This window comes from Brassica napus, chromosome A1 (genome assembly GCF_020379485.1).
Source record: "Brassica napus cultivar Da-Ae chromosome A1, Da-Ae, whole genome shotgun sequence".
Lineage (NCBI taxonomy): Eukaryota > Viridiplantae > Streptophyta > Magnoliopsida > Brassicales > Brassicaceae > Brassica > Brassica napus.
The window spans coordinates 18,777,417-18,849,505 of record NC_063434.1 but is presented as its reverse complement, the minus strand read 5'-3'; the positions used below and the strand labels follow the sequence as shown (position 1 = coordinate 18,849,505).

The 72,089-nt window shown below is 33.0% G+C and overlaps 3 protein-coding genes across 4 annotated transcripts; 2 read left to right on the top strand and 1 right to left on the bottom strand.

Annotated features, from left to right (window-relative positions):
- The first annotated feature begins 26,339 nt into the window (after positions 1-26,339).
- Positions 26,340-28,410, top strand: LOC106360677 (beta carbonic anhydrase 6, mitochondrial). Of its 2 annotated transcripts, none has more exons than XM_013800314.3 (10): positions 26,340-26,594; positions 26,677-26,738; positions 26,825-26,889; positions 27,016-27,147; positions 27,246-27,294; positions 27,376-27,489; positions 27,585-27,638; positions 27,709-27,797; positions 27,865-27,982; positions 28,074-28,410. In XM_013800314.3, the coding sequence occupies exons 1-10, from the start codon at positions 26,579-26,581 to the stop codon at positions 28,260-28,262; spliced, it is 888 nt and encodes a 295-aa protein (XP_013655768.1). In that variant the 5' UTR covers positions 26,340-26,578; the 3' UTR covers positions 28,263-28,410. The 2 variants fall into 2 exon arrangements, with proteins under 2 accessions (XP_013655768.1, XP_022545557.1); XM_022689836.2 differs by having other exon boundaries at positions 26,343-26,594; positions 27,880-27,982.
- LOC106360676 lies at positions 28,394-30,427 on the bottom strand. Its single transcript, XM_013800313.3, has one exon. It carries the CDS (start codon positions 29,855-29,857, stop codon positions 28,598-28,600), a length of 1,260 nt encoding a protein of 419 aa, XP_013655767.1. The 5' UTR covers positions 29,858-30,427; the 3' UTR covers positions 28,394-28,597.
- An 18,573-nt stretch (positions 30,428-49,000) lies between these two features.
- On the top strand, positions 49,001-51,949 carry LOC106360679 (ATP phosphoribosyltransferase 1, chloroplastic). Its single transcript, XM_048765720.1, is given in 12 exon segments — positions 49,001-49,395; positions 49,885-49,944; positions 50,035-50,148; positions 50,237-50,302; positions 50,385-50,492; positions 50,611-50,694; positions 50,887-50,988; positions 51,061-51,174; positions 51,240-51,290; positions 51,292-51,321; positions 51,399-51,518; positions 51,626-51,949. Coding segments are annotated over 12 exon segments (1,224 nt in total). The 5' UTR covers positions 49,001-49,116; the 3' UTR covers positions 51,722-51,949.
- The last annotated feature ends 20,140 nt before the right edge of the window (positions 51,950-72,089 follow it).

Below are 72,089 nucleotides of genomic sequence, written 5' to 3'. Positions count from 1 at the left end.
AAACCTGTATGAAAAAGATTTAGTTTATACACTTAAAAGTAATCAAAAAATAAATATATAGAAGTACAAGAAATTTAAATTAAAAGTTCGTGTTGATTGTCCCCTCCACTGTTAATGAAATTCAAATTAAGTACAATAAAAATCATATATCCAAAATATAATTTCAAGCCAATAACGCAATGTCACAATTATCGACCATAATCTAAGAATTCGCCAAATAAAAAAGAAGGAAACATGCCTACATATAACCATGAAAAGAGCTAATTCAAATAATTTCCACCAAACCAATTAAAAAATTCAATCAAACCTTCCAGTTGCTAGCCGCAAAATTTTAAAATGAATCAAACATCACAACCGCAAAAAGACAATGATATATATGCCAAAATTACAGGACATGTAGTTTCATGCAAATAAATTATCCAACAACTTAGATCACACAAATAGTTTCGCCTCAACACCAATCGAAGCAAACATCCCGCGCGAAGCGCGGGCCGACCCTAATAAAGAATATATCTATTGCTGACAAAATGTGGGATCGTCCCGGATAACTTGTTATTACGCATGTCAAGGAGCATGGCATTTTCTAGCAATGTACTTGGAACCAGCCCACTAAACTCATTGTCGTACAAGTACAACAGACCCATATCCCTCCCACTAAAGTTGGAAGGCAAGCTCCCCGAAAACTTGTTTCTAGAGAGGTCCAGAAGTTTGAAGGGTATGTTAAACAGTGAACTTGGTATTGTACCATTTATAAGATTATCTGAAGCAGAAAAATACATGAAATGGAAGCCTCCAAACCAGCTTGGGATGACACCTTGTAAAAGATTATTTGACAAGTCGAAATATACTAGACCCGTTGAATTAAGCAGCCCATCTCCAATTCCGGTGAATTGATTGTTATCTGCAATCAAAACCATCATAGACGTCAACTTTGTTGGTTGTGAGAAAATTTGACCAGTAAAACTATTGTATGAAAGTTTCCAAGTAAATAGCTTGTAACAACTAGTAAGAAGTTTTATTGGTAGAGTCCCAGAGAAATTATTATGAGATAGGTCCAAGAATTTGATCTTTTTCATCTCACCAAACGAAAATGGCAGATTCCCTTGAAACCCATTATTGGAAAGATTCATGTGTCTTTTTCATCTCACCAAACGATACTCTCTGAGTCTCTGGAAGCCCTTGATAAAACTTATTGGATGATACATCCAAAATCTGCATACTTTGATTAAGTAGCAGTCTTGGAAACTGAAGCATGGTGAAAGAGTTGTTCTGTAAAAGCAAAACCTGAAGTCTTGGATAGTTCTCCAGAAACCAAGATGGAGATATTCTGGTCAACTTTTTGTTGGAAAGATTGATCAGACGCAAATCTTTTTGGTGTTGAAGAAATCTAGGAACTGTTTCCAAGTTACAATACTGTAACTCTATGACACTCAACTGAAATCTAGGTTGCAATGATATTTTATTCTCTATCTGCAGAAAACTAGTTCTTGATGAAAGTTTGAACACCTTGAGTTTCGAGAGGTTAGCTATTAACTCCACCGAGAAGACACCCTCAAACTCATTATCTGAGAGTGATAAGTACTGAAGAGAACTAAGATTGCTGATAAGAGATGGACTCGTTCCACTGAATTTGTTTGAAGATATATCAAGAACTTCGAGTTTACTTAAGCTACGAAAACACTGAGGAAGTCGACCAATAACCTCGTTTCGACTCAAATCAAGCTCCCGTAAATTTTTCAACTGACAAAGTCCTACAATAACATGAAAGACACCTCATTCAGTAAATAATAGACTCCCAAACAGCTCATAAAATTTTTTTTAATATTGTAAATAAAAACTTAAAAGTTTGATTTCTTTTTAAATACCTTGCTCTTCCAATGTTCCAGAAAATTTGTTATCGCTTAAATCCAAAGCTTGAGCTTATGCAAATCCACAAAACCTATGATAAGACAAAAATGAGCACAGATTGAAAATTGTTTGTTTCCAAAATATCTTTGTCGATCCGTGAAGAGAATGAGAGGTAATTTCCCAAAAAACATCAAATTATGTTATTATTACTAGAATAACTTTTTTTTAATTACTAAAATATTTTTTATGCCTACAATGCCCTATTTTCTTTGTTAACAAAAGAAAATTACATAAAAAAAAAATTTATTGCACGTCATCAAATTTATTTTTAACGAAACAATAAAATAAGTCTGCTATAAAAAAGCTGCAATACTTGATGGCAGTTTTAAGTAACTGTTGCAGATTTATTTTTTACCGAAAATTTAGTATCGTAGAATTATACCATCACATACTTTCAAAAACAAGTCTACCTCACATGATGGTAGATTTGATTACACTCGCAGATTTATTTTACGTTGGCAGACTTTTAGTGGGAGATTTGTTTCCTATGACAGCAGGTTTTGTAATATGTCGAAAGTTTTGTACTGGCATGCAGATTTATCTCGTAGACTTTTTTTATAATTTAGCAGATTTTCTTTTCATGTTATGGCAGACTTATACGTCTACGTTTACAAACAACAAACTTTCAGAATAAGTATGCTTCTAGTTACGGCATGCTTTATTCTAGTTTCCGCAGGCTTTCAAGGGATGGCAGAATTTTTCATCCAGAATCGGTTAACAACTTAATTGGTTAACTAATTAGAAGAAAAAAAATCCGGTTTGCTCTAATTAACCAAAATTTTGACCATACCTTCAACCAGTTATTAAAACTTAGATTTGGCCATAAAACTTCTTGTTCTCCAAGTCACGATCATTTTTTGGACAAGTGACTATTTTCACGTTAATCTCAAGACCAAACCTCATGGATATTATTAACCACCGATTGGTTTGTAAGTAAATATGGTGAACCGCCTTGGCTGACCAGGTATAATTCAGCTCTTTCAGCCTCAAAATAACTCCAACAGATGATGTTTTAATGGATTCCCATGCATCTAAACCAACTACTTCTTCCACCATCTGGAAATTAGCCAAATGACCACTACAAGAAAACATCGGTATTCTGACGGACATTCCGACGGAAAATGAAATCCTCGGAATATCCCGAGGAATTTCCAAGGATATTCCGAGGAAACACAAAATTTGGTTTCCTCGGAATATACCGACGGAATTCCGAGGAAATATCATTCCGTCGGAATATTCTTATGGAATACCGAGGAAAATTGTATTCCTCGGAAAAAACCGATGAATTCCGAAGAAATATTATAGACGTTAGAGAGCCGTTGGAGAGCCGTTGGGGGATTTTAAAAATTCATAGGAAATTCCGACGAACTAGCCGTTGGCATCGGAATTCCGTCGGAATTTCCTCGGTCTGTCGGCATGATTTCAACTATAAATACAAGCACCCCTCTTCCTCTTCATTCACTCCATATCTTCATCTTCCCTCTCACTCTCTTTACACACGAATTTGATTCATAAAAAACATGTCTTCTTCAAATTATTTTCGTTCTTGGATCGATCGACCTCATTTGGATCCGAACACGAGATTGCTTACGGAAGAATACCAACGAGGTATAACCGAATTCATGGGGTTAGTTCACCGACAACCGGAAGCAAAAACAGGTATGTTAAGATGTCCTTCCTCTAATTGTAAAAATAAAAAGGTTATTAAAGAGTGGGATGTTTGGACTCATCTATATTTGAGTGGGTTTACACGAAGTTACAAAATTTGGTATCATCATGGGGAAACTGATTATGAACATGGTAGTACTAGCGAACCTCAGCCAGCGGTTAGATTAGAAGAACCAATTAGAACGGATGTAGATTATGGTGTAGGTACTGAGCAGATGGTAAATTATCATTTTAGAGGGGAAGATTTACCCAATGCAGAAGCTAGGAGATTTTATGATATGTTGGATGCTGGAAAGCAACCATTGTACGAAGGTTGCAGAGATGATCATTCAGCTTTATCATCTGCTACAAGATTGATGGGCATTAAAACGGATTATAATTTGGCTGAAGACTGTGTGGATGCGATTGCTGATTATGTAAAAGGTATTCTACCCGAAGATAATGTAGCTCCTGGTTCATACTACGAGGTTCAGAAACTCGTAGCTGGTCTTGGTTTATCGTATCAGGTAATAGATGTATGCAGAGACAACTGCATGATTTATTGGAGGGCGGATGAACAGCGGGTTTCATGCAAATTTTGTGGGAAGCCTCGTTATAAAGATACGAGTGGAAAAGTTCCAGTGCCATATAAAAGGATGTGGTATTTGCCTTTGACGGAAAGGTTGCAGAGGTTGTATCTGTCTGAACGCACAGCGCAACCAATGAGATGGCATGCGGAGCACTCAACAGATGGTGAGATCAGACATCCTTCAGATGCAAAAGCGTGGAAGCATTTCCAATCAAAGTATCCCGACTTTGCGTATGAGAGAAGAAATGTCTACCTTGGATTATGTACTGATGGTTTCAGCCCGTTTGGCAAGAGTGGAAGACAGTATTCTCTATGGCCAGTCATTCTTACACCATACAACCTACCCTCAAACTTGTGCTTGCGACGAGAGTTTTTGTTTCTCTCGATTCTCGTTCCCGGACCAGAGCATCCAAAGAGATCACTTGATGTGTTTCTTCAGCCACTAATATATGAGTTGTAACAACTATGGGCTCAAGATGCTGAAACATACGATGTTTCGTATAAAGAAAACTTTCAAATGCGGGCAGTACTAATGTGGACAATAAGTGATTTTCCAGCATATGGTATGTTGTCTGGATGGACAACGTATGGAAAGCTATCATGTCCATATTGTCAAGATAACACTGATGCTTTCCAACTAAAACACGGAAGAAAAACGTGTTGGTTTGACTGTCACAGGAGATTCTTACCACCAGATCATCCATATCGTAGAAGTAGGAATTTGTTTACGAAGAACAAGAAGGTGTTTGACAGTCCACCTCCGGAAATTTGTGGGAAAGATTTGAAGACACAACTTTGAGATTTTGGTGCAGAAAGGACGCCAGACGTCGGTGGACATGAGCGTTTTCCGGTAGATGGTGTTGGAGACCTACATAACTGGCACAAAAAAAGTATTTTCTGGGATCTGCCATACTGGGAGGATCATCTACTAAGATATAATTTAGATGTCATGCATATTGAGAAGAACTTTTTTGACAATCTCATGAACACGATCCTTAATGTTCAAGGTAAAACAAAGGATAATTTGAAGTCAAGACTGGATTTAGTCGATATATGTGCTCGTTCAGAACTTCATGTTGATGAGAATGGTAGGGCTCCTTTTCCCATATACCGACTTGATGCAGCGGGAAATGATGCGTTCTTTGATTGGATTTCAAATGATGTGGAATTTCCAGACGGTTACGCATCTAATTTGCGTAACTGTATCGACAGAAAGGTAGAAAAGTTTACTGGCTTGAAAAGCCACGATTGCCATGTAATGATGCAGCGCCTCCTTCCGTTTGCCTTCAAGGAACTATTACCACGAAATGTTCATGAAGCAATTGCAGGGATAAGCGGTTTCTTCTGCGATTTATGCACGAGATCAGTGACTCTTGAAGGTATTGAAAATTTGAAGACTAACATAGCCGTGATTCAGTGCAACCTTGAGAAGATATTTCTTCCTTCATTTTTTGATGTTATGGAGCATCTTGTTATTCACCTGGTAAGAGAATTGGAACTTGGTGGTCCTGTGTAATATAGATGGATGTATCTGTATGAGCGGTATATGTTTCATTTGAAGAAGATGGTGAAAAATTTAAGTAGGGTGGAAGGTTCTATAGTCGCACGGATGATCAATGAAGAAACTTCAAACTTTGCCGAGTACTACTTTCCAGCAGAAGTTCAGACCAAAAACAGAAGACCTGCTTGGCATGATGATAGAGGCGAACGGGCAACATATCATGTTACGGTTCCAGACATTTTCACAGACGTTAGACGACTTAGCGGAAAACCAAAGGACCGTCGACTTACTGAGCAGGAGCGCAGTCATTTGCAAACATATTTGCTCACCAACTGCGAAGATGTTCTTCAATATGAGAGGTAAATAAATTAGCTTACAAATTTTTATTTTAACAAGTTGAAATTTAAATTTAATTAATTACATTATTGTCATCATATGTACAGGATTTTCATGGCAGAAAAGCGATTCGAATATAGATACGCCACAGAGGACGAACTAGAAGAAATGAAGCAGAGAGAATTTGCTGGATGGATGTTTACTTATGTGAGTGCTTTAAAAAAATTAAAATATCATTTATCACATATTTATACTAATTCACATTTATTGATAGGTGTCTGCTGGTTTGGCCAGAGGTGAAACCTTTGACGATTGGATACGCGAGATGGTCGTTGGACCAAACTTTGTTGTGAAGTCATATTCGAGATTTTGTACTCGAGGATATGCATTCACAACTCAGAAGAGGAGACGTTCGAGTACGACTTATGATGCTGGTGTTTGTTCTGCATCAGGAGATGATGTATACTACGGACACATACATGAGATTTTGGAAATCAAGTATTTGGGCATGGTTGGATTGCGCTGTACTGTTTTCTATTGTGATTGGCACGACAACACTCCAGATCGAGGTGTGAGAACATATGCATTTGGTGTTACATCAGTAAATTCGAGGCGAAAGCTGCAATATTATGATCCTTTCATTCTTGCTTCTCAGGCCGATCAGGTAATTAAATGTTAATTATTCAGAAGGATTCATCATCATGTGTATTAATTTATAATTTTACTAATAATTTCTTAAATGTTACAGGTTTGTTATATTAAGTACCCCCGGGTACGGAACAGAGATGATCCATGGGTTACTGTTACAAGACTCAACCCGAGATGCCGAGTTCAGGGAAGTTCTGAGCTGGAAGACCCACTACAACCAAGCACATTCGGCAACTTAAGTGCAGCAGAAGATTTAGGTGGAGTTGGCCTTGTAGTCGATTTAACCGACTTCGGAGAGGAAGCCGCCGTTCACATAGAGGATGAACCAGTGATTGGAGAGTTTCACCAAGATCCAGATTCAGATTCATCTGGTGATGATGACTCGGAAACAGACTAGCGTCGACTTTTTTTTTATATTGTATATACAAAGAATCCTCAATTGTATGCATTATAATTGTATAAGAAATGAAAAACGGCGAAAAAAATCGATGTTTTGAAACTCCAAAACCTGGTTCCTCAGAATTTCCTCGGTAATTACCGAGGGTATTCCGAGGAAACCTGGTTCCTCGGAATTTTTTCATTTAACCGGGTAAACCAAGCCGCCAAATATTTCGCGAAAATTGAATTAATGATTTCCGAGGAAATTCCGACGGATATATTAAATAATTCCGAGGAAATTCCGACGGACATTTTCCGTCGGACGCCTCATTTTATTAGGTCGAACCAGATCTTCTTCCCCATTTCTCTCCTCCTCTCCGCCGAAGTCTCTCTTCTCTCTCGCGATTTCCGTCGTTTCCTCCCGTTTCTCTCGACGATTTCCGGCGAATCCGCCCTAATCCTCCTCAATTTCAGTCCTTGCATCATGTATGAATCCTATCCCACTCTCTTAGGTTAGATTTGTATGGTTTTTAAGTAGATTTGATGATTTTGGAATGAGATTTATAGATTTTGTTAGGGTGAATGGTAGAATTGTGTAAAATCGAGTTTGATTATGTATTTCACTTGATTTGAATTTTTTTTTATAGTTTTTATTAATTTTGTGGTTATAAAAATCTAATTTGTAATTATATATATATAATATGAAAACATATTTTGTATATAAAATCTATTTTTGCATTTTAAAATCATTTATATATTTATTAAACATTTTTAAAATCTATAAAACTTTTTTTGTCATTAAAAATCATATATATAATATTTAAAATCATTTTTTGTGATTATAAAACGTTTTATGTATTTTTATATATAAAATATAAATTTCTATATTAATTAAACATTTTTAATATTATTAAAACTATTTTTTAACTATTAAACTATTTTTTATTTATTAAAACTATTTTTTGTAATTATTAAACTATTTTTGGGATTTATTAAAACTATTTTTTAATTATTAAACTATTTTTTATTTATTATAACTTTTTTTGTAATTATTAAACTATTTATATTATTGTGATTAAAAACTATTTTTAAATTATTTTTAAACTATTTTTTAACTATTTTTTATTTAAACTGTTTTTTTTTATTAAAATTATTAGAAATAATTTTTAAATATGTTTTTTTTAATTTACAGGTCTAATGATGATCAGACCCGGCCTCGACAGCGTCGTAGCCGGGGTGGTATGGGGAGCGAGTCTCGGGGTTCGTCCAGCCATATTCAGGATTTCGTTTCGCCCCACAGCTCCTACCATACATCTCCCTCTCCATTACCCGCTCCTGCTGCTCCCGCTCCCGCTGCTGCACCCGCTCCTGCTCCTCCGGGTCCTCCGGGAGTGATGAGTGTTGCGGAGTTGGTTCGACAGCCCGGTCGTGACCATCTTCCCTATCTCACTCCGTATCCACATGGACAGGGTCAAACATGGTAATTAAACTTTTATTTTTTTCATTAAAATTTGATTCATTATTAATAATTTGTTTTTTTATTAGGTTCAACCGATCCGGGAACGGGATAAGCGCATGGATCAACCGTATGATGTACTCGGCCCTCGACAAGGGACATCCGACTTTCACTGACTTCCCTACCGAGAAGCAGCATCTGTGGTTTCGTCAGTTTGCGGTAAGTATTCTAATTTTTTACTTATATTTTTTATTTATCAAAACTATTTTTTGTAATTATTAAACTATTTTCTATATTTATTAAACATTTAAATATTATTAAAACTATTTTTTGTAATTATTAAACTATTTTTGGGATTTATTAAAACTATTTTTTTAATTATTAAACTATTTTTTATTTATTAAAATTTTTTTTGTAATTATTAAACTATTTATATTTTTGTGATTAAAAACTATTTTTAAACTATTTCAGCAAGAATTCAACTGGAATTCCGATGATACGCTCTCTATCTATCACCACCTCGTCCATAAAGTTATGGACAACTATGGGAAGCAAATGTACGAGTGGAAGAAGAAGTGGGAAATAAACAAGGTAGTTTATAATTTATTAAACAATTTTTAAATTTATTAAACTATTTTTTATTTATTTATCTATTTTCTTTTTTTTTTAATTAAAAGGTCCCAAATTCGATGAACGACACGGTCTGGAAGGAGTTGTGTGCGCATTGGGATAAGGAAGAGATGAAAGAAACTTCTTCCACCAACTCCAACAACCGCAGGAGCGACCGTAAAGGGAAGGGCATCTACAAGCATAACTTGGGTGCTCAATCTATTGCCACTCTGGGGGATCGCATGGTAAGTTCAACCGCTTTTTCTTCAATTATTTAAGTTTCAGAATTTTATTTTTTGTGCATTTCTTCAAATTTCTAATGTTTGTTTAATTTATGTTTTTTTCAAGGCGGAAGAAAATGAGGGCGAGCCGGTTGATGATCTCGCCCTAATGAAAATGGCGTATACCAACAAGAAGACCGGCCAGATTAATGATGGTCTTGTGAGGGACGTGGTCAGCCTGGTCCAAACTCAGGTGTATGACAAAGTGTCTCAGCTTCAAACCGATGATGACGATTCGGCGGCTTCGACCAACTTGTCTCGGATTCGAATCAACGAAATCGTTGAATCGGTAAGTTCTTTTTTTTTAAGTTCAATTCATTTATTTTATGATTTTTATTTTATCATCTTTTTATATTATTTAAATTTGGCTATTTAATATTTCAGTCGGTTCCAAAGAAGAAGAGACGTTTGGTCGGTTTGGATCGTCGCTCCCGGTCGGCTGCTCCTTCTTCTGCACCACCGCCCTATGTTGATCCAGAAGTACTTACGGCTCAGCTGAAGGACAAGGATGATCGCATATCTGCGTTAGAGACCCAGATGGCAGCTCAACAGGCGGGCTATGAGACACAGAAGAGGCTGAACGAGCTAATGATGGAGATGATGAAGAGGATGTACCCGAACGAGGTGTTCCCGAACATTCAAGACATGTAGTTTTTTTTTTTTTTTTTCAAAAACTCAGAATGTTTTATTTTTATTTGTACAACTTTGAATATTATCTAATATGTTTTCAATTTTAATTTTATATTTTCGAATTTTATATTTTCGAACGTGGCCCTCGGAAAAAAAATAAATTTTTTTCGAAATTCCGAGGAAAAGAACCCTCGGAAATTTCCGACGAACTTTTCCTCGGAATAAGTCGTCGGAATATACCGAGGGACAGTTCCTCAGAAATTTCCGAGGGCCGCACTTTCCTCGGAATTTTCCGAGGGCCACGTTCCTCTGAATTTCCCGATGAAAATTCCGAGGAAGGTTTCGTCGGAACTTCCGAGGATTGGACCATCGGAAAATCCATCGGAATATTCTGAGGAAGACCTCCCTCGGTATATTCCGAGGAACTTTAACGACGAACTTATTGTCCTCGAAGTTTCCTCGGAAATTCATTTCCTCGGAATTCCGTCGGAAATTTCCGAGGGATTTTCGAGGAAAAATGAATTTCCGAAGAGTTATTTCCGAGGACATTTCTCGTCGGTATATCCTCGGAATAGCGTTATTCCGACGATTTTTTCCCTCAGTATGCCGCTGTTTTCTTGTAGTGGACAGTTATGATTCATGCTTCCACTTTGCAATGGACATTTCTCCTCTTCATAAAGTCTTGCTGGATATTTTTTTCCACTTTTTGATGTAGTCATTCGTCTGAAAAATTGTAAAATGTAGTAAGTATTAGAAAATTTAATTTTTCCAAAAACATACAAACGACCAAGACTGAAGAACACAAACAACCCAGACGATACCCAAACTGATATCAACAAATGTACAAACGAAAAACACTTCTATCTACTCTGTATCAAAACCAAATCGAATTCATTTGATACTCAATATTAAAAAAATCGTTTGACAGAGACTAACCTTTGATGGCAAAAATAGGTGAATTAAACTGATTGATGTGGAGAGGAGCTTGTAAGAGTGTCGAAATCAACGAAAATAGGGTTCGTCGTGAATCGAAGGTTTTAGTGGTTGATTAGGGTGTGGAGATGAAGAAATTGATGAGAAATCATGATGAAAACTAAAGAGAGTCGAGAGTTTGAGGATTTCACAATTTGGGGATTTAGGGTTCTTGGGGTCATGGAAGAAAAAATTATTGTGGAGGTATTTTTTTTTCTAAGAGGTTTCACCTTTTTTGGTCAAGTAAGAGTAGAGTAATTTTGCCTTAATTTATTTTTACTGGGAACTAATTTTTTTTAATCGATGGGGCATTTCAGTCTTAATGATACATTTTCTATCTTTTCTTTTGTGTGTTACTAGTCATTAGTCATAAAATGAGAGTTAGTAGAGGGTGTTTTTCAAAACCAACCCATATTTTCAAGTCAAATCCAAAACCAACCCTTTTTTTTTTGTCCATACTATTCATCAATAAAATTTCCATATTATCCTTATATTTTTGAATTATTCACAAAATTGCCATTTTATTTATTTTTTTATTAATTTTGAAATTAACAAAAAACCAAATACACCCTAACAATTTCTTCTTATTTACAAAAATGCCATCATCATCAATTTTTTCAACCACCATGAACCACCATTTTTGAGCTCTAAAACTCTAGAATTCAATTTTCAACCACTTTTTTTCTCATTCTAACCCAAAAAACTACATTTCTTCTCATCTCTTCTACATTTCCATCTAAAAAACTCTCATAACTATCATTTTCATAATCATAAACTTCATATTTTCGAGTTTCTTCATTAGTGAATCGTTAAAGATGCTTTTTTTTGCTCATATTTGGAGTTTGGACGGTTGAAAAGGTTGGAAACGAGCTTTACACATGAAAAAGGTAACTATTTACATGGTTTTCGTTCTTTTTCAGATCTGTGTCGCGACGGTAGACTGTTTTGTATGTCTACGCCTCCGTAGAGACTTACGATGCAGTCTATTTGTCAACGCACGGGTTAGTTTTGCAATTGACCAGACAATTTTTTTTTCTAACGCAGACTTCCCCAGTAGTCTCCGTCTTTACCTTTGACAACAAAAATAAAATTTTCGGTAGACTTACTAAGACGTCTACCTAAAAGAGGTTAGTTTTTCATTTGACCGAACTTTTGACTTTTCAAAATAGACTTCAACGGAAGTCTACAAAATGTAGACTGCCACCGAAGTCTATAAAAGGTCAGTTTTGCATTTGACCAAAACTTTGACTTCGTGGAATATGTTAGTTTTGTGTTTGACCAAAAAGTTTAAAAAGCAATAAAAAATTTATTAAATTGTAGACTTCATATGCAGTCTTCTTATCTTAAAAAAAAAATGTAGACTGCGTATAAAGTCTACTTTTTTATTTTGGTCAAATGCAAAACCAACCTGTCGGATTTGAGAGTAGACTTCACAAGAAGTCTACACACCCGTAGACGTTCATTTCAATCTACTGATTTGAAGTCAAACTTGGTCAATTGCAAAACTAACCTCTTTCAAAAAAAATTCAAACATGTAGACTGCATATGAAGTCTAGTTCTGAAAGTCAAATCTTGGATGAATTCTGGTCAATTGCAAAAAGTAACCTTTTTAAATTGTAGACTGAAATGAAAGTCTACATGTACAAAATCACAACTTTTATTCAACTATAGAAAGCAACCCGTAAAATGGTCAATTGCAAAAACCAACCCAAAGAGTAGACCTATTTGACAGTCTACGTCTGTAAACTGAAAAGAACGTCTACATCTTCAGAGACTGAATATTAAGTCTGCATAGAAAAATCTATAAAAATGTGAATTTGTGTATTATTCATTAAATTTTTCTAGTTTTTTTGTTTGACAGTGTGTGTTAGTTAATCCTAATGGGTTTGAGTGATTTTGAAAAGAATTTTTTTAATAATTATGAAGGTATAATTCATTTAATTTGACAATGTTGTTAGCTAATAATTGTAGACGTATTTGTAAGTCTTCGTTTATAGTTTTGCTAATAAGGTTGAACTTGTTTTAAAGCTGAAGTCGGTGACTGTGGAATATAAATTTACATTCTCAGCATATAAGACAACGAAAACTCTGTATGTGGCTAAGTATCGTGTTCAAGGATGTGGTTGGAAACTTAGAGCGAGTGTGAAGCATGGGTCAAAGATATTTTGGGTGACAAAATATTCGAAAAGGATGAAGAATCGGAAAGGTTGAAGAATGTTCCTTGTGCATGATGGCTGTACACATGGTAAACTTCTTGAAATGACACAAGAAGATTATGATCTGGACAACAAAATTGAGAAGATTGTGCTAACCTATTCCTTACCAAACATCATTTAAAACAAATGACTCTGAATAGGAAAATACTCCTCTTATGCCAGTCACGAATAATCGACAAGTACGGAACTTGATCGAGTTATCTAAGACACACTTTGTACGCCTTTGTGTATCAAGCCTGCGCCAAATACACTAAATTTTTTTGGATTGACTATATTTTAGATAATAAGTGTAGACGTTTTTGTAAATCTACAAATGTAGACTGCAGTTGAAGTCTACGTCGTAAATTCTATTAAAAGTGTATTTGTGTATTATTCATCATATTTTTTCATGATTTAATTATTTTACAGTGTATGTTAGTAAAATTTTAATGGTCTTGGATGAATTTCACAATTTAATGTGTTATAATTATACACTTGATACTTATTGCAAATTGTTTTGATTAGTGTTATTCTTGAAAAATTTTGGGAAAATTTTGTATAGATTTTCTTCTTCTCACATGTATGTTAGTTTTTATTTTAGCTTATGGTGGTTTTACTTGTTTGGTTGGTTAGATCTTGTGAAAAATTGATATCTAACAAAAAATTAATAATATCATACAAGTGAAAACAACTAAAAATGAATACAATGTTTATAGATTATGCATTAAAAAATTATTTAAAAATTAATATTTTATTATGAAAGTTATTACAAAGCAATATATTAAAAAGTATTATTGAGTATGTTTGAATTTTCATAATCTTGATGCTTCAAATAAAGTCTTGGAAAAAGTACCTGCAAAATAAGATAGAGTTATGGGAAAAACATAAGATAAAAACTGAAATCATATTTTAGTAGACCTTTTATTAAGTCTACGTAAAGTTATTGTTTAGTAGACTTTAGTTGAAGTCTACACTAATGGAAAATTTTCATATCTAAAAGTGTGCATTTAGAAAATTTGAAAATACTTTGTTCTGGAAAATATTTCAAAAATAGTTTTTTGTCATCCTTGTAACAAAGCAAAAAGATAATGTATGAATCTATAAATTTAGTTCATTATAAACACAAAATATCTTATAATGAATATATGGAAAGCTTACATTTTTGGGAAGATGATTTGAAAACATTGGAAGAGAATACCTGCAAAATAAAATAAAATTATGAAAAATAAGATAAAAATTAAAATCATATTTGAGTAACTTCTAATGAAATATGCTTAAAAGTTAAGGCTAGTAGACTTCGTTTGAAGTCTACCAGCCGTAAGTTTTAAGTAGATTTCAAATGAAGTCTACTCTATAAAAAAAAATAGATCTGAAAAATAAATACACTAAAAATATGAAATAAGTTTAAATCTAAAAAACTTTTAAAAATATTATTTAGTAGACAAAATAGTTATAAATTAAAGACATATTAATATGAATTTTAATATGTAACTTTATTTGAATATAAATACTAGAACACATATTTTAAATCTATAGATGTAAACCTTACATTTCTAGGAGGAGAAGAGAACAACTATGGAAGAAAATACCTGCAAAATAAGATAAAAATATTAAAAAACATAGAAAAAAAATTAAAGTCATATTTTTGTAGACTTCCAATGAAGTATGCTTAAACTTTGTGGTTTAGTAAACTTCATATGAAGTCTGCAAGCTTTAGTAAACTTCTTTAGAAGTCTACACTGTCTGATAATTTTCAGATCTGAAAAAATCTATATATTTTGAAATGTGAAAATAATTTTAAATCTGAAAATACTTTTCATAATAGAATTTATAAGGTAAACTAGTAGCAAATTAATGTAGAGAGCTTGATCTATAAATTTATTTGAATATAAACATATAAATACATATTTAAAATCTATTAATCTAAAACTTACATTTTTAGAGGAGATGATGAAATCCATGAGTGATAATACCTACCAAAAAAAGATAATATTGTGAGAAATAAACATAAAAATACACATTTAAAATCTATAGATCTAAAACTTACATTTTTTAAAGGAGAAGATGAAAACCATGAATCATAATATCTAAAATGACAAGATAATATTGTGAGAAAGACTTGAGAAAATTTTAGAGAGAAAGAAGATAATGAGAGAGATTTGGAAACAATTGAGAGAATTTTAGAGAGAAGAGAGAAAGTTTTAGAGAGAAGGGAGAGAGTTTTAAAAACTTGTGCAGCCACTTTAGAGAGAGATTGTATAAATTTTGTTTATATAGGGAGACACAAATGTAACTAGGTTAAAATTTACGATACTGTAGACTTCGTTTGAAGTCTACTAAAATTAAAATTTTGGAGTAGATCTTACTATAACATAGTAGTCCTTTTTGGAAGTCTACTATAATAATTTAATTATTGTTATTTATTCTTTATTATTTTAGTAATTTTAATATATGATTTATTAAATTTATTTCTTTATTTTTTAATAGTTATAGTATATGATTTCACTTTTTTATTCGTAAGGAACTTAACTTAGTTTAAATATAATAATTTTTTGTAAAACAAATTGAAAAATATAGACTGAAAAAGACGTCTTCAGATAAATAGACTTTATTGTAGGTCTACGAAACCCTAAACCACAAATCTCAAACCCTAAATGTTTTGCTTGATAATCAAAAGTCTCATTTATACAAAATATAAACTACTAAAAATTAGTATGCAGATTTAAGTTAATAAAACAAAAAAAAAACAAAATCTAAAATCTAACCCTATGAAATCAACTACTAAAAGACATAACATGTTAGAACCTTTTGTTTCTAAACTATGAACATAGTCTAACACATGATAACTAAATTAGTATATATTCTTCAAAATTGTTCGATTATATGAAATTTTAATTTATTTACTTCATATTATCCATTATATTGATGATTAGTTAAAAATATCACAATAATTATTTTTATACATTTTCAAAATTAAATTATTAGATCAAATTAGAGTGTAGACTACAAAACAAGTCTATAAATGTGTAGACTTCGTAGGAAGTCTATATATATGTAGACTTCTTTTATTACATGTAGACTTGCAAAGGATAGAAACGTAAAATACATTTCTGTTTTTTGTTTGGTCATAAGGGTTAAATAGTACTTTCATTACTCCTTTAGGTTGGTTTTGCATTTGACTGAAAGTGGGGTATACTTTTACATTTGACTTGAATATTTGGGTTAGTTTTAGCAAATGTCCCGTTAGTAGAGGTAATTTCCCAAAAAAAATTTTATGCTAACTTTACCTGGCAAAGGGCCACTAAGCATGTTCCCGCTTAGATCTAGCAGTTTTAGATTTCTCAAATCTTTTAGTTCTGCAATACAGGTGGCCACAAAAAAAAGATTAATAAATGAAACTATGTTTGAGGACTGATAATATCCATCTTTATGTTTTGCCCAATGTTTTTAAGCCCGACCCGGACACTGAACCGGACATCTTACCGGATCGCTGGGTCACTGGGTCGACCGCGGGTCACTTCGGGTTAATAAATTAATTAATTTTATTATATAATAATCTATTAGCTATGAAAATAAATATACAAAAACTAAAGTTTAATATTTTTTAAATGTTTTTTAAAACATAAAATAATAGTTTGGATATGTATATATTTTCTGTTTAAAAAGAATTTAGAAAATATTTAATTTAATTTTGATATTTTTATTTTTATTTTACATACAAAATATCAAAAAATAGTTTAGATTATTTAAATTTTTCTGTAACAAAGTAAGAGTTATGACATCTAAAAAAATCAAGATATAAGATTCATAAATATTTAAATTTCTAATGTAAATAATAAAGTAAACTTCAAATTCAAAATAAACCAAAAGTAAAAGATCATTGTAATAAATTATCAATATCATAAATAAACTAACACCAAATCACATCAACTAATGGTTTTCTCTACCATCGTTGACTTCATTTTCTTCAAGTAACATAGTGAAATCTTTATCAAAATCTAAAAATCACAGATATAAAACTGAAAAGGGAAAACCTAACTTTTTTTTGTCAGCATCTAACTTCTTAATTGGAAACTTAGAATATAAAACATAATCTAAAAACTAAAAAAAATGACGTAAAAGGTATTTATTGGTTCAACCGGTGGTTCAACCGGTATCGGATTCCGAGTTTTAGTGAGTTTTTGCGGGTTTTTGTGGGTTTTTAAATAAAACCCAAACCGGATTTTTTTTGGATTACCGGGTTTACCGGTTCAACCACGGATCCGGATCGGATTTCAAAACACTGGTTTTTCCATTAGTAAAAACAAGAACTGGGCGTACCTTTATCGGAAAAAGACCTTTCATATTACAAAAAAAAAAAAAGACCTTTCATATTATTAATTTATTACCATGAAGAATCAAAGTTTTAAGCGGTGAAGCAGCATTCAGAAAGACACTGTTATTGACGAAGTTGTGACTTAGATCAAGGATCTCAAGCTTTTTCAATTTCCCAAGGCTTTTATAACCTACAAAACAAAACCCAATAAAATTTTGAAATGTGTAGATGGAAAGTTAGCCACAGAGATGAAAAAAAACTGAATCCAGAGATATACCATGGATATTATCGAACCAGCCTGTGGAGTTGAAATAATCTAAATTTAGAGTCTTTAGTTCTGGAAAAGGATAGAGCAATGAAAGATTTAGCAGGGGACGAACGGTGTATGTAGAATTCAAGAAGAGGCCAACCACACTTCCAGTTGTAAAATTACACTTGACTCTGTCCCATTGGCAGCAGTCGCTGTCCGTGTCATTAGGCCAATCATACGGAAACTCGGAGTTGACATAGGCATTCAGCTCTAACAATCCCTTCCTTTCCTTCTCGATGCAACTTCTATATCCATGCATCTGCAGGGAAACTACAATAACCCATGTTGTGAAGAAAAATCGAGGTACAGAGAACACCAACATGTTTGTGAGAATCTAATAAACAAGGGAATAGAGTTTGTAGTTCTACAACACATGAGAACTCCTTTAGATTATACCCATCTTCAAGTCATTTGACTTGACATGGTAAGGATATTGCTGAATGATGACATAATGAGTGGGAAATCAACACGAATAAATCTTGAGTATCTTTGTTATTTAATTAGATCGTTATCTCCAAGGAGGTTTTGGCGGAAGACTTTGACTTCTCCCCCTTTTATATATAGGTTTAAGGATACACATGATTATCTTTGGAAGAGTTGTACAAACAAAAAGTTATAGTTATGTTACTTATGTACAAAAAGGTATTTTTGGAGACTGATGATGTGGAAATCTGCTTTGTATATGAGTTTTACAAATCAAAATTCGCAGGTACTCCATTTTCTAAAATTCAAACATATATGTATATATATACGGGACCCTGGCATCTGCGATGATACTACCATGACGTCGACCTATGGTGCAAAGAAAACCTGCGATACGGACAACATCGGCGCCTGCCCTGACGTGACATCCAATAATTCAAAAACATTGAGAAATGTTGGATGGAACCGAAACTTTCAGCTCTACACCAAAATCTTTTATTTCTAACTGATCCAACACAGACTTGGGAAATTATTGCCCCTTTAAATACTTATGATGATGAAAGGCTCCAAGCACATTCTTGCTCTCCTTCCACGTAAGGCCGGCGCCAGACAACATCAATATTTTGCAAACTTTTCTGACAAAATGAAGGAAAAGACACTACTAAAAGGGAAAATGGGTAAAATCAACAAACATTATATTCGATTAAAGACAAAGAATCAATGTAAGATGTAGAATTTCAGCAAATCATGCTAATTATAACTGCACCTTTGTGAAAAGATTGTCTATGTACTATTATTAGGCATGAGCATTTCAGGTATCGGTTCAGTTTGATTCGAGTATTTCGGGTATAAGATAGTTCAGATAGAGGACTAAAGGATCCATTTACTACCTGACCTATTTTTTGTTCGGTTTAGTTCGGCTCAGATAATAAAACTAGGAACCGCAAAATATCCAAAAATTCAGGGTAAAATATCAAATAATTACGATGATTTAGGTTAAATTTTTGAATATCTCGGATTAATTTGGATATTTCTAATAAAACTATCCAAATACTTTCAAATAGTTTCAGATACTTTCAGATAGTTTAGATATTTTATAATAATTTAGTTATTTTCAAATAATTTTGGATACTTTTAATAAATTTTTAAATTATAAATATATATTTAGTTATGCTATATGCATATATAATTAATATTTTATGTATTCGGGTATCTGTTCGGTTCTCGGTTTATTTTGGTTATTTCAGATATAGAAATATAGAAACCGTTCGGGTATTGAAGGGTTTCGTTTTGGTTCCCGTTTCAGGTAATTTGGTTCGATTCTGGTACGGTTCTTTGGTTCCGGATTTTTACCTAGGCCTAACTATTATAATAAAGATTAAGCCATTTATATTTCATTTTAGAGGTGATTTTAGTTTATCTTCATCTCCAATGTATATATCTATATTTTCTTCTAAAATATAGATTTCTATAATAGAGCTGGTTTTGCTCCAATGTATGACTCTATAATGAGTTCATCTATTTTAGAGAAACATACAGAGGAATACTACTTTTTGTCTTTATATTTAGTGATGGTAATAACATTTTTCTATATTTTCATTTATAAATAGGAAAACTCTATTATAGAGGTGATTATAGATGTGTACATTGGAGCAAATCTACCTCAGTAATAAAGATTCTCTATTTTAGAAAAATATTGAGATGTAAATAGAGGTGGATTAGAGATGATCTAAATGACGAAGTAGGTATTCTGAATGATACAAGGTTGGAACGACGAGATATGTGGACAACACGCCAAGGTGATGATGGAGTGATGACACTGGATGATAACCCATAACAACCGCCAGATGATGCTGGAGAGACGGCACAGATTGATAATTCTGAATGGCGATGTTAGCGAGACGAGGCAGAATGATAACGTGGGAGTAACACCATACGACGGCACCAGTTATGCTGCCACAATAACAATTTTGGAAACTGACGTCAGACTGACACCATCAGAATAATAACGCTGGATGGTGAATCCAGAGTGATGCTTCCTGGGATAACACTGCTGGATAGCAACGTCGTCAAAGTGATGACGCCAGCATAATAGTGCATCTCGACGGAGGCACATGACGCTCCATCTCGCCGGAGGCACATGAGGGCGCATCTCGCCGGAGGCACATGACAGCGCATCTTGCCGGAGGCACATGACCGCTAGGCTCATGACCTTCTACATCTCCTGATGAGACTTTTATAAAATTACATTCTACTTGTCTCTTTAAAAAGTGTTTCTATTTCAATGAAGTGACTATATTTGTAGAGAAAGTGATGGATTATTCATTTTGAGTCGGACTTTTTTCTTTTCATAATGGACCAATGTAGGTGGAGCTATGTGGGGGTCGAAAGTCCATCTTCAACAATAGTTATCCTTGAGTTTGGTTAAAGAATGATGTTAGTGAATCGAATTATAGAAAGAAAAAACGTTGGTTCGGCGTGATTCAAGATTAGCCAGATTTCGCAAGATTTGATTATATGTGATAATACTATTTTCGTGACATGTTGTGACCTGACAGGGAAAATATGATTTACTCTACTGATAAAATTCAATGTTCAACAAACACGGAATTGTTATTTACCTGTAGACATTTTTTTATAGATGAATCTTCAAACACAATGAGCGCAAAATTTTGATACATCTATTAGTTTCAAGAAAAAAAATGTTTACACATCAAAATGGTTGTTCATAGAAAAACAACAACGAAGACAATGAGCATTTAATATTTATACTAATAATGAAAAAGGGGTCAAAAGAAGAATCGAACCAGAGTTTCATGAGTTCATTGCCTGAAACTTACCATTTGAGATATTGGTTTTATATAGTAAACAACCACAATTAAATGATTTTACATTTATAGGGTGTCATGTGACACCCTTCCTTTTTTAGTGGATTCACCCCTATAATGAGCTATGGATGGTAATTAAGTAGAAGATGATTCCCTCATACAAACTTCTTTAGTTGTGATAGATGAAACACTGAGTGTATCTTTGACCATTAATTCGGAAGTTGCAGACGATACACCATTTTCCGTGTTTTTCTAGTGTCTTGTATGGACCATAGTACTTAGAGCAAAGCTTCTATGAAGTGAGAATCACCACTGATTGCTGCCTGTGAGGCTGCAAATTCAAGAAAACCCAGTCACCAATTTTAAAACTTCTTTCACTTCTATGAGAAACAGTCATCTGCTACATACAATGTTGAGCCCTGAGTAGATGAAATTTCTAAAATACCAGCGGACTTTGTCTATACCTCTGTTCTAAAACTCGGCCGAGTTAGCGAGTCAACTCCCGGAAAATCGCTGAACGGTTGAGTACCGTGGCAAGTTAGAGCAATTCGGCCAAAAAATCGGAGTTTCTAAAAAGTCTTACAATTCCACTCGTTTTAACTTTTAACCTACAAAACAACTAATCTACATAAGATTCATGAAGTTTACTTGAAAACAACAAGAAAAACAAAGAAATCGATCTAAAACTCGTAACAATTGGAACAGCGGTCGAGTTTTTGTTGCAGAAAACCTAGAAGAAAATGCTAAGTAAATGACAAATTTACCCCTCATTTAAGTTATAGCTAAAAAATGGCAAAAAGCCATCATCCTTGCTCAAGTCAGGTTGCTAAGTAATTAAAACATCCCTTAACCGCTACACCAAGTGAACTTCTTTGGATTTTTCACCAATACACCATATATAATCGAAAATAAATCGCCGATTAATCCCCACAAAATCTTCGATTTTTTCATTCGGCGCTAAGCCCAGCCCGAGCGTACGAGGAAAGCATATCAAGTTTCCGAACAGGGGTCCATACACACCTTCATATGGAGTTATAATGGTAGAAGAATGATAGTTGGTGGTATATCTAAATTTTGTTAATTGTAGCCATTTACTCCACATATAAATATAAGGCTTATCACTCGTCATGCATCTAAGGTAAGTTTCCAAACATCTATCAACCACCTCAGTTATCCCATCATTCTGAGGATGGTAAGCTGTAAACATATTCAGAGAACAACCTTGCAACTTGCATAGTTCTTGCCATAAATCACTGAGGAAGATTACATCTATGTCACTGGCAACGGAAGGAGGAAATCAGTGCCATTTGAAAACATTGTCCAAAAATGTTTGAGCGACAAAATTGACAGTAAAAGGGTGAGACAAAAGCATAAAACGACCAGCTTTGCTCAGTCTGTTGACCACAAATATCACCGTCTTACCAAACGAGTTTGGTAAACCATCAGTGAAATTCATTGAAATATCAATCCAAACTGCTCTTAGGATAGGGAGAGGCTGTAATAAATTCGGACTCGCAATGTCATATTTGCATCTCTGACAAAATACACAACTTCTCAAATACATATGTATACCTTTTGCTAACTCTTTCCAGTAAAACAGACCTTTCACCATGTAAGACCCCATCCGGCTTCTAAGCCAAAGGAAGTTCTTACTGCTTGACCATTAAGTGGTCTAAGCCAATCAGTCCATTTAAGGTCTTATTCTTTAAAACATTCAGTCCAGTCATTCTATTATTCATTGTTTAGAGTCAATATGAATAATTTAGATAGATAGGATAAACTGATTTCTTTATTTATAAAACAAAAGATTCAATACAATTGTTGAGGTTGCATAATAAGCTACTATAATGTTTGATCCTAAACCAGTCTATCACCCTACCCATCTTCCTTGGCTTTGAGTCTTCATGGTTAAGACAATTCTTTCCCACAATCACCTTTGGTTCCTGAAACCAACATAATCATAAGCAAACTAACGATAGCTTAGTGAGTTCGGTTTCTATCATGCATCTTACATTCAGATTGTTTCTAAGTCTAACATGAGTTTCCCATTTATAAATATTGACTTATTTAGTCACTTATTCAAGTCAAATATGTTCAGTTTTCATATCTAGATCAATAGGCCTGGGCATTTTACCCGGACCCGAAGACCCGACCCGAAACCGATCCGAAAAAACCCGGTTCGGGTAGGAACCGACCTGATCAAATTACCCTATCGGGTCTTGTTGTAGAGGACCCGCGGGTCTTGGACCCGACCCGACCCGAACCCGAAACCCGATGGGTACCCGAATTAATAATGTAAATTAAATAAAATGCATTAAGGGGTATTCGAAGACGGGTTATTTGTCTAGAGAATATGGGGGTCAACCACTAGGAGACAACGAATTGTTGTTGTATTTCGCATAGTTTAGTATATATACACATTTTAATATAATAAAAACACAAATTTTGAATAAAATTTTGAATATTTTCGGATATATATAAATATTTTCAGATATTTTTTTTGTATTTTTAGGTCTTTTTTAGATCGAACCCGAACCGAACCCGACCCGAAACCGAACCGAATCCGAACCGATAAATTCTAATTACCCGAATGGGTCTAACTATCTAAGACCCGACCCGACCCGGACCCGGCACGACCCGAACCGACCCGGAATCGAAAATTTGAAATTACCCTATCGGGTCCTAAACTCTTAGACTCGAAAGACCCGGACCCGAAAGGACCCGACCCGAATCCGACCCGACGACCCGAATGCCCAGGCCTATAGATCAACTAGCATGACCACTGAACAACCGAGTCACCCATAAATTGATTAAGCCAATCGACCATGATCTGTGATCTAACGTGTCCAGCCCTTATGACATGGATCCCTTGATCGGACCGGATTACTTCCATGGTCCATTACTCGCCCCTAAGGCTAACTCCATTGGTCAAGATGCAGAGAAAAAGAACTAAACAGTCAAGTTAGAGAGAAGAATATAACCGATTTCAACCGCTCAACCCTAGAACCGATTTGATCGATCCACTATATGGCCGATGACATAGACGGTTCACCCACTCACCTTGGATGTGTACTTAGGAGTGCCCACATCTTTCCCTTTATCCTTTGGATCCATGTTCAGATTGCTCTTCAAACAACTGTTTTCGAATTTTTTTCTTAGCGTGACTCTAATCAGTTCTTCCCCTTTCCACGACCAAGTTTCTCTCTTATGTTTTGCATTTCTTTCTGATTTTTGGGTATTTTCCTACGAATTATGTGTCCAAAATCGCATCGAAAGCTTTGTATTTATAGAGAAAACTCGTCCAACTACCTCCTAGGTGAAACACATGTCCATACGCGCCTCTTCGGACAAAAACTGCCTCAACCGCTTAGCATTCTTGCCACATGTGCTAAGGCTTTGTCACCTTAGTATGGACCGATTATAATCAAACCATGCTCGACCACTGGTCCATAATTTCCCCCGAATACTCTTCCTAGCTGAGTTGAGCTTCCGCCAGCTGGTAGTTGAGCTCGGACTATCAGCTGATCTAGCTGACCTAATTTAACTGAGCTCGGACATAAGTTCTTTCTAGGTCGGCTAACTAGTCTCACTATTTCTTTAGCTCGATCTAACTCTATTTCTTCAATTTCCTTTGTTTCCTTGTTTAAGCTCAAACATGACTCAAAATAAACCCAATATTCAGACAATGAAGCATTTACCTTTGTATTTTTCAATTGGTTTTTATGTTCCCCTGTCCCATGGTATATCTCAGTGATCCTATCTAGGATCGGGGATATGACAAGTTTCCTCTAAACTATAAATCAACTGTTTTTCTTTAAACCCCAAAAATTTAATAAATTATATTAATTTACATATTTTAAAAACTTCATATTTAAATAATTTATATCAATTTTTAATCAAATGTGTTTTTAATTAAAATTATAAATTGTGAGATAAAATATAGATTGGATTGTAAATAGAATATATCGAGTAGACTTTTTATATGTGTCAGAATTTGCAAAGTAAAAATTATAAAAATAATTTTCTGATTTTTAGTTTGTCACCTAATTTTTGTGAACTAGTGAAGAAAATGTATACTGATGTATGTTAAAATTAATTTTTAGATACATTTTTTTTTGAAAATCCTCCATATTGTGAAGCCTAATATAATGTCATTAAATTTATAGAAAAAGTAAAGTAATTTTAAGGAATTAGTTGCATATTTTAAAGTGATTCCTAAAATACAATAAACTTTTGAAAATAATTTTGACATGCATAATGTAATTTTAAATCCTAATTCTATGATTAAAATATAAATAAATAAATAAATATATATATATATATATATATTAAATATTTTTTGTGAAATATTTTAAAGTCTAAAAGGTATTTTTAAAATGTTTGAAAATATGTTAATTTCACGAATAATTTACATACCTATAGGAAATGGTTCTTAAAACTTTGTTCTAAAATTATTTAAAAAATAAGAGTTTAAAATTGGAAAAAAAATCAACTTTTTTATTTTAGTTGAAAAATTATTTTATACTAGGGACTAAACTGATTATTCATTAAAATAATTTATATTTGAGAAAATGACTAGGATAGCATTAAAAATTTTTTTGTCACAAATATAGCCTCTAAAAATAAAAATGACCAAAATACCACTTAATGTTTTATCAAAAGAGATAAATATACATTTATACTCCAATGGTAAATTAATTTAGACATTAGGGTTTATAGTTAAGGGGTGGGGTTTAGGATTTAGGGTTTAGGGTTTAAAGTTTAGGTTTTAGGGTTTAGAGTTGGGGAGTAGGGTTTTGGGGATAAGATTTCAAATTTTGAAAAAAAAAAATTAAATTTTTCAAAAGATAAAATGCTATTTTGGTCATTTTAGTTTTTGAGGGCTATTTTGTGACATAAACTTAGAAATGTGTTATTTTGGAGATTTTTCATTTATATTTGTTAATGAATGAAATTTTCTAGTTTCTATTTATGTAGATTATTTTATTGAAAAAATTTTGTTCAGAATCTATTGAAAAAAAAAGATTATACAATAATGAGTTTTATTTAAAATTTGAAAAATTCAACTTAGAATTTGGTGAGTTTGTCCATCTTCCACAAATTCATATGTAAACCTTCTTATCACTGGCGTACTTGTCAATCCAGAATGAATATTATTCATTTTTCATAAAAATGAATAAGAATGGATTATTGGCAAGTGGAAATGACATGTGACAAGGCAATGAGACGTATCCCGTGCGTAACTTTCCTTCTTCCCTGGATAAGCATTTGCCACCTCTTTCGCCTTGTTCCTCTTTACTTCGCTCTTCTTGAATATTATATAAGATTTAGTGATGCAAATTCATATTTAAATTCATATTTTTAAACTACTTTTTACTACTGGTTAGTTTCTTTCTTTTCTTCTTCGATAATAATACTAATCCGAAAGAGGAATCATTTTTGCACTATTGATAAATAATAAATAATACACAAACAAAATATATAAAATATACTATTAATAGTAAGATCGAAGACCATTGAAAAGAAAAAATAGAAAAGACAGTTCCACAAAAATGGCGTTAACACTATGTGAGTCTTCTGATCAAAAGCTGTTCAAAGTTTATCAGCTGAACTAATTTCCTAAACGCCATCCTTGTGTTTCCATGTTCAGGTGGAAGAGCTCGTCGCTTCGTCTCTGCAACATCAGTATATAGCAATGGTTGTCTTCAAAGAGTGAGTCCCACACCTTGATCTTGATATTCTCAATTACATAACTTCCAACCTAAGTTTACATTTTTATTTAAAACTACTTGTTGAAGCTGCAACAAACCGGATCGAATCGGTTTCAGCTTGGTGAAGCAAAAGCAATAAGATTATTACCAAGGTGATAAGTTAAGAGTTTTGTCTTTGTTCTTCAAAGTTGCGTTTCTATAAAGCTAGAATCTTTGAAATTAAGGGAATCTAATAATAAAGACAAAGATTACTCTGTTTTTTTTTTTTTTTATGGTAGGAGGACAAACATGGTTCAGGAATTGGGAAGTAGAGAAGATTTTTTGCAAGAAAACAGAGATACTGAGACAAGTTATGATTTTCTGGGTGAGATGAGACAGAGGTTTCTTAGATTCAAGAGACAAAAGTATTTGTAAGTATAGAAACTCACTTTCATGATCATCTATCTTTTTTTTTTCTCTGTTTTTCTTTGATTCTTTTTAAATTGATGAATGGAATCCATAAAATCAGACCACAGATAGAGAAGTTTCAAGCTTTGGCCGTAGCTCAATCACCAAAGGTGAGTGTGAGACTCAACAGAATTATTCAGGTTTATTCAATTAATTGGTAAAGAAATTACTGACAAAGAAAAAGAAAACAGGTTATGGTGATAGGATGTGCAGATTCAAGGGTGTGTCCTTCTTATGTACTAGGTTTTCAACCTGGTGAAGCTTTTACTATCCGAAATGTTGCCAATCTCATCACGCCCATTCAGGTGTATAAGAGTTACTCATTTTTCTACTTACAGTTTTTCTTACATCAAGATAACCTCTGAAACCCTTTTGTTGTTTTCCTCTTTTTGATTGAAAGAATGGGCCAACAGAAACCAACTCAGCTCTTGAATTTGCAGTCACTACTCTTCAAGTAAGCTTAAACACATACATAGTGAACATTGCAGCGAAAGAATGTATACACTCATGTTGTTTCTGCATAGGTTGAGAACATTATAGTAATGGGTCATAGCAATTGTGGAGGAATCGCAGCGCTTATGAACCATCAAAACCATCTAGAACAACCGTCTAGGTATAGATATATCTACACTAATGTTTTTTTCTCAGCAAATCTTCAAATTGCTTTATTCTAGCAACAACTTTTGTGTGTATAGTTTGGTAGAGAGATGGGTCATGAATGGAAAAGCCGCCAAGTTAAGAACACAAGAAGCTTCATCACACTTAAGTTTTGATGAACAGTGCAGAAACTGTGAGAAGGTATCAAATTTCCAAACATCTTCTCTCTGTTACTTCAGGGTCTCTTGTACCTGAATCTGATTTATGTGTGTGCATGTTGTGTTTGGAGCAGGAATCTATAAAAGATTCCGTGATGAATTTGATAACCTATCCATGGATAAGAGATAGAGTAAAGAGTGGTGAAGTCAAGATTCATGGATGTTATTACAATTTGTCAGATTGTAGTCTTGAGAAGTGGAGGCTCAGTTCAGACAAGAATAGCAATGAATTCTATGTTTCAGACAAAGAGATATGGAACTGAGAAAATGTACAGCAACTATCAGTTCTAACGTCCAAATGTGCCTTTGTATATGTAAACCTAATGCAATTTACTGTAAATAAGTATTTGTATAGTCTGGAAGGAAAACAAAATAAATTTCAGTGAGGAATAACTAAAGATATTTAATTAAGCTCATTAGATCCCCAAACTTACAACACCACAAAATACTTCAAACAGAACAACATTACATTGATGATCATAAGATGACACAAAATAAAATAAAAACTGACGACAGAGAAAGAAAATATAAAATAGAATAAAAAGAGACTGGTATTGATGGATAATCTCTCTCAGGTCTGTCTCCATGTTCTTAAACTTCAACCCCACCATTGATGCACCGCAACACCTTCATCTCTAAGTTTGCCATATAGAGCCAAACACTCCCAATAAGCCTTACCACTCTTACTCTGCATCTTCCTTCCCCTTAGCCCTAAACCCTTTGGCTTGCACTCCAAGAAAAGCTCATCCACCATTTTTATGGACTTGCTCCTCATCATCTCCTCCACCACTTCAGCCTCTGCCTTCATCACCACGTATTCCTCCTCCTTCACATTCTCTTTGAGCCACTCGGTCATCCCCATATTTTCAGATTCTAGGCTCATCTCATCGTTCACTGTCTTAATCTTGTACATCTCAAACTTGAGGTTCCTTGTTGGGTAATTCTTAACGAACCATTCTGTTCCACTGCTTCCTTTTCCATTACCCACATCGATAAATACTCGCCTTGAGTAACTCCCCAGGTCCATGGTGTCCCCCATAAGGTCTGGGAGGTACCTTGTCCGTTTCAAGTAGGTTCTTGATTTCCTCGAAGCTGCTCTTGGTGGTTCAAGGAGAACATCCTCTAGCTTACTCAAAGCATTTTTCTTGGCCTCTTCTTCTGTGATAGCGAGAAGCTTTCTCCCGGGGGCCACTGTGCCCTCCTGTTTTCCCTCTGTTTTCCTCATCGCCATAACCGTGTACTCGGAGCTCTTCATGTAGACTATTTCGTAGTTTAAGTGTTCCAAGAAGTTTGGAGGAAGATCCTGGAGGTTGAGCTGGACGGTGAGGATGCCGCCGACTTTGAGAGCCCGGTCTAGAAACTCAGCAGAGTCAATGTGACGAGAATGTGCAAATGCAAAATCAAAGGTCTCGCTTGGGACCATACTCTGCGTCTCCTCATCGCTTGCAGATACGAAAAGCACCTCGGTTTCGATAACTGTTTGAGAGTATGAAGTAACCGTGACCTCATCATCTCCTCCACTAAGGAGGAGGGCTTTATCCCCAAGCTTAAACAGACCTTCCTTCTCTAAATCATTCAGAAGCAAAGGCAATAATAGCTCATGTTGGTCAGATTCAACCAACTTAGATGCAGCGGTCGAATCAGTTTCACACTTCAGCAGACTCAACCAAGTAAACGAAAGAAACAACAAAGCCAAAAGCATTGATCTCATAAAAAGAGTCAAGACTTCAGAACGAGAAGCCTTGAAGAAAGAATCTGCAGAGCCCAGAGAAGAGCTTGAATGTTCTCTTTTTTTCAAGAGGTAGTGACAATGCTTTTGGCACATGGAGTGAAAGTCATGGACAGTAACAAACACCATTTTTTTTTTATGTTTGGTGAGACGAAGAGAGCGCCCCAAAAGTGCAGTTGAAAGTTAAAGAAGATGAAAAAGAGAAGAGAAAGCTAATAGAGAATTAAAAGGAATTATAAGAAGAGAAAACAGGTAAAAGAAGAAAAGAGAGAAGAGAGAAGGAAGAGAGAAAGGCGAGTCTAGCGAGTGCAGAACCTAGCGGCTGTATGATTTCCACCAGTTAGAGAAACACGGCTGCTCTTCAAATTAGACCAAAGGGACATCAGCTGCCTCATTCTCTGTATCTCCATTGCGGTTATCGCCTATGTACCTCTTTCTTGCTCTCAATCTGCTATTTCATCATTTAGACACACACACAAATATATATATTTTCTTGGTTTGAATATATTATGTCTGGTTATCAATGAATCCTCAGATGTTTCTTCCCATTCTTTCCAAAGAAAAGATATCACTCACGGAAGCAACATATGGGATGAAAAAGAGATTGAGAGCAGGAAAAAGGTTTTTGTCAGAATTGATTTCTTGAGGCTTAAGTTTTTTTTTTCTTTTCCGCAAGAGGTGAGAGAGATTTGGATTGAAAATATAAAGGGATTTTCTGTTTTTTTTTTAAGCCTTTGTTTACGCTATACCCCTACCTATTTTAAGATATTTAGCTAAATTCATGGGGGCAATAACCTGTTTTGCAAGTAATCTCATCACCCTCTTTTATTAGGGTATGGCCACTTCAGTGCTAACGTATTCCAGTTCTTACTTGTTTTAACTCTGTTGTTATAGGTATGATGAAACACAAACACTAGTTGGACATTTAGACGGCGCTTAATCATTTCCAAAGAAAATAAGAGCAATCTTTGACCAACAAACAAAAGGTACGCCTTCTTTTCACAATGTAAAATGTTTTAGAAGATGTTTCAAACTATGATGTTTTACTAGTTTAAAAATTATTGAAAATTGGTTAATGAATAATGTTTTATGGCATCATTTAAATGATTACCTACTCACCTTAAATTCATTTTATTAATAATATTTTTAATATAATTTATCAAATGATATATATAACAAACATAATATTATTTACAATGATCATTTTTGAAAAACAACCAAAATTTTAGGTGTCATCTGAAAATAATATTTTGTTGAGAACTTTCAAACGTACATCAAACAATTTGTTATTGTTGGGAATAAACAATTTAAGAAGACATTACTCATGTTTCAGAGCAGAACGCCGACCTTCTGATTCTTGCATGGAAGAAATTTCGGCTCAAACTCGGCTTCATTTCTACATCTAGGTAAAATGGAAGAATTTTAGTGAAAGAAATTATTCTATATTTCAAAGTACGGAAGTTTCTAACTTGTTGATTGCCGCTTACGAACAACCCATATAAGGGGGATTCAAACCCTAGAACAAGGGATCGACCATTATACACACAAATACTAGAGGTAGGCTGCTAGAACTATGATTCTTACACCAACCGTTTGAGTTCCTACTCTAAAGATCAATAATACAATACTTTTTTGTTTACTCTCTTATACGTTGTCGTAGTATCATAAACCCATCTACACAAATTTACTCTAACAGTTTGGTGCTAGAAGGAAAAGAGGAGAGAGAGGATGGAGTAATCTAGACTATGTGACGATGATGCAAAGTGAACATAACTAGCAGCTTCCGACCACTCCATTCAAAATTGAGTTGCAAGCACATATCGAACCCTTGCAAAGCCAAGTGACAGAGTTACACAGAGCTCCGGAAAATAACACCTCTACAGGTAACCTTGAACTACTCTTGGAGTTTCAGGTCTCATCACCCTCTTTTATTAGGGTATGGCCACATCAGTGCTAACATGTTCCAGTTCTTAGTTATTTTGACTTTTGACTCTGTTATAGGTATGATGAAACATAAACTAGTTGGACATTTACAACGAACTTAATCATTTCCAAAGAAAATAAGAACAATCTTTGACCAACAAACAAAAGGTACTCCTACCTTTCACAATGTAAAACGTTTTAGAAGATGCTTCAAAATATGGTGTTTTACTATTTTAAAAATACTTTATTGTAAATTGGTTAATCAATAATGTTTTGTGGCATCATTTAAATGATTAGCTAACTCACTTTAAATTCATATTAATAATATTTTCTTTTAAAAACGTAATTTATCAAATGATATATATATATATATATAACATAATATTATTTACAATGATCATGTTTGAAAACAACCAAAATTTTAGGTGTTATGAAAATATATTTTTGTTGAGAACTTTCCGATTGAGAAACATACATCAAACAATTTGTTATCGTGGAGGATTGTTGGGAATAAAAAATTTAGGAAGACATTACTCCTGATTTCAAGGAGAACGCCAACTTTCTGGTTTTTGTTTAGGAGAAATTCCGGCTCAAACCTTGCTTCATATTTTATCTACGGGTAAAATAGAAGATTTCTACTAAAAACGATTCTTCCATATTTCAGAATATGGAAGACTACGAACAACCTATATAAAGGGGATTCAAACCCTAAAACAAGAGATTGACCATTATAGACACAAATACCAGAGTTAGACGGCTAGAACAATGGTTTTTACACCAACGGTTGTAATTCGTATTCTAAAGATCAATAATACAATACTTTCTTGTTTACTCTTTTGTACGTTTTTGTAGTACCATAAACGCACATACACAAATTTGTCCTAACAGTTTAGCTGTAGAAAGAGGGGGGAGGGGATAATCTAGACTATGTGACGATGATGCAAAGTGAGCATAATGAGCATCTTTCGGCCACTCTGGTCAAAATTGAGTTGGAAACACAGAACGAACCCTTGCAAAGCCAAGTCATAGTGTTACACAGATCTCGGGAAAATAACACCTCTACAGGTAACCCTAGACTACTCTTGGAGGTTCAAGTCTTGAAGAATACAATGAAAACTTTCACAGATCGAAGCTATAAAATTGGTTCTTCGAGAAGATAATTCAGCTCTCCGTACGACGAGCAACAAGAGACGCTGGTTCCGAATCCGCGTTCGACTCATGCAACCTCTGGAAACTCTAACTGAGGGAGGCATCGCCATCATTCGGACTCCACCACCGAATGGAGAACCAACTACTGGGACTGATACTACGAGAGGAACTCAAGAGAACCATTCAGATAATGTGTCTGACTCGTATATAGACGGTGAGATGCAGGAAGCAGTCGCCGTAAAGAAATCCGCGATGACAGCCTATCTATAGCAGGTCTTATCCAAGAAGTTCAAAGTCATTCAGTCAATGATTGAGAGTCAGTCAATGATTGATTGAGAGGCTCCCGGGTGTCGCTCCCCAAATCGAAAGAAGTGCTCATGATTCCTACGCTTACACCCCCCTTCGTGGATGATATTGCCTTGATAGAGATGCCAAATAAGTTCTCTTGCCCAACATGAGAATATACGACGACATCAGCGACCCATACAACCATGTAGTTATGTACAAGCAGCGGATGCTTACTATAACGATCTAGAAGGAACTCAGGGAAGTCGCAATGTGCAAAGATTTTGGCTCAACTCTGACCGGGCCTGCCTTGCAGTTGTACATCAACCTGCCAAACAGATCGATATGTTCCTTGGCGGCCATAACCGACTGGAGCAGTTCGCGAGTACCAGGAACCTAGAGAAAAAAGTTGATGACCTTTACGAATTTCTTCAGCATCGGGTTGATCCCCTGCGTAGCTATATAGCACACTTCAACCAGGAGAAGATATCCATCCCAGGATGCAATACCTCAACCGCTATCTCTGCCTTCAAGAGAGGCATGCTACGTGACGGAGACTTGTACAAGAAGTTAATCAAATACCAATGCAAGAATGTGCAGGGTGTATTGTCCCGGGTATGGGCACATATAAAACGGGAAGGGACTCAGCTATCAATCCAAGATTCCTAAAAACAGGAACAGAAGGGGGCAAAAAGCAACAAATACGACAAACCCAATCAGAAGCCTAGAAAGGAGGTAACACAATCAGCCTATAGAGAAAGCCAAAATAATGGTAGTGTTGACATGGCCAGACATCTCCAATCTCTCCATCTCGAAGCTAGAATTGGTCAATGTTATGAGGCAGATGGGACCGTAGGTCAAGTAGCCTCAGAAGATGAGAGCACCAGATACATTCTAGAACCACGGTCATAAGACCGAGTTAAGGTTCCATTAATCTCTGCATACGATGTTCTATTTGATTCTCAAGAGCTCCGATCTTCCGATCTGATTCTAATCCCAAACTGTGAGTCTGCTTCTCCAAAAAACGAATCTCTCTTTTGTATCACGGTCAGTCTTAGACGATTTATCGCAACCGATCCTCAAACCCTTAATTTCATCATGTAATTTCTTCACCTATGGATCCTTCTGAGCTTCTGGAACCATTGAAACCTCCATTGAAATTTCATCATGTAATTTCATCATGTAATTTCAAGTCTTTATCGAGTCTTCCTAGTCTTTTTCGAGTCATTACAGGTCTGGAGTTGTACATGAGGGAAGATAGGCCACTTGGAGCAAAAAGGACAGAAAAGAGTGCAATTTGGAGTTTTTCACGCAGAGCAGTCCGATTGGATGTTCTCGATTGAGCGGAGCAACCCGAGTGCATGTTCCTGCGGCAGAGATTTTTATGGAAACATCTAATATTTCGGGATTTACCCTAATCATCCCAATTTTGTCTCCTGCAGCCACCAGAGACCTGCAATATATCTTTTTTGGTTTTCTATTATTATTCTATGCTATTTTGGGAGAAGAAACCAGAATAGAGAGCTTTGTACCTTGGGGGTTTGCTAGTTTGTAAAGTGAGAAGGCCATCTCTCTCGATTTAGAGAAGAATCCCCTGAACCCTATCTTTACTTATTTTGCATTCATATCCATGTTTATTTCAGTCTCTATCTCTGTGTTTTCTTGTTCCATGGCTGAGTAGCCAGCTTGCTTAGTCTACGGTGTTAGGATACTGAGATTCATGAGCTGAATACAAATAAGGATTATTGTTTGATTGTCTCCATTCATTGTTACACTTAAAGCTTGCATCAAGTTAACCACTTAGTGGTTGATTCTAGGTTTAATATATTCATCAAAAGTGTTTTAGGTTGCTAGAAATAACATGAATGGGCAACTCGTCCCTAGCCAGCGAAAGTAGATGTTAGGGCGAGTTGTGAACTAATCGAATCTGAACTTAATGTTTGTCTTCATATTCTAATCCAAACGACTGTTTAGGCATTAGGATTGCTTGATAAATGGGGAGACACCATGATAGTGGGTCGAACTTTATATGTTTTTGAGTTCTAGACTTGTTTGGAATTTCTCCTTGAATAGTTGTTTTGCTCATGCTCGCTTGATATCCGATCCATCGCCCTAGGCATGCTTTCTTAATCATCTGTAAACCTTAATCCAATCTGTTACTTGCTTCTTACGATACCTTAAACTCAAAACCCCCATATTGTTTTAGCTTAATATTGAACTCATAAAGATAAAGTGTAAACTGGTCCTCTGGAATTGAATCTCAAATACTACATCTACACTGTTAGCTTGCAGTAGTAAAGACATAGTTTTAGTGTTTCACTACTAAAATTGAATTATATTCAACATAGATGAGTGAATTTAGATTGAATCATGATAGTCTTTGGTTTAGGGTTTGGTAACATATGTTATAATATTGTTTGTTTTTCAGGGTTATATTTTGGAATGTTAACTTTTTAAAAACTAAATAAATGTGACCTACATGTGTTTAGTTTTGTGTATATTAAACACTTTATAAGTTGATTTTAAGTTCAATAAATTTTTTTTTGCTATTTAGTTAGTTATTTGATTGGATTAAGGTTCAAAAGACTTCCCAGAGAAGTCTTCTAACATATAACGCACTAAAGACTTTCCAGACGACATCATACATGTTCCCGCCCAAACTTTTAGTAGAATTATAGGTGTCCTGCTTAAAGTGAAGTCTTCCAGAAGTCTTTCTGGGGAAATCTTCTCATGGATTAGATCTTATAAGTACTTTATTAATTTTATAAAATTATTTTGATAGGAAAAAAATTGAAATTGTGTAATAATAAACATTTCTAAATGATGTAAATTTAGATTTACAAAAATAGAATTATTTTCAACATAGATGAGTGAATGTGGATTGAGTCATGATAATCTTTAGTTGAGGGTTTGGTAACATATGTTATAATATATTTTTGTATTTTTAGGGTTAGATTTTGAAGTCCTAAGTGTTTTAAAAAAAAATTGACTTACATGTGTTTAGTGACTATTTAATAACTTGATTTTAAACACTTTCTAAATTTGTTTTAAGTTTAAAAAAAGTGTTTTTTACTTTGTTATTTGATTATAAGGTTTGGAAGACTTCCAAAATATTTTCCAAAAAGTCTTTAAACATATAAAACATTAGAAGAATTCTTGGCAAGACTTTATACATGTGAAGTCTTCCAAAGTTTTCCAGGAAGTCTTCCGAAGAATTCTAGTAATTTAGGGTTTAGAAGGCTTCTTAGAAAACTTCCTAAAATACTTCACAACAAGTTTTCTAATTTGAGCTTCTCATTAATATTATATTTTTTTACTATTAATTGTTAATTGAAAAACTAACTTAAGCAGATTTTTTGTGACAGTGAGAAAACTTCTATCTAACAGCAAAGAAAACTTCTCAGGAAGTATTTTATAAAAAAATAAATTTCTGATAAACTTCGGTCAATTGCAAAACTAACATGTTTATCCGAAAAGACTTCTCGAGAAGTTTTTTCATTTTTTTTGTTAACAAAGAAAAGTTAGGAAGTTTTCTATTAAAAATACACACAAAGTCAATTGCAAAACTAACTTATGCATTGACCAGAAAAAAAAAATTATTTCAGACATTAAACCCATGAGATTACTTGCTTAGCTTCTCCAAGCACGAAGAACTTCATCACAAAAGTGACTCACTCGTTAATGACCAAGAATCATGAGCTTCAATGTCTATATGAACTTTACAAAGTTTGAAATCAAAATCTTGATTTTTTTGGATGAATTTAGAGAGAAAGTGAAAGAGATATGGTTTGTGTGCATAAGAAATGAGATAGAAAGAGTAAAAATCAACTTTTTAGTACGTTAAGAGCTTCAAATTGATTGTTAATGGTGGTTGGTGTATTAATGGAAATGACAATATTGTAAGTACTTGATGAAGATGAGGATGATATAATAAAACACTCATTTACGAAAAAGAACAAAATAATAATGACATTTACGTGAATAACTCGAACTTTTAGATTTACAAAAATTGAATTATTTTCAAATGAATGAATACAGATTGAGTCATGATAGTCTTTGGTCGAGGGTTTGGTAACATATTTTTTGTATTTTTAGGATTAGATTTTGAAATCTTAACTTTAAAAAAATAAAAATATTTTACTTTTATGTGTTTAGTGACTATAAAAAGCATTTGGGTGTGTATGAACAAGAATATAAATTTTGAGAGTTTTATAGAACTTTTATATTATATCTTATGTGTTTTACTAATTCGGTCTTGAACCTCATTAACAATGTTTTAGATTTTTATAATATATGACGATAATTTGTTCAATTTATACTTCAATTTTTATTAGTGGGGTTTTTCTAAATATTCTAGGATGGGATGAGCCTCATCTTCATTTGCCAAACATCAGCAATTCAATTTCTAAATTAAATCAAACTAAGAATCGACAGTTTATATTAAGCCTGACATTTCGGGTATCGGTACGGTTTGGATCGGGTATTTCAGATATTTGATAGTTCAGGTATGAGCTAGAGGATCCATTTACTAAATTGCATATTTTCGGTTCGGGTTTGGTTTGGATAGTAAAACTAGAAACTGAAAAATACACGGAAAATTTTGGTTTTCATTTGGTTATGCTTCCGGTTCGGCTATTTCAGATAGTTCAGATATTTCGTGTAAAATATCAGATATTTTTGAACAGAATATTAAATAATTATGATGATTCAGATAAAAATCTCAAATATTTCGGATTACTTTAGATATTTTGGATAAACTAACCAGATACTTTCGGGTATTTTCAGGTAGTTCAGATACTTCATAATAAATTAGTTTTTTTTAAACATTTTTGGATACTCTTAATATATTTTTAAATTATAAATATATAACTAGTTGTGTCATATGTATGTATAATTAATATTTTTATATATTCGGGTATCCGTCCGGTTCTCGGTTCACTTGCGTTTGGTTCAATTATTGCAGATATAGAAATATAAGAACCGTTCAGATATTTAAGGATTTCAGTTCGGTTCTGATTTTGGATATTTCGGTTCGGTTCTGGTTCGGTTCTTTAGTTCCATGTTTTTTGCCGAGACCTAGTTTATACTCAAAGTCAACATTTACTATCACACTATCATTGTTTGGTTATGTGTAAGTTATATAGTACCCAATAATAGCTAATTCAGCTGTATATCTGCTACAAAAGTTTTACTATATGGCTGAGTACTGGTTAATTTGTTGCTAACTTTAACTGTATTGTAACTATCTCTTAAATTATTCATTATGAAATACTTCGCGGTACTATGTGTTTTAATTTGTCTTATTTTTAATACAAATCTATCACTTTATATCAATATGACATAGTTTTTATATAGTGATGGTCTCTTTCTCTTCCCACTTACCTTATATTATACAAGCAAGCTTCATAAATACGCATTGATAATATAAAAAAAATATTGGTCAAGTCTACCATATAGATGATAATTACATAAAGTACATAAACAGGTAGGGTTATTTATCATATGAAGCGATTAGTGATTAGTTAACATACCGAAAAGAAAAAGGAATAAAAGTCGCAAGGTTGTGGAAAGATAGGGGCCGCCACAGACTGGATTTGGAACAAGAGAATTGGATTTAAGTAAGTTTCTTAAGAGACATGTTGGAGAAATAATATAAATTTGAGATAGCATTTGTGTTTTGTCATTTTGTGAACCTATAAAATATAAAAATATACAGAATATAATAAAATAATTTTAATCTTTATTTGTTGATCAACTTGGGCCATGTTGTTGCACTTTACGTTAGGTAACAGATCAATTCCAACTCACCAATCATTATTATAAAATTAAAGTAAATGAATAAATAAATGGCCCATATGCTCAAAACATGATCTTCGACAAAAGATCCTCTTTTCCTTTGCGTAGTGTTTATGACGTGTAAACTGTAACTAGTTTTAGGCCTTGAGTGACAACTGCGGACCAGGCAAAACACACCAGCGGGATTAAATCATGTCACCACTCAGTTAATTGTTTTAGCTATTAGTTATTTCTTTAAAAATTATAATAAATAGCAAGTGGTGGCCTGATACACTGTAGCGGGAAAAGTTTTGTTCTTGAACGCACATAGAAATGAGAACTTACCAATAAGGTGTGGTTTGATACACTGTAGCAAACTAATATATCAAAAACTATTATTTATTGCTAGAGATTAATGAATAATGCAAAGAAAACAAGTGCAACCACTCAATTGATATTTTTGTTATTTCACCTTTTAGAGAACATGGAAATTTGATTCTTATGTAGTTTTATTTAATTATCCAAATTAAATCTACTAATATTTATCTAGTTAGTATAAATTTGAATGATTTAAAATAATAAGTATACAAAATAATAAATATATTTATATTTAACTAAATGTAAATATAATTTTGTATTTATAGTTTGTTGGTAATAAATAAATATATATGTGCATTTATAAAAAATACATATTTTATCAAATAAAAAAATTACATATGCAGATTTTACATAAAGTAATTAAATGTATAGGTATCCTTTATTTTATGCTAGAAGATGCAAAATAACAAGATCCCAAAAAGTTGCTAAATAACAACCGCCACAACTTTATAATAAATATTTTTAAAGCATCATATATACAATTTTGAAAGTCTTTAAATAAAATTTTCAGTTATAAAATTGTAATAATAAATAAAAATAATTATTTTATTTGTGTTAAAAAATATATTTTTTAAAAAATTATAAATATATAATTTATTTAATTTTGGTTAAAGATAATATACACAACTTTGGCAGTCTTTATATATTAAACAAAAAACGTAAATAAAATTTGTAGGGATTAAGATATATAACTTTATGATAAACAAAATATTTATTTAAATAATTTTTTTATCATTAAAATTTTAATTTTAATTTTTATAAAATATAAATAATATTATATGTATCACGCAATAGTTACTATATATGTTATTATCACATACTGTTTTGATCGTGTTTTAGATGAACTGCAGTTGTCCTGTAGTATGCATTTCTCTCGCATAAATTGCACTTAAACCATACCGAAATACCAACATAATTTTTCAGATACATATTTTGCTGAAATAATAGCAGAGACATGATGATTCAACACACAAGAGAAGACTGATTTTCATACCGATGAGGTAACAGATGAATGACAATGACACAATAATAGATAATATTGTGTCATATGTTATGGGAAAATCAATAAAATAGACTTATTTTCTGATTGTAATTTATTTGTACTTTAAAAATATATAAAATATATTTATAATATCAAGTTGAATATTAGTTTATATTTTTAGCACTATTGAGTTTATAAACACCATTCAAGCATTTGTCCCGCACTTTTTATTATTTTGGTCACCATTCACATAATTTTTAAACCGCTTCTTTTAGACGAACCGCACTTGTCCCGCAATATGCGTTTTTCTGACACTAACCGCACTTAAACCGCACCGCACTAACCAATCCGCTCGTCCCGCACTGCCCAACCCGCTGTTACCATTCGGAGCCTTAATGTCTTTGTCCGTCTATGCTCTTTTGTCTTATAACATCTATTAGATACTTTTTACAAGTGGCAAGAAAATTATTACTCTCAATTAGACGCTGAGATAAATATTTTTATCCCTTAAATACGACTAATTAGTATTGCTAGTCAAATAGAAATGGAGTTTAATGAAATTGAGATTTGATATCATAAAATATCTAAGTTAAATAATGACATTTTAATCAAATTTAATGAAGTATCAATTTATCAATATGGTTGAATCGAGAAAGTTTTTTTACAAATATGGAAATTCTTTTAATTTATGAAGATATTAATTTTATAAATAATTGCATTATGATCAAACTGGTTGGTAAGTGACCGGAACTTTTAAATCACAAAGCGCGAAAACAAACATATGGGGAAAATATAGAAAATGATAAAAAGTATTTGGGACGACCTTTTTAAATATTAAAGAAAGAAAAACAAAAGGGTCTTAAAGCCTTTTTGATTTACCTTTTAAGGACTAAATTCCGCAAAAATTCTCTCAGCCACCCTCTCCTTCCTTCCAACGATAAGACATAGAGGCGGAGGAACGATTTCAATTTTTGTTTTCCTGATTGTTGATTGGATTCTGATCCATATAGTCTCCTAAGGCTCGATTCCTTCCTTCTTTCTCCAACTGGTTAGTTTTTCTTTTCTAAAAAAGAAAATATTGCTCCGATGAATCTGTATCTGTTATTACTTTCGGGTTTTTTTTTTTGTGGGCATTTAATTGATTGGTTTGTTAACTGATGCGGGAAGAAGAAAAAGGTTATTGGATTAATGTTGATGGTGAAGAATCACTTTTCTTAAAACAAAGTGTGTAATATGATAACTTAGCTGTGTCGAGGCAGTTGAGCAGGTTTGGAAGTTTGAGTTGGAAAAGTTCTTCACCTACTGGCTAGGAGAAAAACGATTTTCTATAGTGCTTTATAAAGTTATAACAAAACTACTTTTTAAAATTTATGATACAACAATTTTAATTAACAAACTATATTCTGACCCGCCCTTAAAAGTGCGGGTATATTTGTTTTTGTTTAGAAATTTATTTTTCATATTTGTCTTTTTCATTGTAATCATATTTGTATTTTTTTAGATCATATTTGTGTATAAATTTTAATCAAAATTTATTTATAAAATAATAGCAATTTAAAAGTTGATTCGACATATGCTCAGATTTTTGTAATCATATATGCTTGTATGCATGTTTCTTTGTAACCATATTTGTCTATTCTAGATTTTGATCTTCACTTTTAAAGTGTAGATTTATTTGCTAAACAAATCAAATTTATTTGATATAAATTTGTGTTTTTGATTATTATTTACATTTAAATATTACAAAGAAAGCATTATAATTGTGTAGATTATAATATGTTTAACATTTTAATAGAAATAATTTTGATGATGAAATATGTAACCAAGTTTTAATAAAATCAGGATATATTTGCATTTTTAGCATTTTGAATTATTAATGTAATTTATAATATTTGTACTTGAAAAGCTATGTGGCATCTACCCGTAAGTCTAGGTCCCAGATCCGATTAAATACGACCTATATACTCAAAAATATTGATTTATTGTATTGATCTAAATTTTACTAAATTTAGTTTATAATATAATTTTAATATCTTTTCGCGATATTTTTATATTTGATCATAATCCACGATAAAAATGGTAAATTGAGTGATATGCACATAATTTATCTCAGATTTTGGATTAAATTATAAAACTTATTTTAAAAAAAACTCCATAAAATTCGGTTAAAACCAAAAAAAAATTATCGACCCGTGATCCGGTAATGGTTGACCCGAAAAAACCTAGATAAATCTAATGGTCACCTATATGAAAGTATTATAAAGTTGGTAATTTGAGTAATGTAGTGTGATTTAGGCGGAATTTGAATGCTACCAGCAAATTTGTAGATTTGAAATGTTGTTATACATAGGTAGACATGTTCTCTATTTATTAAATAAATAGTAACAATGTCAATGAGGTATAGACTATGGTCTGTATTTTTAGCTAACAGATAAATATTTATTTTAGTATTGGATTTAACTTAGACTCTAATAGACTTTTACTACATTTTGAAAGTAACCACTACATGTACAAATATTTATTTTTATATCAATTTAAAGAACTTGTAAAAACGGAATTACATATAAATAGAGGTTCCCTACATATTTGCATATTAATATAAATGATGTTTAACTTTTAATTAATTAAGATCTACTGATGCAGTTATAAGATTAACTAGATTTTGACCCGCACGCCCGTGCGGGTGTATATTTTTTAAAAATATGATACTATTTGATTTTTATGTCACTATTTAGGATTGGGCAAAAAATTCGAATTCGAAGAATCGAACCGATTCCAATCCAAATAAGTAGTACTAAATCCGAACCGGAATTGATTAAATATTTGAATTATTCAAAATTTTGGTATTTGAAGAACTCAAACCTAATCCGATCCGAACCGAAGTATTTTGGGTATCTAAAATAAATTTATATACTTATATATTAGTTATTTTTAGATTTAATATATATAAAAACATCCATAATATGTATGATACTTTTAAGTTCGCATAAATTCTTGAAACTATAAAAATAATCAAACGTAAATATCTTAAATAGTTAAAAAATACTCAAAACTCTAAAAATACTTAAATAATTATTAATTATCTATCCAAATATTTAAACCAAACCTATTTAAAGTGGTTATCCAAATCCGAACTAAATCCTCAAAGATCTGAACTGAACACGAAATCCCAAAAAGACCCGAAAACGAACATGAACGCCCACCCCTAATCACTATTATATATATCCTATATGTGTCATCATAGGTTACAAAATATGTGTTATCATATAATTAATCGTATTTTATATGTACCATCAAATAAGTTTTCTTATAATTAATAATATTTTATACGTACAATCATATAAATAATCACATATATTATATTTTAAAATTTAATGTGAAATATAAAAACCATAATTTAAGTTGGTGTTTGAAATTGGGTTTTGTATTGTATTTTTCTAATATATATTGAAAACATTTTTATAATAGTTATTGGAAAATATGTTAATAAAAATTAAATTTTGAATATATGTATATTTTTTGAATGAATTTTTGGTATAAATCAATTTTAAATTATTATTTTGATTTGAATATATATATCAAGTAATATAGTCTCATTACTTTTTAATATAATGTAATGGACTTCCAATTTTTTAGTAGCATAAGCCCATTATTTTTTTTCCTAACTTACTGCTATTTATGTTTCCAAACAATACTATTATTTTAACTACTATCTATATTGCCAAACAATCTCAATGTGTACTTCAACTTTAATAATATAGATATACCTTGATTTTTAGGAGTAGCCGTGTACATGTAGTGGTTACTTTTGAAAATTAAAACAACTTACACGCTATCATGCGGTGATTAATTAAAAGGGCAATACAGTTATCATATAAAAAAGTAAAGGTAGATGAAATAATTGTTGGATTGAACATATATCAATGGGTCACACTGCTGTTTTAATATAATAGATTGCATGCTAAAGAAATGAAGCTGGTGTACAACAAAATTTATAAAATATCAATCCACTAATAAAAAAAATTTAAAAAAATCTTAAAATAACATTTATAAGAAAGTAAAAGTAAAAAGTGTATAATAACATTTAATCCACTAATCTGATAATTTAGTTACTGTGGACCTGGTTGGCACGAGTGGAGGATTGGCGTTGTTTATAATAATGAATATCAGGTTGATATTTTGTATACTAGCAATCAACTTTTTTATGGTAACTATTGACAGAATGTATAGCCGTTAAGAAGAAATTGAGGTCAACAGGAATGCAAGGAGATACAATTTGTGACCGATGCGGAGCTCCCGAGGAGTCAATTAATCATGTATCCAAGTCTGGGCACTTTCACGGATCCCAACGAATCCGGAAATATTTCCTACTCAATCATTATTTACCAATATGGATCATCTATTTTGGAGAGTCTCCCCCGAAATGGAGGATCATCATTTTGCATGGATTCTCTGGTATATATGGAAGTGTAGAAACAACAAAGTTTTTAGCAATTTGAATATGGACCCGAGAGATACTCTCAAATTGGCAGAAACGGAATCGTTACTTTGGGCGGAAGCGCAAAATTCTCAGAATCAGGGAATAGACCACACTCGGTTACCTGTACCAGCGGCAATCCCAACCATACCAGGTAGATGGTGTTTTACGGATGGATCCTGGAAAAATCATGATATATATTCAGGACAAGGATGGTATAGTACTCTGGAAAGTTATGATGGACTAATGGGAGCAAGGAATACAAGAGCGAGTCAGTCGCCACTACACTCAGAGATAGAGGCTCTCATATGGGCAATGGAATGCATGAGGAACCTTAGACAGTTCCAGGTTACTTTTGCAACAGATTGTGCTCAATTGGTGAATATGGTTTCGGAACCAGAGGAGTGGCCAGCCTTTGCAAGCTATCTGGACGACATTACATTTTTGAAGAGAAGTTTCAACAGCTTAGAGATCATTCATATACCACGAACACAGAACTCAAAGGCGGACAGTCTCGCACACAGTGGAAGGAAACAACTGTCGTTTGTCGTTCATATGGATGCAGAGCTACAAGTGTGTTTTGAAGAATCTATATGAGTGTTTATGTTGCTGACAAAAAAGAAAAAAAAAAGTAAAAGTACCCTCTTTACTTTTAAAAGGGAAGAAGTCCCTTTTAAAAGAGAAGAAAGGGAAAGAGTCCTAAAAAATCTACTTATACAGGATTGTTGGATCTATTTACTAGAAGTTTAAAATTTATTATTTAATATCTACCTTAATCAGTTTCTCTATAATTATATGATTCAAATCTCAAATACGGGACCCGCACGATTCTTCGGAACCGTTTTTAGTAGAAAATTTATCAAACTTATTACGTAAATACTTACCCAGGAAAAGAAATTATTAGACTTATTACGTAAATACTTACCCAACTATTATTAAAACTAAATATGATATTGCTTTGTTGAGTTTACATGTAGTAGAACATTGACCCTTTAAAATGATATATATTTCGTTATGTTAAACCGCACCAGATGTGTTGACCTTATAATATAATTATGGGATCCCTATAATTATATATGGGTTATAATTTTTTGTTTTCTTGGCATATATGTGTTTCACTTATTGGTGAACGTCAACCAATATTTTCTTCATGTTTTTGAAAATCCCCCACCATAATGTATGCATGGATTCTTTTTACAGATTATCTAATAGTCAGTCTTTTTCATTTTAAAGCTTTTGTTCGACATTTTATATAAGAAAAAATGCTGACCTTAAATTACAGTGTACTTTTTATCTCATTTTTACATATAAAATGTATATTATTGTTTAAAATTTTTGAAATCAAAAGATTCAGTTGGAAAACACTAACCTTATAAATATTTCATAAATATTCCAAAATATAAATAAATATATTCATAAACAATCTATTAATGTCTTAAAATCTACAACTTAACAAATTGATAACAAATATTTCGACCCGCGCTTTTGGATAAGAATATATTCCTCAACAAAATATTGTCAAATATAATGTATTGTAAATTACTTTTAATTCAAATTTTGATATCGATAACTGAAATATATATATATATATATATATATATATATATATATATATATATAATCAGAATTAAAAAATTAATATAATTAAATAATTTGACACAGTAATTTTTAAAATATAAAATTGAACTTCAGTAAATACAAACCAGATAAGAAAAATTAACAGATTTTACAATACATCAATTTTACAAAACATAACATTAAAAAGTAAATATGTAAATGATTGATAACTAATTGGAATATATAAAATAAACTTTTCAGTTTGGATACTAATCATAAGATAGATGCTTAGATACAAAAGATTAGATAGGTAAAATATAACATTTATTTATATAGTAAAATAAGTGATATTTGATATTTTCACGAATACAAATTTTATGGTTTATTACATCTTTTTGTCCTCTACAGTTATTACATCAAATATATAAAAGAATTATTAAGAAAAAATACATCTTAATTAATAGGTTTCCCTTAAATCTGAATTTTATGAAAACATATCAGTTGGTAGAACTTCTGATAGAATGTTATATGAAGAATACAAATTAGCCCATATTATATACGACAACTAAATTTGTTGGTTCAACGACGGATCCAGATCGGATATAAGAATATTTTTATATTCAAAAATTAAATATATCTAATAATGGTAAGAATATAATTTTTATTTAAAAATCTAGGTATCCATTTGATTCTCCGTTCGATTTCAATATTCCGGTTTCAAAGATATATGTTATGCTCGGTTATCTATGAAATTCCGTTTATTTTTTGGTTTTTTAGTTTAGTACAATTCGATTCGCAGTTCAATCATAAATGTGTTCAAACCTATATATTATTTTATATAAAAATTCATTTTTAAAGGAAAAGATATTTGATTTCAAAACAAAAACCCGCGCTTCCAAGCGCGGGTCAAAATCTAGTATACATTTTATTTCACGGTTAATTATGTACTTGTCTATATGACTATCAATGTTCTTGAAACTTTGTATAGAATTAAGGCCCAAAACGTACAAATCAAGGCATATATGAAGCGTAGGTGTTAACAAGTTATATATTTATTTATTTTATATTTATACTATATTTTAAACAAAATTATGTGTGCTAGTTAAAAATTACTTTGATGAAATATAAAGATAAGATATATTTAAAAAGGAATTAAACAACTTATGAAATAAAACTAAAAACAAAATTAAGAAATTAAACAAACCTATGAAAATAACACCAAAAACAAAATTGAAAATTGAAAAATTGATGATGAAGACAATATAACTAAATTAGTCATAATTTATATGTTACTTAATTTAACCAGTTTTACCAATTTAAATAAATTTAAATCAAGTCAAATAAATCTAAACAAAATTGAATCGGATAAATCGGATTTTAAAGATCATTTCAATTATGAGGGATTATTCGCTTAGGCGATGTGTCTCGTAGATCAATTTTTTGAACATTGATATATATACACGATTCGTTGCACAAAAACAAAGATATCTATACGATTATTTGGTTTAATTGAATGATTTCAATAGAACAAGTAGACATACTTAGTTAATATCTGATATAGGCCCGAATCAAAATTTCAGTGAACTCAATTTAAACTATTAAAATAGAGCCTTATCCCCCTAATAATTATTTCTGAAATGAGTTGCATATGTGTCATCACCATATTCAGTCTTACTAAAATATGATAACATGACTTTTGGAAAATGATGTAGATGCCATTAACCTAATTATTATGACGTGTACAATTTTCTTTATAAAAATTTATATTTTTTGGTAAGATTTTTTAAATATTGTAATGACTATTAACTCATATATAACCTTTAATTTAATTATTTTACATATATTTATTTTAGCAAAATTATTTAAACATACTAATAATTAATGATATCATCATTAAATTAATATACATATATATGTCACATTATAAAAATAAACTAAATATAGTTACAAATATATATTTTACATCAACTTATATATCAGATTTTGTATATATATTATCAAAAATAGTTGTAAGTATTCATCAACAAATACAAAGCTAAATCAACACTAATCAAATAATTTCACAATGTAAACTGAATTTTTCTTTTGAAATAGAAAAAAATATTATACATAAAACTATTATTTATGTGCATGTGCATGGCCATAAAAATTTCTAGTTATATATAGATATATTCACTAAAAATATTAACAATCAATTTAAATTAGACTTTAAATGTAAAATAAATATGCAAAAAAGGTTGGACCCGTGGTTATGGACTTTGGACACATGCCTAGAAATGGCACGCGTCTGATGTGCGATATTTCCAGATAGAATTATATCTTCTTCGTTTGTGTACGAGTGGGTGTAATTTCACTATTGAGTCGCGATAATTTGGACAAATGTGTTTTGCATGTATGATGTAGGTTCCGAATGGTAACAGCGGATTGAAAGGTGCGGGACAAGCGGTTTGACTGCGGTGCGGTTCTGACAATTATAAAAACGTATAGATATATGGTATATGTAAATATTTTTGTTACTGTTAACTACGGTACGGTGCAGGACGGATATTCGAAACCGTATTCGAAGCCGTAATAGTAGAACTCCGACATGGCGGTTTTGCCAACTTGCAACTCATAAGAGAATATATGTTTACTAACTTTTTTAAGAAATTACTTTTCAATTAATCATTCCCTCTATATATTCACGTGTTTGTTTCGCAAATATTATTTAAATAATGATTGATAGCAAGGACAAAAGAAGAAAATTGAAAACGCATTGAAGCATATAAATATATAAGATGCGCATCTGCAGTGCGCTGCTGCTACCTTTCTTCTTCCGGTCAATAAAACAAAACCCTTTCACTCTCACCAAGAGCCACAACAATGTCAATGTCTATCCTTCTCCCCACCAATTTACAACAATGCCCTTCTCCTTCCTTCTCGCCCTCAACCCCACTACTCTCCCCGTCTCCTTCCACCGCTTTCTCCCTCGTCGGAACTAGCCGGAGATGCCTCCGACTGGTCACCTGTTGCGTCTCTTCCGTTCAAAGCTCCGTCGCGAACGGTTCCGCTCCCGCCGCCGTTATCGTGGAGAGAGACCAGATTCGTCTTGGTCTTCCTAGTAAAGGACGCATGGCCGCCGACTCCGTCGATCTTCTCAAGGTGACAAGTTTATTGCACTGTTAATGCGATGACGTTGAAAAATGATTTACAAGTGTTTAGCTTCAAAGCCTCACTAATTGTACTTTATTTATTTATTTATTGATTCGTCATGAGTCTCAGAGACTAGCCTTCTGTTTCTGTCTTTTTTTTTTTTTTTTGGTAAAATGTTAATATAAAATGAAAGACCAGCCCTCTAGCTCGAACCCGGGTGTATAGTCTCTTATGTTTCTTTAGCTTTTGAAACTTCTATGTTATGTTTAAAAAACTGTTTATTAAAGTGACGATCAAATCTTTTTTTTTTTTTGAGCAAACCGATGATCAAATCTTGATCATCTCTTTCTATACAAGATATATATATATATATATATATATTTTTTTTTTTCGGGCTTTTCGAACCCCTTTTTTTTTTTTGAACTTCGTAGAAGTGTTAGTGATTTGTAATCTCTTAACTCGTTCTGAGTTCTGACTCTTGATGTTTGTTCTGTGAAGGACTGTCAACTTTTCGTCAAACAAGTCAATCCTAGGCAATACGTTGCACAAATTCCCCAGGTATTACATTCCAAGAGAACTAACTACTCAAAACGACAGCGTCTGTGTGTCTTATCTAAATTATACTGGTGATGTTTTCATGTCCTCCAGTTACCAAACACTGAAGTCTGGTTTCAACGGCCAAAAGACATTGTCAGGAAGTTACTGTCTGGAGATCTGGATCTAGGTATCGTTGGTCTTGACACACTTTGTGAATATGGTCAGGTACGTCACCACCATTATAAGTTTTCTCTTGAACAGCTTTGATATCATAACTTAAATGTTTGAGATTTCTTTCTTTTTTTTTTGTAAGGAAAATGAAGATCTTATCATTGTCCATGAAGCTCTCAACTTTGGAGACTGTCATCTATCCATTGCGGTATGCTCTAATCTATTGTGATTAAGAGTCCTCGAATCATTACGTTGGATGCCTATCTTAATGCAATCTCAAATGATCTCAGATACCCAACTATGGCATTTTTGAGAACATAAATTCTCTCAAGGAGCTAGCAGATATGCCACAGTGGAGTGAGGAGAGACCATTACGCGTTGCTACTGGCTTCACTTATGTATGATGAGTTAACACATTCTCCTTTTGGTGCGCTGTTGTAATTAAATTAAATTCCTCTCTGGATGCATTGAGCTTTGACATAATATTTTGGAAAATGTTTCAACTGCTATTTGTAGCTCGGCCCCAAATTTATGGAAGAAAACGGCATAAATCATGTGACCTTTTCAACTGCAGACGGAGCTTTGGAGGCAGCTCCGGCGGTGAGTGAGATTTTACACTATTTAACATCTATGCGAGGTTGCTATCTTTGACCTTTGTTGTTTGCTTAGAGGTTTATTTTTCTATTCTGAACTTTGAAATTGCCTATAGTGGAAAGATTGTTGTAGCCGCGCAATTAGCTTGAGACGAAGGATTCTTTTGTGTTGTTGACACATATTTTTCTTGTTAACTAGATGGGAATAGCTGATGCCATTTTGGACCTTGTGAGTAGTGGGACAACACTCAAAGAGAACAACTTAAAAGAGATTGAAGGAGGGGTTGTGCTGGAAAGCCAGGTGACTGTTAAGAGTCTGCATAGAATCATTTTGTGGGCCATTATTCCTCAACGTTTACTTTATAAATTTCAGGCGGCACTTGTGGCAAGCAGAAGAGCATTGACCGATAGAAAAGGAGCATTAAAAACAGTTCACGAGATCCTCGAAAGATTGGAGGCGCATCTGAAGGCAGATGGCCAATTCACCGTACGCGCTTTGTCCTTTTTCCTGCTTTCACTTTCTTTTCTCTAAATACTTTCATTTTTTTTCAGGTTGTTGCAAACATGAGAGGAAATAGTGCTCAAGAAGTGGCTGAGCGTGTGTTTGAGTCAACCATCATTGTCAGGATTGCAGGTTAATGTTTTCAAATGTTTGAATTTCTTAACCCTTAGCTTTTTGTATTTCTCATTGACTGTTTATAATGAGAGCAGGGACCAACAATAAGCCCAGTTTACTGTACACAAAATGGGAAAGTATCGATTGATTACTATGCCATCGTGATTTGTGTGCCAAAAAAGGCTCTTTACGAGTCTGTGAAGCAACTAAGAGCGGTTAGTAATCCGTGTAGTTTCTTGCTTACTAATCTCACCTTCCAAATATCTGTGTATACTTTTCGCCCTCTTGGTTCTCTAGTCATTGACCATCAATGTTATTGCAGGTTGGAGGCAGCGGGGTATTAGTTTCACCTCTTACCTACATTTTTGATGAGGATACTCCAAGATGGGGTCAACTCATGAGAAACCTCAATCTTTAAATGTTTTGGTAAAGGGTAGATGCTTACTCTGAACAAGCTATAAGAAGAACCATTGGTGTAAGTCAGTGGGTTGTTACCTGTGTCAAGTTTATAGTTCTGTTTTGTTTTTTTTTTTTCTCTCGTTGCTGTTGTAGTTTCTACCTCGCTTTTCTGTATGGATCATGTGCGTTGTTGTTAATAATCTGTTGGAACAATAATAAAAAATAAAGATGCGACATGTTTGAAGCTTTTGTAATCATTTTGGTATCAAGGAACACATTTTTTTTTTTTTTTTGGTAAACATCAAGGAACACATTTGTTAACAGTTTATCACTGGCCTTGTCACCTGACGTGTAATTCCAAAAACAGGCTCCTTCTGCGCACACAGGCTCGTTGTTAAGAGTTTTTTTTTTTTTTTTTTTTTGTAATTCGTTGTTAAGAGTTCTTCAGTCTGACTTCAAAATTTCCTAGTTTGCTTAATAATCTGATAATGTAGTTATTGTGTGACGACACGTTTCTGTGTCTACACTTGTTTAATTCAAAATTTTAAATTAAAATATTATGCATTTTTATATAGTATGTGATTTAATTTAAACAATATTAAATAAATATATATTTGAATCTGAAACCGGTCGGAACCAAACCAGATCAAAACAGAAAGTTTATCAGGTTTTATATGGATACACTTTTTATATATTTGTTTACTAGGTGTTTATCTGTTCATGCGTGCATAATCATTTTATAATTATTTATTAATACAAGCATTATAATTTAAAGACATCATGATAAATTGTTGCTCAATCCGTCTACCACCAGGCCACATCTCGTGTTTATGCTATTTTCAATCTTTTTTTCTGTTTGTTCACAAACTTTCCTTCTTTAAGTAATGGAATTCAACTGGGTGGCAAAAAATATGAATAAAACATATCTTTGTTGACTTTTAATGAAATGAGGATAAAAATTTCTAAAACAAATTCTCAGGATATATATACATCAATACTGAGCATTGTGATACACATGAACTATATTTTTTCTTAAACATGTTTTCATTTATTTATTTTTTTCAAATTTGTTATTATAAATATTTATAATTAAATCTATAATAGATATAATAATAAATATTCATTTAGGGCACTAATGAATTTAGCCGCTTCAACTTTCAATGTGAGAGGTGAGAAACTAAATCACTTTGAAAATAATACACATATATTAATTTTAAAAGATTAGAGTAAGTTATCTTTCACGCGTTCAAAATATTTAATAATAAATTAAACAATTTTTATAGGGGTTTTTTGCAAATATGACTGAAAACTTGAAGTCAAACACAAAACTAAACCATATTTTTTTGGAACTTTGACTTCCTTCTTTCACCCTCAAAGTTCAGATTATTCACGAAAATGCCATCATTTTTTTTTTTTTTTCAAAATTGCATATTTTACTCTATCACCCTCATCTTCCTCAAGTATTCACAATATTGTCGTTGCCATCAATACACCAGCCACCATGAACAACCAATTTGAAACTTTTAATGCACCTGAAAATCTATTTACACTATTTCTTTCTCAATTCTTTCTTTTTTTTTCACTTTGCACCTAAAAATCGATTTACACTTTTTTTTTTCTTTTTTTTTGAAAATGCATATTTTACTCTATCACCCTCATCTTCCTCAAGTATTCACAATATTGTCGTTGCCATCAATACACCAACCACCATGAACAACCAATTTGAAGCTCTTAATGCACCTAAAAATCAATTTACACTAAAAACAACATTTGTTTCACTTTCTCTCCATATTCATCCAAAAATCCCAAGATTTTGATTCTAAATTTTTTATTGTTCATAGAGCCATTGAAGCTTATGATTCTTGGTGAGTCACTTTTGTTTGAGATTATAGATGTTTGGAGAAGACTTATGTGTTAAACAAGTTATCTCACTCGTTGAAATTATGAAACCAGTTTTTTCCCCCAGATTTGTTCGTCCAGACGACTTTCCTGTAAGTCGTCTGGCTGTAAACGACTTACATGGAAGTCTTCTGGTCAATACAGAGGTTAATTTTGAAATTAATTTTGAAATATGTTTTTATAAATGACTTACATGGAAGTCGTCCATCTTTATTTGTTAGAAAAAAATTCGTAAGTCGTCTAGGGTAAACGGGTTAGTTTTGCATTTGACCAGATTGTGTTAGAAATTTGACTTTCCTTGGACGACTTACACGTAAGCCGTATAGTAGAAAATTAAAAAATCAATATTATGTTATACCTAGACGACTTACATGAAAGTCGTCTCAGGTTAGTTTTGCAATTGAAAAATAAAACAAAAAAAATTATATTTTTCTAGACGACTAACAAGGAAGTCGTCTATCCGACGACTTACATTGAAGTCGTCCATGATTTTATTTCGAGATTCTGGTCAAACGTTGCTTATCTTGGACGACCATGTAAGTCGTCGGACAGACGACTTCCGTGTAAGTCATCTTGGAATTTTCTTTATATTTTAATTTTTTCAATTGCAAAACTAACCTGAGACGACTAGGTATAAAAAAAAATTGATTTTTTTAAATTTTCTATTGGATGACTTACGTGTAAGTCGTCCAGGAAAAGTCAAATTTCTGACACAATCCGGCCAAATGCAAAACTAACCCGTTTTCCCTAGACGACTTACAATTGACGGAGCGGAAGTACTGACTAGTAACTGATAACGCGAAGGTAACATTGAATTCTGAGAATGCCCGTTATCTAAGCCTTCTTAATGCCGTTGAATTTTTATAGAATGCCCGGAAGTAAGGATTGGAGAGTTTGTTAACACCAAAGCTCTAAGTATATATATTAATCAATAACTCAAAAGTTGTGTCTCTCACAAAGCCAAGAGATCACAGTATATAGGGACATAAGTCCTAAGATAAAAGAATAAAGGAAAACCTAAACATAAGCTTAAAAGGAAAACATAGATAACTTAGAAAAGGAAATAAGAACACCAAAGCCCGAGAGGATACGATGTACGCTACATCAGGTCTCCCCCCCCCCCCCCCCAAGGGCGATTCGTCCATGAATCCTGCAAGTGTAATGTCATCGGGTTCGTATTTGAACAAGTGACGGACATTGAAGACGTCAGCTGTATGCACGTGAGGAGGTAAAGCCAAACGGTATGCGTTGGCATTCATCTTCTCCACGATCTCCACTGGCCCTATTTTGCGAGCTTTCAGCTTGTTATACTGACCCACCGGAAAACGTTCCTTCGTTACAACAGCCCACACAAACTCCCCGACTTGAAAATGAACTTCGCGCCTATGCTTGTCTGCTGCGCGTTTGTATTTAATTGACGTGTCTTGCAAGTTGTCTTGCGCCTGTGTATGTATGCTAGTCAACTCGTCAACAAGCTCCACCGCCCGACCATGGAATTCTCCCGGCTGTGGAAGTGTCGTTAAATACAATGGTCCACGAGGTAAAACTCCATAAATGACTTTGAAGGGACTGAAACCGAGACTGCGATTGTTGGCATGATTGTGTGCGAACTCGGCTTGGCAAAGAAGTGCATCCCACGAACGGAGATTGTCGCCAACCAAGCAATGCAACATATGTCCTAAGCTTCGATTCGTGACCTCCGTTTGGCCATCTGTTTGTGGATGATACGCAGACTCATGTTCAAACTGGTTTTGAATAACTTCCACAGAGAACGCCAGAAGTGACTAATGAATTTGGAATCACGATCAGAGACGATCGACACAGGGAGACCATGCAACCTATATATCTCACGAAAGAATAGTTGGGCAAACTCATGATTAATTACATGTAAGTCGTCTCGAGTTTTTTTAAACAAAAAACAATGGACGACTTCCATGTAAGTCGTCTATATTAATAATCAATTGCAAAACTAACCTAAATGGACGACTTCCTAGAAGTCTGCCAGACGACCTCCGTGGAAGTCGTCTGCGTTAATGTTTAATAAACTTTCATTTTCTCTAAAACTATAAAGAATTTTTAACATTTTCTTGTTAATTCACACTACAAGAAAACACAAGTTTTACGAGGGCAGTTTTCCTCGTTACTTCGTCGTAAAAGCAGTGTTACGACGAATTAGCGAGGAAACGCGTTTCGTCGTTATACGTTTGTCGTAACGCATATATCCTCGCTAATTCGTCGTAAGTTAGCGAGGAAATAATTTCGTCGTAAAAGCGAAGGAGGATATTTCGTCGGAAAGACCACGTAAAGATTCCACGTAAGGACGTCGCTAAGTTTCCTCGTAAATACCACGAAAAGCTTTCCTCGTAAAACCCACGTAAATAAATACTCGTAAAATTAACGTAAATACCTTGAGAGCTTTCCACGTAAAGAAAACGTAAAAACCTTGATAGATTTCCACGTTATTTCCATGTAAATGTTTCCTCGTAAAAACCACGTTAAGCTTCCACGTAAAGAAGCCGCAAAATTAGCTACGAATTTACTTCGTTTCATTATTTTATAGAAATATAAAAAATTATAATTATAAATATAATTTAAATATATTTAAATTATTAATAAAATTAAAATTCTAAAAAAATCAAAACCAAAATATTTTATATATAAATAAGTTTTGAATTCATAATACAAGAACCGAAATTAAAAAGAACTAAGGGTGGTCGTTAATTAATCGCCTCGTAGAATTCATCACTCCTCGCCTGAACATCCGCCTCGGCATGTGAGTCGTCGGTCGGTGACTGGCCTGGGATAGGATTTTGTTGTCGCATGGTCCTCAACAAAGTCGCCCATTCCGGATTTGTGGCCGCTACAACGTCCAAGAAGCCCTCGAGTCCACCCATACGAGATCGCAGCTGAGTAGACTCTATACGCAGCTGAGTAGACTCTCTACGCAGCTCTTCGGACTCCCTACGCAGCTGAGAGACTTCATCATCCCGTCGCTGAACATAAGACGATGTCGCTCTCGGAACATCGTTGACGGAACCAATCCCCAACGTCCGTCCCTTTTTTTTAGGGACAACCTTAAAAACAAAAAATAAATTTTGTTAGTAAAAATTTAAAGTTAAATTAAATGAATATTTAAAAAAATTAAAATTTTAGAAAATTTACCTCCTCGTAAAGCTTATCCACTTCAGGTGTGGATAAGGTGACGGGTAATCCATCGGTGGACTGTTGGGTCAGCTGGGTCTGGCGTTCTTCAACCCGAGCAGCCAAATCGTTGTAGATTTGCTCGGACTTGCCATCTATAAATCGGCCCGCCTTGTTCTTGTGGGTCCTCTCGTAAAGTTGCATAAGAGACGGGAATTCTCCCGTCTCTTTGGCCTAAAAAAACATTTAAGAAAGTTGTTAATTAGAATATATATAAAAATATACTAAAAATTTAATATAATTAAATTTTTAATTACCATTTCCAAACGGACACCGGCGTGGGGTTTTTGGCCCGTAGTGTGAAGCATCGGCCCGTTCCCGTGCTCATCGACTGTGTTACGGGAGTTAGAGCAAGACTGGGCGATTCTAATGGAATCAGGAAGACGCCAATATCGGATGAGGCCATCCCAGACATCCGTGGTGAGCTCAGCGGGTTTGCCACGCTCATACCCCTTCACGATCCAGTCACCCTTCCAGTTGGAGACCGTGTCCAACAAGCGAACTTTCGCCTTCGCTTCAAACTTCTTTCTCACCCTCTCAGTGATCCCCAAGGCCCAATTATATTTTTGCTGTTGGAAAAAATAATTTATAATTAGTTTTTCAGAAAAAAATATATATATAAATAATAAAAAAATTTAAAGATATATATTTAATTAATAGAACTTACAGCGTAAATTTTGAACCACGTCTTTCTGACGTAGTGGGGCGTCATTTTCCAGTTCGGATGTGCCATGGAGAAGTAACCTTTTATCGTGTCGGTTACGTCCGATGCAAGACATCCGTCAATCCCCCACCTGAAAAATACAAATTTAAAATATAAATTATTTTTTAAAGTTATAAAAGAATTTAAAAAGAATAAAAAAATAATGAAACATACCATAAAGTTCCGTCCGGTCGGTCGGGGTCGATGACTGGTAAACCTTCTCTGCCTGGCAGACGGAGAATGTCCTCTACGGTGTACTGCGAGTAAGGAGCACTCGGAGGCACCATCAAATCGGGATGAATCTCGCCCGCGGGCATCGGAGGTGCCGGCATCGTAGGAGGCACAGGAGGAGGAGGCATCTGGGGAGGCACGTGAAGAACCGATGGTGCACTAGAAGAAGGAGATCCAATGACTCTCTGAGTGTACTGAGTCTCGGGGACAGTCTCCTGACCCGAAGAACCGGGAGCTGAAGAAGACGACGGGTCTAAACGACTACCCGGCTCACCGAACATCTCTCTGTAATGGGCAGTAAGTCTACCTTTTCGAACCTGAGAAAAAAATTTAATTTTTTAAATTTTCGTGAACATATACTTCCCAACATTATCCACCTAATCAACACTAAATAACATAAGATCCGTAAACCTATCTAAATTCCCTATACTAACCACCTAATCTATCCTAAACTAATCAAACTAGAGAGGAATTAGAGAGACTTACCATTGCTACGAATTAGGGAGGAAGTGGAGAGGAAGTGGAGAGGAAAGACGGAGCGAGCTCGCTCGGGATATATATAAGATTACTTGTCCTCGTAATTTCCTCGTAAACTTACGAGGAATTACAGAGGCCCGCGTTTTCAGTTACGACGAAATAGCGACGAAATACAAAGGCCCGCGTTTTCGTTAACGACGTTTTTACGACGAAAAGGGTTACGTGGAATTAACGAGTTAACCAGTTACGAGGAATTAGCGAGCCTTTATTTTCTATAAATACCCACAACTTTCCTTCTCAAACCACACACACAAACTCACAAAACACACCCTATCTCAAATCACACTCCTCACCAAAATACTTTTCAAATTAGAAATATTTGAAAAAAAAAGAAGAAAAGAAGATATTAGAATTTATGTGGGTGAGACTTAAGTCTCGCCACATATAATTCCAGTATCTTTCTTTTTTTCTTTTTTTCTAGTTTTTATACTATGAGGAAGTAGCAAGTCCCGCTTTTCACCAATTTAGAAAATTTGGAAAAAAAAAAGAGAAGAAGATATTTGGAACTCATGTGGTCGAGACTTACGTAAGTCTCGCCAAATGTGATTCAAGCATCTTTCTTCTCTTCTTTTTTTTAGTATTTTTAATATTTTCGTCGTAATATCGTCGTTAGTTTACGACTCTTTTACGACGATTTTGGCTTACGTGGAATTAGCGTGCCCCGCTTTTTTAATTTCGTCGTAAAGTCCTCGTGGCCTTACGAGGTGTTTACGACGAAATCATCCTACGTGGAATTAAAGAGTGCCTTCTTCGTCATTTACTTTACGTGGTATTTACGTCAATTTACCTTACGAGGTGTTTACGACGATTCTTTCCTACGTGGAATAAACGAGTTCCTCCTTCGTCATTTACTTTACGTGGCATTTACGTCAATTTACATTACGAGGTCTTTACGACGATTCTGTCCTACGTGGAATAAACGAGGATTACGTCGTACATTCGACGTCAGGTTACGAGGAATTAACGAGCAGTACGTTTAATTCCCTAAAATCCGAAACCCCAAACCCCAAAACCCATATTCCTTATCTTCTACTTCATATATTCCAAACCCCATCTTTATTTTCATTCCAAACCACAATTCCCACATTTACTTATTTATAAAACAAACTCCCACAATTTCTTATTCATAAAACAAACTCCCACATTACCTTATTCATAAAACAAACTCTCACATTACCTTATTCATAAAACAAACTACACAAAATCAAATACATCAATCGGATACATCGACATTCTCGTCATCACTAGAAATATCATCATTTTCATTAAACTCGTCTTCTACAGCTTCGTCTGTGGCATCATCGGTAAGATCTTCGTATTCGTGATTATGCGGATCAATGAGAAGGATGTCATCAACTTCTTGTTCAGGTTCCTCGACTTCATTTATCTGTTCTTCTTGCAATGGTGGTTCTTCTCCACTGATGATTCGTCCTCGAGGTGTAACTTTGATCACTGCTAACCAATTTATACCCGAATCTCTCATCCGAGGGTATGGAAGGAAGCTAACTTGGTCTGCTTGTGAAGCTAAGATGAAAGGCTCGAATTTGTTGTACCGACGTCCACCGTTGACATCAACTACACCAAATTTGTTAGACCGAACACCTCTGTTGACGACGGGGTCGAACCATTCACATTTGAAGATGACGCATTTCAGCTTCAGTATCCCTGGAAATTCGACTTCAATAATCTCCGTCAAGATCCCGTAGAAATCTGTTTCCCCTTTCACACATATTCCATAGTTACTGGTCGCCCGCTGTCTACCATACTCATATGTGTGAAAAGTGTAGCCTCGTGTGAAATACATCTGTGATGTGGTGACCTTTACAAGTGGAGATTGAATTACTTCGTGTAACCACTTAGGATAATCTGCATCGTCGTCATAATCAACCTGCAAAAATAAAGAGAACATTAAAATACAAATCATGTATGAAAAAATAGTTTGAGTTATAATACCTGATTCCGCAACCACTTAATGAAGTGCTGATCTTTCCTTTTGTCTACGTCACTTGTGGATATACCAGGAAATGTTTCTTCGACTTGAGAAACAAATAGGCTGTAAAATTAATCACATTTCATAGGAATGAATCTCTTGCAATTATATAATTAATTATATGTGTTTTGAAGTGTCCATATATGTTACCTTTCAAAATAACGCATCAATGGATCCTCGCAATTGAGTAGAATATAGGTGTGTGCACTATGAGCGTCTTGTTCACTCGACCACCAAACCTCTTTAGACTTCCCACCGAGTCGTCCAATCTGGCTAAAGATGTCTGGAACACCAGCAACTGCATATGTTGGCGCAACTCCACCATCATCATATCTTCTTGGAGCTCTTCTACGGGTACGTACTTTTGACGCAAAGTAGTACGATGTGAAGTGAGAAACTTCTTCCGTCAAACTTCCAGCAATTATAGAACCTTCAACTTTGGCGAGGTTCTTTGCTTTTCCCTTCAAATATTTCATGGCTCGCTCATACTGATACATCCATCCGTAATGTACAGGTCCACGAAGCAATGCTTCATATGGGAGGTGGACAGCTAGATGCTCCATGACGTCAAAAAATCCAGGAGGAAATATCTTCTCCAAGTTGCACAATAAGATGGGAATGTTCTCCTGAAGCTGTTCTACAACTTCTTCTTTAAGAGTGCGTGTGCTCAGATCCCTGAAAAATGCTCCAATGCCTTTTATATTCCAAAAACAATTAAACACATTGTTAGTCGTATATTATTTTGCAAACTAGACCGTTATAAAATTATTGTGATATAAAACACTACGAACCTGCAAGTGCTTCATGTACGTTTGTTGGAAGTAGCTCCGCAAATGCAAAGGGCAGTAGTCGTTGCATAAAGACATGACAATCATGACTCTTCATCCCAGAGAACTTTTGACCCTTTTCAACACATCTAGAGAGATTTGAAACATACCCATCGGGGAACTTCACTTCTGATGCCACCCAGTTGAACAACACCGACTTTTTTTCTGAAGACAGTCTGAATATCGGAACAGGAACTTGTCCATTGCTTTTAATATGTAACTCGCTTCTTGAGCAAATATCCGGCAAGTCCAACCTCGATTTTATGTTGTCTTTTGTCTTCCCTGGGACATTCAATATTGTATTCATGATGTTCTCAAAGAAATTCTTCTCTATATGCATCACATCGAGGTTGTGGCGCAGAAGAAGATCCTTCCAATATGGCAACTCCCAAAATATACTCTTCTTGTGCCAGTTGTGATGAACACCGTAAGAATCAGGCATATTACGAGGGACATGCCAATTACCACCCCAACGAACTGTTTCGTTAGCTCCGTAGTAGTCGATTTGTGCTTCAATTTGTTCTCCAGTTAGATATGGTGGAGAAGTGTCTCTCACAACCCTTTTGTGCCTAAACAAATTCTTGTTTCTTCGGTAAGGATGGCCAATGGGAAGAAATCGACGATGACAATCAAACCAACTTGTCTTCCTACCATTCTTCAGTTGAAACGCATCTGTCGTTCCATTACAATATGGACAAGCTAATCTCCCATGTGTAGTCCATCCAGACAACATCCCATATGCAGGAAAGTCACTTATGGTCCACAAAAGCATAGCTCGCATCGTAAAATTCGTCTTCGTTGAACAGTCATACGTCCTCACCCCTGTTGACCACAAATCCTTCAACTCTTTTATCAGTGGTTGTAGGAAAACATCCAGGGACCTTTTTGGATGGTTCGGACCAGGTATCAATATCGTCAAGAATAGCAACTCCCGTTGCATGCACATCTCCGGTGGCAGGTTGTATGGCGTAAGAAAGACTGGCCACAATGAATATTGTCTCCCTGACATTCCGAACGGACTAAATCCATCTGTGCATAATCCGAGATACACATTCCGGCTATTGCTAGCAAAATCCGGATGTACTTTGTTGAAATGTTTCCAGGCTCTTGCATCTGATGGATGAGTCATCTCACCATCCGTCTGAGTATGCTCGGCATGCCATCTCATCTTTGCAGCAGTCTGCTCTGATTGATACAATCTTTTCAATCTGTCTGTAATTGGTAGGTACCACATCCTTTGGTACGGTACCCTATTACGTCCCCGTCCTTGCGGCTTGAATCGTGGCTTCTTGCAGAATCGACATACTTCTAGCTTCTCATCATCTCCCCAATAGATCATGCAGTTGTCGATGCAGACATCTATCATCTCCGAAGGCAACCCAAGACTATAAACTAATTTCTGAATCTCATAATAAGAATCAGCAGACACATTGTCTTCCGGCAAATACTCTTTAAACAAGTCCGCCCATTCGTTCATGCAACTTTCAGGTAGATTGTGATCAGTTTTAATATTCATCATTCTAGCAGCCAACGACAATTTAGAGAGACCTTCTCTACAACCACTGTAAAGTGGTTGATTCGCCGCGTTTAACATTCCGTAAAACTTTTTTGCATCTATATTAGGTTCTTCATCTTCATCATGAGCTACGAATGCATCAGCTACCATATCATGAACCCTATCATAATCTACCATCTCCTCCTGATGGTAACTATGTTCATTATGCAAATGATGATTAACCGGTTCTTCCTGAAAATTGCTATTACTACTACTAGCTTCATTCTGATCATAATTATAACCTTCCCCATGTTGAAACCAGATATAGTAATTTGGCGTGAAACCTCTATTTATTAAATGCTTCCAAACATTTTCACGGTTTGCCAATTTCGAATTGTTGCATTTCCGACAAGGACAGAACATCTTACCACTTTCTTGGGCGAGCGGTGTTGAATCTGCTTGGTGCATAAATGTCTCCAGCCCCGCAAGGTATTCTTTCGTCACTCTCCCGTTAGCATCTCTATGCATATACATCCAATTCCGCAACTCGTAAATAGTCCCAGAGCCAGCCATTTTTTTTTCTTTCACGTTTTTTGTTGTTGGTGTGTTTAAAATGATGTTCCAACATCCATATTTATAGAAAATTTCGAATCTGGTAGTTGTAATTTTACTATGAAATTACGACGAAAATTAATTGTATGGCCAAAAAAAAAACGTGAGCCACCTACCAAGTTGGTGGATTCAAAATTTCCTCGTTAAGTACACGTAAAATATTTCGTCGTAAAGCACTCGCGAAATTTACGTGGATTTTACGAGGAAAAACTATTTCCTCGTAAAAGCCACGTCAATTTACATCGTCTTTACGACGAATATTTTTTGTCGTTAACTTACGACGAAATAACGATGCTTTTCTTTCTCAACGTACTTTCCTCGCAAAATCAACGTTTTTTTACGAGGATTATTTTTCCTCGTTAAACTTCCTCGGTAAAGATACGTTTTCTTGTAGTGTCATGTCTATTAATCAATATTTTAGCTACTGAATGAAATTTATAACTTAATTTGTGATATTTATGAAGTTACCAACATTCATGTTTATTAAAGTTTTTAGCTGATTCGAGAAGACTTCCACGGATATGTAAAACTAGTTTTTGAATAACTTGTATTTTTAAGAATATTAAGTAACTTCATGATATGTAAAACTCATATTTTCAAAATATGTTTTTTGCCTTAGTTTTATTAAATTTGACTAATTTTTTCAACACAGACTTGTAAAAATTGTGATATGTTTTGACTAGTTACCATTGTTTGTTTCCATCTCTTTAGTATGCACCAATAATGATTATTGCTATGAGTGGGTAAAATACTTGTTTTTTAAAATATTGTATCAATGACTTAAGTATCATTATTGTTTTATGCATCAATGATTTTTTTTGCTATGAGTGAGTAGAATGGTAAAAATGATTCTTAATACGTTGTATCAGTCACTTAAGTATCATTATTGTTATATGCATCAACGATGTTTTTTGCTAGAAGACTTCCCAGAAGACTTCAAATGAAAGTGTTATATCTTTGAACTTATATAATGGTTTATCTTTTCTGAATTTGACTAAGTTTTTTTGAGAATTCTTCTCCCTTAGTTGTAATAAATTTGATTATTTTTTTCTGTTATTGTGTTTTGGTATTGAAGTTGTATCAATAACTTCAATTATGTCAAGTAATTTTGGCAAGATAATATTGTGGAATATGAACATATTTACCAAATTTTTTATTAATATCTCTTCAAATTTACAAAAAAAATCACAACTAAAGGAGTACATATGCAAATCACAAAACATACCAGAAACAAAACTATTATAAAACCATTCCTCTACAAAGACAAACTTGGAGTCCACTTGATATGGAAGAAGACTCCGCCAGAAGACTTCCAGGAAGACTTCCTTCCTTCCTGGAAGTCTTCTAGCGTGTTATATTTTAGAAGACTTCCCATAAATCTTCCAAAGTCTGCTCTAAATCTTGAAAACATGCATATCAAAAAATGTTCAAGTGGCTTAAAAACAAAGACAGTGAGTGTAAGATTATATAGATCTACTTTTATAGAACCCACAAAGTACATATCAAAGTGGAAGATTAGAACCATATGGTTAAAAACCTGTAACAAAAACATAGATTAGTGAGAAAGACATGAGACAAAAATAAAAAATTCATATAAAGTTTGGTGTTTTCAAGTCAAAGAGATTAGAATGGGTTTGGAGAGATTTAGTTTGGAAAAAAAAGGTAAGAACTTTATGCAACATGAAGTTACCAAATGAAGAAAAATCAGACATTTAAACTTACCAAAACACTCAGATCTGTTATGCAAGGGAGACATGTGAGAAGATTCCGTCAGAAGACTTCCAGGTAAGTCGTTCTGGAAGTCTTCTAGCGCATTATATTTTAGACGACTATCAAGTAAGTCATCTCAGAAGTCTTCCAGATCTGAAAAACGTTCAAATGGCTTAAAACAGAAAAAATGAGTGGAAGATTAGATAAATCTACTTTTATAGAACACACAAAAATACATATCTAAAATTAATTGATCTACCTTTAAATGAATGAAAGATGAGAACCATATGATGAAAAACCTGCAAAACAAGATAAACTAGTGATAAAGACATGAGACAAAAACAATAAATTGATATAAATTTGGTGTTTATAAGTTCAAAGAGATTAGAGAGACGTTGGAGAGTTTTAGAATGAGGAACATACCAATTTTGTTGCAGCCATTTGAGAGGAAGAGAAAGAATATGTAAATTTTTCTTTATATATGGAGACAAAAATTCCAATAAGGTTAAATATTTTTGATTCAGAAGACTTTCAAGTATCTTAGAAGACTTACTAGACGACTTATTTGTAAGTCGCCCAGAAGACTTCAATATTTTTAGCAGGAAAATAAATATTTTTAGCGGGGAACTAAAATATTTTTTCCAGGAGTTAGAAGACTTTCAGAGAAGTATTCTAATCACCAGACGACTTACATATTAGTCGTCTACATCCTAAACGCAACCCCTAAACTAAATTAACTAACTAAACACTTCATAAAATCAAATTAAATTTAAAAAGTGTTTACTATACACAAAAATAATCACATGTAGGTAAAAATTTATTTTTTCAAAAAAACATTTAAGTTTTCCAAAATCTAACTCTAAGAATACATCCCTTATATATTAATTGAGAAATATTACAACCTTTAAGTGTAGACACGTGTCATCACCAGAATGAAATTCAGAATCCTTAGAAAATATGTTGGTCCAATTAAGTATATATTATACTTTTCATTAAACTAATCATAAAATTAATTAAAGTGTACAATTACTATTTTCTTTTCTTTTCTTAAATAAAAGCTACGGAATTACCAAATATGACTAATATATATATGACAATTAAAGATTCTAATAATAAAGATTTGATTACAATTTATATCTCATCCATCGTTTTTGTTTAATTTTACATTATTAAAATAAATTAAACAATAAAATTAGCTATAAAATTAAAATATAGATTTTTTTCGTATATTGTTATATTTTGAATTTAAAAAAAACGACAAAATTACTAAAACTTTTAAAATTATTATGTTAAAAGTTAATGATCAATGGTTTAACATCCCCTATATATTAATCGAGAAACATTTAAAAAGTTTAGAACCTATAGTTTGTACTATTTAAAAAAATGTTATGCTGAGTTGTCACATAATTGGAATGTTAATTTGTTTACATGGCGGCTTGAAAATCAATTGATAATTTTGTTAGTCCAAAAATAAAATGCTAGGGAATATTATATTATATAATATGTCCATTATGGACCATTTATTTATCAAATTAAAATTTATTATATACTAGGTGACCGGCCCGCACCCTGTGCGGGCATAAGAACATGACCGGCCCGCACTCTGTGTTCCCTCTCGATCCGCACTTCACGAGAGGAAACACAGTAACGTTAGTATGAAGAGGCATATATTGTGTGTATGTATAATTGCAATGTCACAAAATATTTTGTGTGTTTACGAAGATACTTTCATTCAAAAAATAGAATAAAGAGTGTATAGTTTTAGAAATAACAGATTTTATATTATCATTAATTAAAATTGTATTGTATATGTGTCGTAATTCTTTATTTTCGGTGAATAATATTATTTTTCTATAAAGAATAAACAAACATTTATGTAGACATATTAAAAGAAAATATAATAAAAATCAAAATATTATCCATAAATAATATAAATTATGAATTACATTTCTCGATAAAGAAAGCAAATTCAATTAGAAACCTGCAAAAAATTATAACTACCAAGCTCTTCTGCTTACATGTATTTTGTCTACCACGTTCCTCAATCGAGGTATTTTTTTGGATGTTATTGTTACTAAAATTACATTTTAAATATAAAAAAGAGAATATCTCGGGAGTAGTTTACACTAATGATTTAATTAAAAAAAAATCTTGTCCTTAAAGTTTAAATATTAAAGCATGAGATTAGGAAATAAGATATTATTTCAGTAGAGAAAATACCATCCTACTATAGATATTTTAAAAATATAATTGATTATCCAATTTTGATGTACAGTAGAGAAAATACCATTCTAAGTGCACATCTTTTGCAGGATCGGAATGGTGAACTCTTAGAGGTCTGAAATATGACCACTTCTCTCAAATCATCTCTGAAAAAATATAAAACAAAATCACAATCAGCAAACCAAAAAACAAATATGTGAATATATAAGCTTATAATTCTAAACAATAATATAAATCTACAAAAAAAAAAAAAAAGATATTCGCAGCACAAAAAAATGCTATTGAAATGATTTAGCTGAGAGATGTTATCAAATTGAGTAAAATTTTTTTACCAGATTGAGGAACAAAGATGTTATCGAAATGATATATCAAAGAGGTGTACAATCAAATCATATATAGCTTCAGTGGAGAAATCGTCATAATAGGGTATCTGCATATAAACCAAAAGAAAAATCAGCTCTCATGAAATATAAAAGCTTAATGTTCTAAAATAAGAAGAAAAAAAGTTCAGAACATTATTAACATTAAAAGTTCAGAATACAAAGTTCAATTATTTCGTTTCTTCTACTGTGAATGTCTTATTTATAGTAAATTGGTAGACGTTTCTCATTGATTTAGCTTGCATGATAAGCTAAGAAATAGAATATTCTTTAATAAATTCTCAATAAATCTTATACTTATAAGGTAATATTATTTTTTGGAATATCTTGTTAATAAAGCTAAAGGAGAACATCATTCTTGTGAATAGATTGCACCAGAATTTTGGTTGACAAGTCTCACCATAAATATTAAGTTTTAAATGCATGATTTTAGGAGAGAAAATATCTTGTCAATTAATTTCGTTTCTCTAACATCTAAAATATTTAGTGAGTATTTAATGAATTAAACAGAGAAATGATCGCAAAAAGATGTTCTTTGAATCGAGAAAACACAAAAGTTAAGTATTAAAGTGATTTCATTTTTAGTAGTGTCGATGATTAAAATAAATCGAAAAAAAAATTCTAAAAAATCAATCAACAAAATCAAGAGAATTCTTTCCATTTGTAATAAGGAAACTAATTATTACTTGTATTAACTAATATTGTTGCGCAAGTAATGTTAATAGAGGGATTAAATTATTTTTTCCTTTTCAATCAGTATTCAATGTTACTTTCCTTTTATAGGGGATCGATGAATTAAAATAAATTATTTGATTTGATAAAATGACTTTATATTCTAATATATCTATAGACTACATAAAATTATAAACTAAAATATTTACTTGAATTGATAAAATGACTTTATATACCATACTTTCGACAATTAGTTACCATAAATAGTTATTAATAATATTATGTAAGTCATTTCGAATCCAAAATATTTATTTGAATTAATAAAATGGATTTATATACCATACTTTCGACAATTAGTTACCATAAATAGTTATTAATAATATTATGTAAGTCATTTGGAAAGTAATGTTAATTGGTCATTAAATTATGTTTTCCTTGCAATTAGTATTCAATGGTACTTTCCTATTATAGTAGGATCGATGAATTAAATGATATATCGAAATTACAAAATAAGGTAAGTATTTAGAGGGCTTTCCTTTTTAGTAGTGTCGATGGAAAATATAAATCAAAAAAAAATTCAAAAAAATATTTAACAATAAACAAATATTCAATATAAAGTAAATTTAATTTTATTAATAATTTGTAACATTCTGTAAATTATTTTAAAATTATGATAAATTTATTCTTTAAACAACGATAAATAATTTAAAAATAATATTAATAAACATGTTTGAATTTTTTAATATTTAAAATATTCAAAAATACCTTCTTCACTGACTGAAAGTTATATTTTTAAATATAAGAAACTTGAGAAATGAAAATTTTAATTTTTTTTTCAAAATCTAAATATCCGAACCAGATCCGAAATAACCGAATCCGAACTAAAAATACCCGAACCCGACCCGAAGTACAGAAATACCCGAACGGGTTCTACACCTCTATACCGAAATACCCGAAAATCTGAAATACCCGACCCGAACCCGAACGGTTATCCAAGGCTAAACTAAATCGATAATTATTATCCCCTAGCTATATATGGGCTTTAACGAAATCGACAATAGTTTTGGGCTTGTCTACATAAGTGATTGATTAAAATAAATGAAAAAGAAAAATTCAAAAAAACCAGCCAATAGAATTATAACGTTTTTCCTGAGAAGCTCTATATGAGTGCCACCTCAGCAGAAATCACTAAAGTGACTTCTCTTTTAATGTATAGGAGGATTATGAAGTACATTTCTCGATAAAGAAAGCAAATTCAATTAGAAACCTGCAAAAAATTATAACTACCAAGCTCTTCTGCTTACATGTATTTTGTCTACCACGTTCCTCAATCGAGGTATTTTTTTGGATGTTATTGTTACTAAAATTACATTTTAAATATAAAAAAGAGAATATCTCGGGAGTAGTTTACACTAATGATTTAATTAAAAAAAATCTTGTCCTTAAAGTTTAAATATTAAAGCATGAGATTAGGAAATAAGATATTATTTCAGTTGAAAAAATACCATCCTACTATAGATATTTTAAAAATATAATTGATTATCCAATTTTGATGTACAATAGAGAAAATACCATTCTAAGTGCACATCTTTTGCAGGATCGGAATGGTGAACTCTTAGAGGTCTGAAATATGACCACTTCTCTCAAATCATCTCTGAAAAAAATATAAAACAAAATCATAATCAGCAAACCAAAAAACAAATATGTGTATATATAAGCTTATAATTCTAAACAATAATATAAATCTACAAAAAAAAATATATATATATATTCGCAGCACAAAAAGATGCTATTGAAATGATTTAGCTGAGAGATGTTATCAAATTGAGTAAAATTTTTTTACCAGATTGAGGAACAAAGATGTTATCGAAATGATATATCAAAGAGGTGTACAATCAAATCATATATAGCTTCAGTGGAGAAATCGTCATAATAGGGTATCTGCATATAAACCAAAAGAAAAATCAGCTCTCATGAAATATAAAAGCTTAATGTTCTAAAATAAGAAGAAAAAAAAGTTCAGAACATTATTAACATTAAAAGTTCAGAATACAAAGTTCAATTATTTCGTTTCTTCTACTGTGAATGTCTTATTTATAGTAAATTGGTAGACGTTTCTCATTGATTTAGCTTGCATGCTAAGCTAAGAAATAGAATATTCTTTAATAAATTCTCAATAAATCTTATACTTATAAGGTAATATTATTTTTGGAATATCTTGTTAATAAAGCTAAAGGAGAACATCTTGTGAATAGATTGCACCAGAATTTTGGTTGACAAGTCTCACCATAAATATTAAGTTTTAAATGCATGATTTTAGGAGAGAAAATATCTTATCAATTAATTTCGTTTCTCTAACATCTAAAATATTTAGTGAGTATTTAATGAATTAAACAGAGAAATGATCGCAAAAAGATGTTCTTTGAATCGAGAAAACACAAAAGTTAAGTATTAAAGTGATTTCATTTTTAGTAGTGTCGATGATTAAAATAAATCGAAAAAGAAATTCTAAAAAATCAATCAACAAAATCAAGAGAATTCTTTCCATTTGTAATAAGGAAACTAATTATTACTTGTATTAACTAATATTGTTGCGCAAGTAATGTTAATAGAGGGATTAAATTATTTTTTCCTTTTCAATCAGTATTCAATGTTACTTTCCTTTTATAGGGGATCGTGGAATTAAAATAAATTATTTGATTTGATAAAATGACTTTATATTCAAATATATCTATAGACTACATAAAATAATAAACCAAAATATTTACTTGAATTGATAAAATGACTTTATATACCATACTTTCGACAATTAGTTACCATAAATAGTTATTAATAATATTATGTAAGTCATTTGGAATCCAAAATATTTATTTGAATTAATAAAATTGATTTATATACCATACTTTCGACAATTAGTTACCATAAATAGTTATTAATAATATTATGTAAGTCATTTGGAAAGTGATGTTAATTGGTCATTAAATTATATTTTCCTTGCAATTAGTATTCAATGGTACTTTCCTATTATAGTAGGATCGATGAATTAAATGATATATCGAAATTACAAAATAAGGTAAGTATTTAGAGGGCTTTCCTTTTTAGTAGTGTCGATGGAAAATATAAATCAAAAAGAAATTCAAAAAAATATTTAACAATAAACAAATATTCAATATAAAGTAAATTTAATTTTATTAATAATTTGTAACATTCTGTAAATTATTTTAAAATTATGATAAATTTATTCTTTAAACAACGATAAATAATTTAAAAATAATATTAATAAACATGTTTGAATTTTTTAATATTTAAAATATTCAAAAATACCTTCTTCACTGACTGAAAGTTATATTTTTAAATATAAGAAACTTGAGAAATGAAAATTTTAAATTTTTTTTTCAAAATCTAAATATCCGAACCAGATCCGAAATAATCGAATCCGAACTAAAAATACCCGAACCCGACCCGAAGTACAGAAATACCCGAACGGGTTCTACACCTCTATACCGAAATACCCGAAAATCTGAAATACCCGACCCGAACCCGAACGGTTATCCAAGGCTAAACTAAATCGATAATTATTATCCCCTAGCTATATATGGGCTTTAACGAAATCGACAATAGTTTTGGGCTTGTCTACATAAGTGATTGATTAAAATAAATGAAAAAGAAAAATTCAAAAAAACCAGCCAATAGAATTATAACGTTTTTCCTGAGAAGCTCTATATGAGTGCCACCTCACCAGAAATCACTAAAGTGACTTCTCTTTTAATGTATAGGAGGATTATTTCCTTAAAAAAAACCTACAGAATTACCAAATGTGATTATGATATATATAGTAATTAATGATTTCAAATAATGAAGATTTGCTAATAATCTGTATACTTTCTATCATTTTTGTTTAATTTTT

What these genes read in the sequence shown, in the direction of transcription:
- LOC106360677 (XM_013800314.3), top strand. An exon ending in GCAATGGTTGTCTTCAAAGA is followed by an intron (nt 26,739 to 26,824) that starts GTGAGTCCCACA and finishes TACTTGTTGAAG; the next exon opens with CTGCAACAAACCGGATCGAA. An exon ending in TTGCAGTCACTACTCTTCAA is followed by an intron (nt 27,639 to 27,708) that starts GTAAGCTTAAAC and finishes GTTTCTGCATAG; the next exon opens with GTTGAGAACATTATAGTAAT.
- LOC106360676 (XM_013800313.3), bottom strand. Translation starts at nt 29,857, where the DNA reads ATGGTGTTTGTTACTGTCCATGACTTTCACTCCATGTGCCAAAAGCAT.